The sequence below is a fragment of the Mus caroli genome, unplaced genomic scaffold (assembly GCF_978045245.1).
Source record: "Mus caroli unplaced genomic scaffold, Mus_caroli_1 scaffold_10, whole genome shotgun sequence".
Lineage (NCBI taxonomy): Eukaryota > Metazoa > Chordata > Mammalia > Rodentia > Muridae > Mus > Mus caroli.
In genome coordinates, this window is record NW_028227265.1 from 24757389 (window position 1) to 24829477 (window position 72089).

A 72089-nucleotide genomic window follows, 5' to 3' on the forward strand; every position below is an offset into this window, starting at 1 on the left:
TAACCCCAGAGATTACCAGATGGCGAAAGGTAAACGTAATAATCTTACTAACAGAAACCAAGACCACCCACCATCATCAGAACCCAGCACCCCCACTTCGCCCAGTCCAGGGCACCCCAACACACCGGAAAAGTTAGACACGGATTTAAAAGCATATCTCCTGATGATGATAGAGGACTTCAAGAAGGACGTTAATAACACACTTAAAGAAATGCAGGAGAACACTGCTAAACAGGCAGAAGACAATAAAGAGGAAGCACAAAAATCCCTTAAAGAATTTCAGGAGAACACTGCTAAAGAGTTACAAATCCTTAAAGAAAAACAGGATAACATAATCAAACAGGTAGAAGTCCTTACAGAAAAACAGGAAAACACATCCAAACAGATGATGGAAATGAACAAAACCTTACTAGACCTAAAAAGGGAAGTAGACACAATAAAGAAAACCCAAAATGAGGCAACACTGGAGATAGAAACCCTAGGAAAGAAATCTGGAACCATAGATACGAGCATCAGCAACAGAATACAAGAGATGGAAGAGAGAATCTCAGGTGCAGAAGATTCCATAGAGAACATCGGCACAACAATCAAGGAAAATGTAAAATGCAAAAAGATCCTAACTCAAAACATCCAAGAAATACAGGACGCAATGAGAAGACCAAACCTACGGATAATAGGAGTGGATGAGAATGAAGATTTTCAACTCAAAGGACCAGCAAACATCTTCAACAAAATTATAGAAGAAAACTTCCCAAATCTAAAGAAAGAGATGCCCATGAACATACAAGAAGCCTACAGAACTCCAAATAGACTGGACCAGAAAAGAAATACCTCCCGACACATTATAATCAGAGCAAAAAATGCTCTAAATAAAGATAGAATACTAAAAGCAGTAAGAGAAAAAGGCCAAGTAAAATATAAAGGCAAGCCTATCAGAATTACACCAGATTTTTCACCAGAGACTATGAAAGCCAGAAGATCCTGGACGGATGTTATACAGACACTAAAAGAACACAAATTCCAGCCCAGGCTACTATACCCAGCCAAACTCTCAATTAACATAGATGGAGAAACCAAAGTATTCCACGACAAAACCAAATTCACACATTATCTCTCCACGAATCCAGCCCTTCAAAGGATAATAACAGAAAAAAACCAATACAAGGACAGGAACCACGCCCTAGAAACAACAAGAAGGTAATCCCTCAACAAACCTAAAAGAAGACAGCCACAAGAACAGAATGCCAACTTTAACAACAAAAATAACAGGAAACAACAATTACTTTTCCTTAATATCTCTTAATATCAATGGACTCAACTCCCCGATAAAAAGACATAGACTAACAAACTGGCTACACAAACAAGACCCAACATTTTGCTGCTTACAGGAAACTCATCTCAGAGAAAAGGATAGACACTACCTCAGAATGAAAGGCTGGAAAACAATTTTCCAAGCAAATGGCATGAAGAAACAAGCTGGAGTAGCCATTCTAATATCTGATAAGATTGACTTCCAACCCAAAGTCATTAAAAAAGACAGGGAGGGACACTTCATACTCATCAAAGGTAAAATCCTCCAAGAGGAACTATCAATCCTGAATATCTATGCTCCAAATACAAAGGCAGCCACATTCATTAAAGAAACTTTAGTAAAGCTCAAAGCACACATTGCACCTCATACAATAATAGTGGGAGACTTCAACACACCACTTTCACCAATGGACAGATCATGGAAACAGAAAATAAACAGGGACACAGTGAAACTAAGAGAAATTATGAATCAAATGGATCTGGCAGATATCTACAGAACATTCTATCCTAAAACAAAAGGATATACCTTCTTCTCAGCACCTCATGGCACCTTCTCCAAAATTGACCACATAATTGGTCACAAAGCAGGCCTCAACAGATATAAAAATATTGAAATTGTCCCATGCATCCTATCAGATCACCATGGACTAAGGCTGATCTTCAATAACAGAATAAATAATAGAAAGCCAACCTTCACGTGGAAACTGAACAACACTCTTCTCAATGATACCTTGGTCAAGGAAGGAATAAAGAAAGAAATTAAGGACTTTTTAGAGTTCAATGAAAATGAAGCCACAACATACCCAAACTTATGGGACGCAATGAAAGCATTTCTAAGAGGAAAACTCATAGCTCTGAGTGCCTCCAAAAGGAAACTAGAGAGAGCACACATTAGCAGCTTGACAACACACCTAAAAGCACTAGAACAAAAGGAAGCAAATTCACCCAAGAGGAGTAGACGGCAGGAAATAATCAAACTCAGGGGTGAAATCAACCAAGTGGAAACAAGAAAAACTATTCAAAGAATCAACCAATCAAGGAGCTGGTTCTTTGAGAAAATCAACAAGATAGATAAACCCTTAGCCAGACTCACTAGAGGGCACAGGGAAAGCATCCTAATTAACAAAATCAGAAATGAAAAAGGAGACATAACAACAGATCCTGAAGACATCCAAAACACCATCAGATCCTTCTACCAAAGGCTATACTCAACAAAACTGGAGAACCTGGATGAAATGGAGAAGTTCCTAGACAGATACCAGGTACCAAAGTTGAATCAAGATCAGGTTAATGATCTAAACAGCCCTATATCCCCCAAAGAAATAGAAGCAGTCATTAATAGTCTCCCAACTAAAAAAAGCCCAGGACCAGATGGGTTTAGTGCAGAGTTCTATCAGACCTTCAAAGAAGATCTAATCCCAGTTCTTCACAAACTATTCCACAAAATAGAAACAGAAGGCACTCTACCCAACTCATTCTATGAAGCCACAATTACTCTGATACCTAAACCACAAAAAGACCCAACAAAGATAGAAAACTACAGACCAATATCCCTTATGAATATTGATGCAAAAATCCTCAATAAAGTTCTTGCTAACCGAATCCAAGAACACATCAAAACAATCATCCATCCTGACCAAGTAGGTTTCATCCCAGGGATGCAGGGATGGTTCAATATACGGAAATCCATCAACGTAATCCAGTATATAAACAAACTCAAAGACAAAAACCACATGGTCATCTCGTTAGATGCGGAAAAAGCATTTGACAAGATCCAACACCCATTCATGATAAAAGTCTTGGAAAGATCAGGAATTCAAGGCCCATACCTAAACATGATAAAAGCAATCTACAGCAAACCAGTAGCCAACATCAAAGTAAATGGTGAGAAGCTTGAAGCAATCCCTCTAAAATCAGGGACTAGACAAGGCTGTCCACTTTCTCCATACCTATTCAACATTGTACTTGAAGTCCTAGCCAGAGCAATTCGACAACAAAAGGAGATCAAAGGGATACAAATTGGAAAAGATGAAGTCAAAATATCACTTTTTGCAGATGATATGATAGTATATATAAGGGACCCTAAAAATTCCACCAGAGAACTCCTAAGCCTGATAAACAGCTTCGGTGAAGTAGCTGGATATAAAATTAACTCAAACAAATCAATGGCCTTTCTCTACACAAAGAATAAACAGGCTGAGAAAGAAATTAGGGAAACAACACCCTTCTCAATAGTCACAAATAATATAAAATATCTTGGCGTGACTCTAACTAAGGAAGTGAAAGATCTGTATAATAAAAACTTCAAGTCTCTGAAGAAAGAAATTATAGAAGATCTCAGAAGATGGAAAGATCTCCCATGCTCATGGATTGGCAGGATCAACATTGTAAAAATGGCTATCTTGCCAAAAGCAATCTATAGATTCAATGCAATCCCCATCAAAATTCCAAATCAATTCTTCAACGAATTAGAAAGTGCAATCTGCAAATTCATCTGGAATAACAAAAAACCTAGGATAGCAAAAACTCTTCTCAAGGATAAAAGAACCTCTGGTGGAATCACCATGCCGGACCTAAAGCTCTACTACAGAGCAATTGTGATAAAAACTGCATGGTACTGGTATAGTGACAGACAAATAGACCAATGGAATAGAATTGAAGACCCAGAAATGAACCCACACACCTATGGTCACTTGATCTTCGACAAGGGAGCTAAAAACATCCAGTGGAAGAAAGACAGCATTTTCAACAAATGGTGCTGGTACAACTGGTTGTTAACATGTAGAAGAATGCGAATCGATCCATTCCTATCTCCTTGTACTAAGGTCAAGTCTAAGTGGATCAAGGAACTTCACATAAAACCAGAGACACTGAAACTTATAGAGGAGAAAGTGGGGAAAAGCCTTGAAGATATGGGCACAGGGGAAAAATTCCTGAATAGAACAGTAATGGCTTGTGCTGTAAGATCGAGAATTGACAAGTGGGACCTCATGAAACTACAAAGCTTCTGCAAGGCTAAAGACACCATCAATAAGACAAAAAAACCACCAACAGATTGGGAAAGGATCTTCACCTATCCTAAATCAGATAAGGGACTAATATCCAATATATATAAAGAACTCAAGAAGGTGGACTCCAGAAAGTCAAATAACCCCATTAAAAAATGGGGCTCAGAACTGAACAAAGAATTCTCACCTGAGGAATACCGAATGGCAGAGAAGCACCTGAAAAAATGTTCAACATCCTTAATCATCAGGGAAATGCAAATCAAAACAACCCTGAGATTCCACCTCACACCAGTCAGAATGGCTAAGATCAAAAATTCAGGTGACAGCAGATGCTGGCGAGGATGTGGAGAAAGAGGAACACTCCTCCATTGTTGGTGGGATTGCAAGCTTGTACAACCACTCTGGAAATCAGTCTGGCGGTTCCTTAGAAAATTGGACATAGTACTACCGGAGGATCCAGCAATACCTCTCCTGGGCATATATCCAGAAGATGTCCCAACCGGTAAAAAGGACACATGCTCCACTATGTTCATAGCAGCCCTATTTATAATAGCCAGAAGCTGGAAAGAACCCAGATGTCCCTCAACAGAGGAATGGATACAGAAATTATGGTACATTTACACAATGGAGTACTACTCAGCTATTAAAAAGAATGAATTTATGAAATTCCTAGCCAAATGGATGGACCTGGAGGGCATCATCTTGAGTGAAGTAACACAATCACAAAAGAACTCACACAATATGTATTCATTGATAAGTGGATATTAGCCCAAAACTTAGGATACCCAAGATATAAGATACAATTTGATAAACGCATGAAACTCAAGAAGAATGAAGACCAAAGTGTGGACACTGTGCCCCTTCTTAGAATTGGGAACAAAACACCCAGGGAAGGAGTTACAGAGACAAAGTTCGTAGCTGTGATGAAAGGATGGACCATCTAGAGACTGCTGTATCCAGGGATCCGTCCCATAATCAGCTTCTAAACGCTGACACCATTGCATACACTAGCAAGATTTTGCTGAAAGGACCCAAATATAGCTGTCTCTTGTGAGATGATACCGGGGCCTAGCAAACACAGGAGTGGATGTTCACAGTCAGCTATTGGATGTATCACAGGGCTCCCAATGGAGAAGCTAGAGAAAGTACCCAAGGAGCTAAAGGGATCTGCAACCCTATTGTTGGAACAACATAATGTACTAACCAGAACCCTGGACCTCTTGTCTCTAGCTGCATATGTATCGAAAGATGGCCTAGTCGGCCATCAATGGAAAGAGAGGCCCATTGGACTTGCAAACTTTATATGCCCCAATATAGGGGAATGCCAGGGCCAAAAGAATGGGAATGGGTGGGTAGGGAAGTGGGGGGCGCTATGGGGGACTTTTGGGATAGTATTGGAAATGTAATTGAGGAAAATATGTAATAAAAAAAAAAAGAAAGAAAAACCAACCAACAAAACAACAACAACAACAGAAAACAGATTTCCTCAAATTTATCACCTAAATTTTCCACATGAACTTTGTCATTTCTGAGAACAGCCTCTCATTCTCCGATGGTCCTGTTGTGGACACAAGAGTCTCAACAAAGACTTGCACCACATTTCTCTCCTTTTCACAGCTTCGGCGGTCAGTGAGAAGTAGCCTTCTGCACCAGTGATCCTCACCCTTCCTGATGCTGCGACCTTTAATACAGTTCCTTTGTGGTGGTCCCCAACCATAAATCTATTTGTTGTCCCTTCATAACTGTAAATTTGCTACTGTTATGAATCATAATATAAATATCTATTTTCTGATGGTCAAAAAAAAAAAAAAAAGCCAAAAAAAAAAAAAAAAAAAAAGAAAATGCCTGATTATTCTTGCGAAGATTTTTTAAAAAGTGTATGTATGTGTGTGTGTTTGTGTGTGTGTTTATGTGTATGTATGTGGACAGAGTTACAGGCAGTTGTGAACAGCTCAGCACTAGTGCTGGGAGCCAAATTTGTGTCTTCTGCAACTGCTGAGCTGTCTCCCCAACCCCCAGAATAGATATTCTTGGGATAGAAAATAGTTAATAAAATTATTTCTGCACTATGTGGTGAAGAAATGCTTAACTGAAGATAAGATAGAGTGTTTCATAAACTGAAGCTTTATGTGATAGACTCAAAGAATATTGCCTACAACATACTTATGAAGATGTCCATCAATGGCAAATCCTGGTACTAAGAGGAAAACTAATTTTTTTTTTAATTTTCCTCTTTTTCCTTTTTTGGAAAGAGAACATTCCTTTACTTTGAGTGTTCCTTACAGCTTGGGAGGCCTAGTTTTAAGCAATGCCACATTTGCCTCCAGATACTATTACAGTAATATTTACAGCATTTTTAAAAGATGACTGGAAACAAACCAAATATTCACTAACACAGAAACACTCGCAGTATATATAGCACACGTATTAAGCAAGGCCTAAGGGAGTCAACCCTGCCCTTTAAACTTAGTTTCAGGAAAAGAATGTAAAATACACAGGGTGTTAATTTTAATAACAAAGAAACCCAACCCCAAAAGCTGGTATAACCCATTCTGAAACTGATTCTACTGAAGCTCTTCTTCCTACATTTGGCATCCATGGTTCACATGAACCTACATGTAGGCATAGTATGTAGTAGTGAAAGTTAATTAAGGGCAGTAAGTGGATCATTGTGAGTGATCTCCACATGACCTCCACAAGCCCCCAAAAAGGGGAAAGCAAAGTGCATACAAATATCTATAGCATAATATAATTTTTATGAAGTAAAAGAGAACAAATAAGAAATTCCAGAAGCATATTGGTAAGCGGTATAGACACATAGAGGAATGTTCTAGAGGACCCTGAACACAAAATACAGGAGGAAGAGCTTCAGTAATGCCAGTCTCAGAATGGCTTCTACCGACTTCTGAGGTCATGGGTGTTTATTATTAAATGCAACCCTTGTGTATTTTGCATATCTTTTCCTGAAGGAAAGTTTAAATGCCAAGACCCTTGGGCCTTGCTTGGGGCTGGTTTCCCACATGAGAGGGTCATAGAGTAGCAGGAGATGGGGACGACATGCCCAAGACCCACAGCACAGCTGCAAGCATCAGCATCCAAGAAGATGCTTGCTGACAAGGCGAACATATGCCCACACATATGAGGTTTAGAGACAAAGTTCTCCCAGGCTGGTAGCAATATCTGAGGCCAAATTTCCATTTGTCCATAAACATGGGGCTGCCTTTGCAAGCAAAACTACAAAATCCCTGCTCCCCAGCCAGGCTGGATGACCTAGTTTAGATGTTAGAGCTAGGTTAGCTTGCCTGGACCCTCCACCCTGCTGACTATGTTAGCTTGCCTTGACCCTCCACCCTGCTGACTCCAGTACAGTCTCTGGAAGAATGTCAGAGATGCTTTTTGTCATCCAATTACACAAAAATGTTGACATCTAACTCATACCCAGTACTTCTCTGGGTACTAGGAATGTGGGGTTAGCAAGCAAAGGCCTTTGCCTTTGTAGCACAAAGCAGGAGAAAGAGAAAGAAGAGTAAGAACACAAAGTAAGTGTGTATGCGCTTCCTCCAGCAACCTTCCTGCCATTGGAACAGATATGACAGTGAGGGCAGAAAGCGTGGCTCCTGGAAAGCATGTGCTGAGAAGTCACTGGATATCTGTAGTAGGCAATTTTAGAATCTCAAAATCAAGTGATGCCTGAAGAATGTTCGCTCTACTTCCTCTAACTTTTCTTATGGGTTTTTAAACTGTGCATGAAGGAAAGAAATTACCTATGTCACCAATATTTACAACGGTATGTTTTCCTACTTAGCTTCAGCTGGCTACTTGTCCCAGTCTGGAATTACCTAAGGTTGTACCAACTGAGGATTGACTGGGCCTGTGACTCTGTCTATGAGGGATTTTCTTGATTGGTCATAGAGGAGGGTCCAGCCCAGTGTGGATGGCACCATTCCTAGGCAGGTGGTGCTGGGATATACAAGAGAGTCAACAGTGAAAGAGCCAGAGAGTAAGTAAGCCAGTACACACAGACATGCACACTCACATACACAAACACACACAGATATACACACAGACATACACACTCACATACACAAACACACAGATATATACACAGACATACATATGCACAAAGACATACACACAAACACAGACATATATACAGACAGAGATACATATACACAAACATACACACATATACACACATTCATATACACATACAGACACACACACACAGACACACAGACATACACAAACACAGACATACAGGGAAGGCATTAAACTGATGTCTGCCAGAGTAGACTGAGTCATGAAAGAGCCAAAACACAAATAACAGGAAGAAAAGGGAAATGAGACTATCCTCAGAGAACAAAACATGTCCACAGTAGACAGTGTATTTTGTTAATAAGCAACACATACCAGAAGTATAGAAAATGAAATACAAGAGATTAGAAAAACTGAATAGGGGACTATGTGAATGATAACTGTGAAAAGAGAGGGGGAAAATAGATAAAATCAAACTACCAAAGAAATAATAATAAAAAATCCCCTAAGTGACACATACTTCCAGATTGAAAGAGTTCTTTGAAGGATGAGCTCATGGCAAGAGAAAATATCAATATGAATGCCATATTGGTGTGAAATATCACGTTAGCATGGACAAGAATTATTTTTAAAAGCATCAACTATGGATTTTTAGAGAGAGATGAGTATCCAATGTGGAATGAACCAGGAAAAGGGAAGATGGTAAGACCCACAGAATAGAATCTTCTGTAGAGTCCACAAAAGAGGCTGGAAGTTCCTCTCTGGTTGGTGTGGAGGAAATCTTTGGGGTGGGAATGGTGATGATTCAGCTTGCTTGTCAACCTGGGTGGCTCTGGAATCAATGAAGATACACGGCTTTGACGGGATTCTGAGGGTATTTCCAAGAAGAATTGGGTGATGAGAGAAGACCCTGTCTCAGATTGGGCATCATCTATATGGCATCCTAGACATAACCAGGGCTGAGGGAAAGCAATGCTGTTTATCTGTCCCTGTGTGCCCTTTGCTAGTGAGTTTTGTTCTGTTGCTGGGACTTCTACTACTGTCTTTCCCTGAAAATGGAGTGCAGCTTCTTTGAGCTGAAGAGGAGAGAGCTTTCTGGGAATTCTCAAGGTCTTCAGTGCCAGGTTGATCTAGTGGATTAAAGAGCTTTGAGATTCACATACGCTCTACAGACAACCACTGTTACACTAACCAGTCTGTGTCCTGTAAGGTGGTCTAATAAATCTACATTGAGATATACACTAGGTTCTGTTCCTCTAGAGAAGATTCATAAGCACTGTAATTTTTTTTTAAAATTCATTGAGACTCATTTTGTGTGATAATACATTGCTACCAAAGATATGTTTCATGTGGGGCCAGTGAAGTGGATTGATAGGTTTAAAGCACTTGCTACCAAGCTGAAGACCTGAATACACCAATCCCTGGGACTAACTCCCACAGATTGCCTTCTGATCTTGAAAAGCAGAAATACATGTCATGCTTGCACCCATGCACATATAGATAACTATAATATACATTCCAAGTAGAGTCAAGAAGAAATGTCCTGCTGGTGTTAGGTATAGTGTTTTATGTACATGTTCAGTGTATATGGCTCATAGTTCTACTCAAGTCCTCTATATTAATATTTAGCTAAAAATGCTAAGTGTTCCTCCCATAATATACAGAGCTTAAATTACCTAGCTTGTTCCTTCATGGTATACACAGATTGGGTAAGGGTAACCAGACTGGGACCCAGGTCATACCGTAGCATGTATGTTAGTTCTCTGGGATTTGGCATGATCTGTGGGTTAGACCCATGCATGCAAATACTGGAGTAAGCCAAAAAGCTCATTCACAACTTGATAGGATCTCTTCATGAGATGTCTCTTCTCAATGGTCTTCTTCCTGGGGTTTCCAAGCTCCTAAAATTTTCCTGTTCAAAAACCTGGAGTTGTACCTTTGTGCCTTTTGCTAATGTATTTCATACTTGTTGTCATTGTTTGTATCTTGAAAGCAAGTCTCTGAGAAGAGAAAGGAGGGACTCCAGAGGGCAATTCCCACAGTCTTGCTACTGAAACCACACAGAAAGCAAGCTCCCCTGCTTTGGGGTTTACATTCCTGCCTGTTAGCCCAATGCCATTATCCATCACTGGTGTGACCACCATGGTATTGTCTGAGGACTGGGACAGGAGAGATTAGTAAAAAATAAACACCGCCCCCAACTTATCTGTCAGAGTCTTAGGAACTCCGACTCCTGTTTCTTGGACTAGAATGTTAGTCATCTCAGACTTCCCTGTCAAAATTGACACAGACTGAGTGACCTAAATAATAGGCATTCATTTTTTTTCTCAGTCATGGAGGCTACATGTCCACGATCAGGGTTCCAACAACGTAGATTTCTAATGAGCTCTCTTCCCTAAGGGACATCTATTGCTTCCTGCCATAAATAAAGGGGCAGGACCCAAGGCTTTCTGATATATTCTAGTAAGGACATGATTATGGGATTAGGGCCTGACCTTCTGATCCTATTTAACCTTAATTACTTCTGTAAGGTTCCTTTCTAAATACAACTATACTTGATGTTTAAGCTTTTATGGTTTGCATAAGATTTGTCCTCTTACAGGCTCCTGTATTGGAGGCTTGGTCTACAGCTGGTGGCACTATTTAGAGAGGTGGTAATAATATTAGGAGATGAACCTAGCTGGAAGAAACAATTCTTGGGGAGTGGGCCTTTGAGGGGCATATCTTGTTGCGGGCTTCTCTTACTCTCTCTACCATGAGGTTAGCAGTTTCCTGTACCACATGGTCTCACTGCCACATGACAGACAAGGCCAGGACCATGCACAGAAATCTGTAAATGTGTTGGCCCAAGTAGGTCTTTACCCACTTGAAATATTGAGCTATTAATCTTCAAGTTTTTCAGAGCACCAACAATAACAAAAAACAAAAATCCCTAATGCAGGCCCCAACATATACAACTTTTTCCAATCTGTTTTCTACCACAGTGGTAGTTTAAGTGAGAGGCCCATCTTCCTGCGGTATTTGAATATTTGGTCCCCAGTAGGTGACTCTTTGAGGAAGATTTGGAGGTGGAGGCCTTCCTGGAGGAAGTGCATCACTGTGGTTTTCAAAGTGCTTGAAGGTTTCAGGAGGTTCTTGTATTCCCAGTGTGCTCTCTATTTCCTGCTTGCTGTTTGAGATAGGAGCTGTTGGCTGCCACTTCATCTGCCTGGCCCCTGATGCCTCTACTAGGCCACCATGGATACCACCTTCTGATACCATAAGCCCAAACCATCTTCTACAAATGGCCTTGGTCTCGATGTCTTACGATAGCAATAGAAACACACGCATTGGTGTTCAGTGAAAAACCACTTCAGTGTTGTTGAAAAAGGAAATACAGTGTGTGTGTGAACTTCAGCCACACCATAAATGCAAAGTCACGTATAAGAACATTAACACCAGCTTTATTTTTAATAAAAGAACACAAATATTATCATGAGAAAAAAAAACTAACTTGGGAATACCCAGAATACACAGGAAAATATCATTCCATTCAAAACTACAAAAATTCTAGTAACCAACTAGGGTTGTTGCTTACTCAACAGGTCTCTGTGCATCTGGAGAGGTGAGGGTGTCAAGTTCCGCACTTGTGCATACAGTTCTGAAAATGCCAGGCCTGCGCTGCCAGTCAAGAGCTATAGGAAGTACTCTTCAGCCTGTGCCAGCCTGGAGAGCTAGGCAGGGCAGTGGGGATCCATGTACCCCCCTTCTAGAGCCCTCTATCCCCCCTCCCCCATTTACACAGCATGACCACTGTGTGCAGATGAGCTGCAAAGTTTGAGGACAATAGGGGCGACAGTAACTCCATTGTCCTTCCCCTTCCTTCTAGCAATGTAGTAGCGAGCTGTGGGTAGGTGTGCTTGCAGGTGTGTGCCACGCCCACAGTTCTCTCCCTGTACTGGCACCACAGGTTTCACCGAGGTTGGGGTGTTGGGAGTGAAGTTGGTGGATGATGAGCTGCAGTGCCCTGAACCCATTCCTGCCTTGAGAGTCAACCCTGAGGTCGATGTGGCAATGGACGAAGCACGTGGGCTCTTCCTGTAGACTAGCTCAGTGCCATCAGGCCTGCCATGGTGAGCAGGTGACGCTGGGCCTACAAATCCTAGGTGAGTCGTGCTACCTCCAGCAGGTTGGCCAGCTAGTGACGTTAAGCCAGGTGCTGCTCTTAAGGTGGAGGGATTTCTCATAAAGACACAGCCATCAGTTGGCGGCCCACTTACCAATGCAGGGGTGGTCTGAGGGGTAGCTCCAGCATGCTTGCAAGCTGGAGTATGCCCCCAAACTGACTGGGGAGGCACACTGTTGGAGACATTGTCAGTGGCAGGGGGAGAATGAAAGATGAAAGCTTTAGAAGGTGGGGTGGTATCCATGAATTCAAAGTCCACAGCAGCAGGAGATGGGGTTACTGCTGCCATGGGAGGGAGAGCTGCTACCAGCCCAGGTTGGATCCAAACACCAGGATTACCAGCGGGAGACACTCCCTGCATCTGCCCAATGGTGGGCCTTGGAGTATACAGATTGTTCCCAAAACTGGTATAGCAGGGGACTTTGAATGAAGGTGGGCTAATGGACACTGTTGCGTTTGCAACCATCCTCTGCTGGATATAGCCATGGCTAGGAGCAAACGGTAAGGAGCTACCACTGCTGACAGTGGGTGAGCTCAGAATAGCCACCTCAGAAGGGGGCGTGGTATCCATGTCCACCTCTGCAGGCCGGGGAGATGGCTCCCAATACATGTCTTCACAGTCCTGAGATGCTGAGGTAGGGAAGACTGTGGGAGGGTTCCTGGGGGAGGGGGGTAGAGGAGCCGCAGAGAAGGGGAGAGGGGGGTGGCTAGCTGTGCACACTGACACAGTGGAGTCCCTCCTGCAGGAAGAGGGATTGAAAGACAAAGCTTCAGCACCAGGCCTGGGGAGGTGAGAAATGGCAGGAGCTGTGGCCACATTAGTAGGGTCTTTCTTCTTGAAATCTGGTGGAGTCTCCACACAGGGCCCGGCCTGACAGGGAGGAAGAGAGTCAGAAGGGAGAACCAAAGGAGAAATAGGGATTGTGGGTATACTTGGTGTGAGGGAAGGTGAAGGGACAGATGGGATTGGAGATCGAACAGCCTGGCATAACATGGGAGTGGAGGCAGGACCACCAAGACTGAAAACCCCATCAGTGGGTAAGGCCAGAGTGACTCCAGGTCCTGAAGAAGGTGGGGACCTTGGCAGAACAGACTGAGGGACAGTGCGGACTGACACCACCTGGCTTTTAGGTTCTAAGACATTCACTTTATCATCTGAGATCAGGATGACCTGACCCTTCTTGTTCTTTATGGTGTCTGATTCTTTCTCTTCCTCAAGGTGTGGAATCTTGGGAGGTGGGGGCCAGTCACCTTCATCCTGCAGTAGTTGTAGGACCTCTGAGGGTGGCACCAGCAACTCTGGTGTGGCTGCCTTTCTCTTGCAGGGTCTTTTTAATGCTGGCACAGGAGTAACAGGGCTCCCTGATGCACTAGCCTGAGGCTGAGAATGTGCAGGGCCTGGAAGACCTTTTGTCCTCTGTTCTTTCTTGGGAAAGGTCTCCCGATGTGAGGAGCAGCTGGCTGAGGCTGGTGTCAGGCACCACCCATGAGTGAGGACCACTCCAGCAGGGCTACAAGAGCTGGCGGTGCTAAGGCCACAGGAGAACTCCCTGGAAGATAAAAGGGCAGTCATCTCCACAGTTTTTACATCCTGGGGATGCTGATATCCTTCTTGAGGTCCACAGGGTAGATTTTCAGATTCCACGGTAGATTTGGCCGCTAAGCTCATACATGTGGCTGCTTGCACGAGGCTAATGGATGGACACCTTTCCTTAACATCTTGAATTTCTGTCTCCTCCAGGAGCCAGCAATTATCTTCCTCCTCTTTCTCCTCTTCCTCATCTTCCTCCTCTCCCTCCACCTCTTCATCTTCTCCCTCTTCTTCCTCTCCCTCCTCCTCTTCCTCCTCTTCATCTTCTCCCTCTTCCTCCTCTTCCTCATCCTCATCTTCTCCCTCTTCTTCCTCTCCCTCCTCCTCTTCTACATCTTCTCCCTTCTCTTCCTCCTCTTCCTCTTCCTTCTCCTCTCCCTCCTCCTCTTCATCTTCTCCCTCCTCCACCAGTTCTTCATCCTCCACCTGTTTCCCCTGCTGCTGTTCCACTTCTTTCTCTTCCTCCTCCTCCCCCTCCTCCTCCTTCTCCTTCTCCTCCTCCTCTTCTTCCTTCTCTTCCTCCTCTTCCTCTCCCTCCTCTTTTTTCCCCTCCCCCTTCTCTTCGATTCTCCTGTTTTTAAGTTCTTTGACTTTTGCCTCAGTTTCCTTTGAGCAAGGGAGAGACCGGTGGTCCAATGTCAGAACTTCTTCAGCCTGAACCACCCAGGCTGGACAGGAAGAGGGAAAAGAAGGATTTGTCCCTAGAGGAGGGATCTTCATGGTTCGGGAGGGACAGAACATCTTGAAGTTGTTCTGCCTGTTGGGGAAGGCGTAGAGACCGGTGGGGCAGGGGAAACACGGAAAGTGGGTTCGCCGCACAGGCAGATTCACCTTGGTTGTAGCAACCAGATGATGCTGGCCAGGCAGGGGCAGCTTCTTCAGGGCCACTGGATGTGGAGAGTAATAATCCAGATCCGGCTGGATGTAGGGTTGGCAGCTAATTAAGCTGCGAGGAAAACTTACTCCTTTAGGTCAGTTGCTGCGCGACCTAGAGATCTGCACAACAGCAAAAGAGTGAGCAGGGTCCAGATATTCTGGAGCCAGGCAAGCTCTGGGGGCCTTGTGACGTCAGGCCAGAACACGTGACAGAACAGAACACGTGGGTTCGGTGGGTTCAGGAAGGAGGTAGGGGAGCCCGTAAGCATCAAGAGAGGTTCCACACCTCTAATATGAAGCCAGGTTGACTTCCAAGCTCCTGCACTTTCTAACTGTTCTTCCACGAGTTGCGTACAGTATGGTGTTTGCGGGGACTGTGGTGTGTCTCACTAGAGGTCTGGAGCCATGAACAGAAAAGAGCTTATAAACCAAATGGGCAAGGGAGTCAGAGCCTGACAGATCTCCTTGGTCCTCTACAATGTCTCTGTGTAACCACCTTCTCAGAGACTACCTTGTTGAACTTGGTGACACTGGCTGACCCCAGTTTCTAGTATCCATGCGAGGTCGCGGGACCCTGAGCTAACTGATGTTGCCATGCAGCATCCCTCTGGCATGCAGCTTCTCAACACTTCTTTCCCTTTTTTTTGGGGGGGGGGTGATGTTCGAGACAGAGTTTCTCTGTGATGTCCTGGCTGTCCTGAAACTCCCTCTGTAGACCAGGCTGGCCTCAAACACAGAAATCCACCTGCCTCTCTGCCTCTGCCTCTCAAATGCTGGGATTAAAAGCATGCGCCACTACTGCCCCACACTTCACTTCCTTTTATTCGTCTGATAAAGCCACACTGAAGACTAACATGCTTCCTCAGAACACGCAGAGGCTAGGGTGACCCCGGGTCTCCTTGTCTCATCTGCACCCCATGTTTCCGCATTCTCTGTTGTACTCTTCCCTGAGCATCCATCTAGAACAAGCACAGTCACCGCAGAGGAGGTCAACACCTATGTTGATGGACATCCAGACTGGAACCTCCTGGGAAGACGGGCCAGCAATGGTCAGCAGAGGTTCTCTTCTGTCCTGTCCTCTTGGAAGTGAGCCTGGGAGCCCGGAGGTAAATTACAGACAGTGAAAACCAAGGTGTCTTTTTTAATCCCCCCGCCCGCTAGTTTAAGATTACTCCCTCAATGTTCTGAAGCTACAGCTTTCTGTTTCCGCTGCCCACGGTGGGTGCTTGCTTTTGTTCTCTTGCCAGGAGCATCTCCAGGCTGCGTTTCTTTCCTCTGGAAGCTTTTAAGTTGCTTTGTCTTTGGAGTTCAGATGTTTCACGAAAATGAGGCAGTGAAAGTCATTCTCCAGAAAGCAGGCTCAGCACGTGGTGGGTCCCTTCTCTGATATAGGTAATCAGAGCTGTCTAGTGTTCGGGAGCTTAGCAACCAAGGCAGATGTCAGCATTCCACTAAGCTCTTTCTCCTTCCTCTGGATGCTCTCACTCCTCTCCGAGAGTCCCCTGGGCCTTGGAAAGGGTGACATAGATGTCTCGTTTGTAACCGGGTATTAAACTATCACTCATTCTCAGGACTTTGATTGGTTGTGAAGTTTTAAATTTTAATATCACCTTGTAAAGTTCCATAGACAGTCCCCTGTTCACTTGAAATGCCATTTGTAGATTCAGAGCTTAAATCCAAATTGAGCTGCCATCTCTGTGGTAATAATATCACACCTGGGAATACAGCATATTTCCCGACTCATTTAGGTTTTCCTTTGATATCCATTAGCCAGATTTCATAATCTTGCCATGAGGCTGAACTTGTCTTTCAGCAGGTTTATTCTCAGACACACGGTAGACCCTGAATGGTGTTAAGGTCACATTTTCTCACTGTTCTCCGCTAGCATGCAGGAGCACTGCTGTTCCGGCCCTGGAAACCTTCATCACTCTTTGGGATAATTGTGGCTGCAGAGGCCTCTGTGTTTTCTCTGAAGAGACTCAGGTTACATGGGAGTAATCCCTGTTTCTCTGCCCAATCTGTACACACCTGAATTTTCTTGGCATATTGTATTCAGATTTCAGTTCAGTAGGAGACAGAGTCAGCAGGATTTCTAAACGAAGGCCTCAGCAAGAAATAGGATGTTTGTTGATTTGGTTAGATACCTATTATTAAGGTCAGATGTGTCCTTTAGGACCAGTTAAGAGGTTTCCAAAAGAATATTATTACTCATTACCAAATACAATTTTTGCAGCTTACATTTCCTCTGTCAATACAGTATAGCAAATATGCTGATGGAAATTAAAGAGAAAGCACGTTTTCATCCCTTGGCATTCTGCTGTGCTGTCTTTCCATATTGTTTCTTCCATACTGCTTAACTCGCTGTGCCAATATCTTATCAAGAATGGTTCTTTTGGAGCTGGTGAGATTGCTCAGTGGTTAAGAGTGCGGACTGTTCTTCCAAAGGTCCTGAGTTCAAATCCCAGCAACCACATGGTGGCTCACAACCATCCATAACGAAATCTGATGCTCTCTTCTGGAGTGTCTGAAGACAGCTATAGTGTACTTACATATAACTCCCGATTCCTGGCACTGGCATTCCCCTATTCTGGGGCATAGAGCCTTCATAGGACCAAGTGCCTCTCCTCCCATTGATGGCCGACTAGGCCATCCTCTGCAACATATGCAAATAGAGACATGAGTCCCACTATGTGTTTTCTTTGATTGGTGGTTTAGTCCCAGGAGCTCTGGGGGTACTGGTTAGTTCATATTGTTGTTCCTCCTATAGGGCTGCAGACCCCTTCAGCTCCTTGAGTACTTTCTCTAGCTCCTTCATTGGGGTCCTGTGTTCCATCCAATGGATGACTGTGAGCATCCACTTCTGTATTTGCCAGGAACTGGCAGAGGCTCACAGGAGACAGCTATATCAGGGTCCTGTCAGCAAAATTTTGATGTCATCTGCAATAGTGTCTGGGTTTGATGGTTGTTTATGGGATGGATTCCCAGGTGGGGCAGTCTCTGGATGGTCCTTCCTTCAGTCTCAGCTCTATACTTTGTCTCTGTAACTCCTTCCATGGAAATTTTGTTCCCTCTTCTAAGAAGATCGAAGTATCCACACTTTGGTCTTCCTTCTTCTTGACTTTCATGTGTTTTGCAAATTGTATCTTGGGTATTCTGAATTTCTGGGCTAATATCCACTTATCAGTGAGTGCATATCATGTGTGTTCTTTTGTGATTGGGTTACTTCACTCAGGATGATATCCTTCAGATCCATCCACATAATAAGCATACACAAACACACATACGTAGACACACACATGCATAGATATACACACTCACACACACTGCCTCTGGCTCAAAAAGCTAATAGATACCCAGACATATTTCTAATAAAACTTATACTACTTTCCATCTTGGGACTTACAATAAATTGTTTTAAATATCAGTCATAGATGACATTTGATTTCCAAACACAATAGATAGAGTTGTTTTCCATTGTTCCCAACCTCGGTGACTGATATGGGGACCTCTAAGTGCTATGTTCTGAAAGTTGATGTATCACATGCCTATGGTGAAACCTCGTCTTAGTAACACTCTAAGTCAAGTTAGATTTTTATGATTTTTTGGGGGGGACTGTTTTGGTTTTGCTTTTGTTTTTGTCAAGACAGGGTTTCTCTGTATAGCCCTGGCTGTCTTGGAACTCCCTCTGCAGACCAGGCTGGCCTGGAACTCAGAATATCTGTTGAGAGCTTTTGGTGCTGCTTCTAGGAATTTGGCATTTGTCACCGGGCTTGGACACGGAAGTAGACTCAGATAAGAATGTCAGAAACAGGGACCATGGGGCTTTGTTTACTTCATAGCTGCATTACTTCCTTGTGTGATCCCCTCGCTTACTACTTTCCTTAATCATTGCCTGTGTGATCCTTTTGCTTACGCCTCTGCTTGATTGCTTTCTTGTATAATCTCCTTGTTTCCCACTTTGCTTTACTTTGTCTTTGATCTAAGAACTGACCATGGCTTTTGGCTATACCTAGAGTGATATAAAAGCAGGCTGGAGAGACATGAAACTGTTTCAGCTTCAGTACGGGCTGCAGTCAGGTTATAATTTTGTCTAACTTTCCCTTTTTCAACCCTCACTCCCTTGCTTGAGACCCTGTTGACTGAGCTGGTTTGGTTAGAGAGCCACCTGTTTCTGTCCCCAGGGTGCTGGATTAAAGGCAGAACCACTGCCACCTATAGGCCATTTTTGGAACTTATTATGTGGGGATAGACCACAAGTAATTTTTCCAGTTTTGCCTGGAGTTTTGCTGTATAGCTCAGGCTGACCTTAACTTGTGATCCCTGGCTACAGTAGCTCTCTGAGTACCTGGGATTACAAGCCTACATCATCTGAGCTGGATTTTTTTTTCTTTACTTTTTATAGTGCCCAGGGCTTTGTACATGCAGGGCAAGCTGTCTACCACTGCTATATCCCTGGTCTTACAACTTCTTTAAATGTTTAACAGGTGTCTCATGACGTAGGAATTCTGCTCTAGATTGGAAATTCAAAAATAGAATACATGAGATCACATAAAATAATGTGTGAGGATATCCATACAACTAATTAAAACTCAAACATAGAATGGGTGTCCCTATAACCCTGCAATCCACACACTAAGGATGCCAAGGCAGTGAGATCATGTGTTCATGGCATTCCTGGGCTACATAGAAACCATGTCTCCAAAAACAGAGGTAATGAACAAGGGCAACAGCTGTGCATAGTCTGGTGAGTGGGTAGAATGTGCTGTGTGCACACATGGATGTCATTCCACAATTAAAGGGAACAAACACATTATGTGAAGTGACCTAACCAGTCACAAAACATTTTAGTTATTTTGGATTAGAGACAAGTCCCAGTGTAGTAAGATAAAGCAATGTCATGTTTTCTTTGAAACAGGATTAGAGGCAGTGGGTGGCAGAAAAGGACCCGAGGGAAGGCTGATGGGAAGCAAGGGGAGGATGTTGTAAATCTGATCTGATGACAGTGGCACGCCTTGAGAATTTTCCCAGACTTACTAAAACAGACACCTAAAAGAGATTAATTTCGTCTCATTTAAACAACCCACAGTAGTCTGAGAGTGTAGTTCATGGGTAGAACCATTGCCCAACACGCACAAGTCCTAAGATCAATCCATAGTGCCATAAAAACAATCCACACTCAAGCTCTTAAAATTGAGATAATTATTAACAGTCTCAAATCTAACTGACACCCAGTTCAGTGTGTCTATCCAGAGATGATGAGCAGAGGCATGCTGGCAGTGGGAACTTCAATCAATGCTGTGCATAGAGAATGGAAGCATCCTACGTGGTCAGTCTCACTGACAGGAAGGTCTTCCCTGCCCCCAGTTCAAGTCAGCAGGGACTTAATATTATCCGTGTAACTGCCTTGTTTACACATCCTACCAGGAGAGGGCACAAGCAATAATCCTTGAGACTGGTCTCCCTGAGAACATCTTGACCCCAAATTTTACAATTTATAAGACTGTTACGTGTGTTACTATTTGTAAGTTACTGAAGTTACAATTTTCTTTTTGTTTGTGTGTTGCAGAGATGTGGGACTTGTTAGCTTGCCCAAGACTTATGTAATCCTTCTATTTCAGTCTCCACCCATCTGAGGCCACAGATACTATGAGTCCAATTTGTAGTTTATGGTCTTTTAGAAACAGCATTCTTAAGGCAAAGGGACTTAGAGAAAGCAGATTTTCTAATGGTAATTATAAATATGCTGAGAGGGGATACAGGATTTGATAGCACCTATCTCCTGCAGTCAACAGTCCCTGAAGCACCCATTTCATTTCAAGAGGTGAGGATGTGGAGAAGATAATGAAAGGAAAGAAGGAAGGAAGAAAGGAAAAAAGTAAGGAAGAAAAAAAGAAAGGAAGGAGGAGCCTAGTCTCAGTGAAGGGTTAAAGAAGATGGGGGTACATTGGGGCTCATATCTACACTGGTATAATAGCTATTATTGACTCTAATGAAAGTTTGCTCAGAATTATAAGAAATAACACAGACTGTTCTTCATACATGTCTGGAAGGGCAAATGCTGATATTAGAAAGGCTTACATAAATGTTGGAACAAATAAAAATAAATAAATGGACTTTGTAACCTCAGAATTACACCATCTGCTTTTAATCTCACACACCATTCCTGACACAGGACGCTACAGCTCTGCATGCTTGTCCTGAGAACCCTTGAGCTCCTGGATCTTCTGGGGCAGAGTCTTGGTCCAGAACTGCAGCCTTCTGGCCTTCAGGGCTCGACCCACAGCAGGCTGGGTGTCCAACTGCAGGTACTGCTCATCACGGCCCATCACAGGCCAGGAGGGTAGACCCTCGCTGTTGGGGTTCCTGTGGATATGCCAGCCAACAGGGAAGGTGAAGGTCTCTCTGACCCAAAGCCTGATGCCCTTATTTGGTTAGGGCAGTAGATGAGCTGACCAAAGGACTGAGGGGACAGATAACCTAGTGTACTAATATACATACAAGTGTCACCACCAATGTCTACTCCATGTGAAGCAAGGGAAACTGGTTAGTTTTGTGTCTCCCTCTCAGATGCAAAATCTAAAGAACACTACCACAAAAGTGTGACTCACCCACTCGGTGTCTATGGGATAACTGTAACTGAAAGCTAGAAGTTATCTGCCTGAGTGTGCCCTGAGTTGAAGACTATCATGTAATTAAGGACACATGCATACTAATGGAACACACCAACATTGGGGCCCTAGATGGAAACTTGACCATAAAGAGGTTAAGAGAGGGATGTAATCTCACCCATGTCTTGCAAAGTTGGCCCAGTACTTCATCACCCTTTTGTTCAGCAGCTCCTCCTTCTCAGTGAGATGAACTACAGACAGAAGGAGGACAAGAGTCCGATACCTAGCCACTTCATGCACGTTTCAACTCAGGGCCTACTCTAACAACTTTAGTCCAATGCTAAACCCTAGATCTAGTTTATACCCACTTCCCTCGCCACTCAGAATCAAGGATACATCCAAGTTTCTACATCAATCTAGTGGGTTATCCTCTTCCCCAAGGAGCTAACATTCCTTGTAGAAAAAGATCTATGTAGCCCAGGTTGCCTTGGCATCCTGGTCTCCAGTGCTTGGAAGTAGCAGGAAGAAGAGCTACAGGGCTGCCCATGATCTACTCAGCCACATCCAGCCCAGTCTCAGGCTTACCTGAAGAAGCCAAGGCTCCCCAATCAATACTGGATGGCAATGATTACTATTTCCTCAGTGACTGCCAGTGTGGATCTGTCGTTCATGGAAGCAGATCCTACAACCAGTCCACCACCATGGATCCATACCTTCACCTGGAGACAACAACTCAGATGCCAGGAGGCCCACACACAGCCCAAACCCATCTAGTTACCCACTCCGTTATCAACTGCTTTGCTCTGTGCAGGTTGACCTACAAACTGATCTCAGGATCTCAGGATGTGAGCCACAGATGAGGTGCTTTAGGCCTGCGAGCATATTTCCATTCCAGCTTCCCCAAAAGGAAATCTCAGCATGGATTAATGACTCTAGATCTAAATTAAAGTCATTGGTACCCTCAGACCCGTCAAAGTAGGACAAAAAAAGGAGTGTCTTCCTGGCTTTCCTGATTGCTGATCAGAATGGCCATCAGATCCTACTGGCAGAACAAATAACCTGCAGCTAGAAATTCGAGCGATGTCAATATTCAGCCCTCGTGCACAACCCCGAGTGGGTCTTGGTTTAATCGAAGACCTAGATCCTCTTATCTCTTAGATCACCAGGATTCTGAGTCACATGCACAGGGGTTTAGTCAGCTCACCATTGAACCTTCTTGAACCTAAGAAGTTAAGACTGATAGGTAATCAGGGTCTAAACTACAGTGGAGCTCAGAATTAAAGAAATGACTTCTTCCCAAGAAACCCATAGCCTACCATTCAGACAAGTCCTGTCCTGAGAACTCTGTAGGTCCTGGATCTTCTCATGCGCATGATCTGGTGTGTAGATGTTGACATACAATCAGTTCCCAGACATAGGAATGGGAATCGTGTTCCATTTCATCTCCACGCCCTCTGTCTTAGTTAGGGTTTTACTGCTGTGAACAGACACCATGACCAAGGCAAGTCTTATAAAAAACAACATTTAATTGGGGCTGGCTTACAGGTTCAGAGGTTCAGTCCATTATCATCAAGGTGGGAGCATGGCAGTATCCAGGCAGGCATGGCGCAGGAGGAGCTGAGAGTTCTATGTCTTCATCCAAAGGCTGCTAGTGGAAGACTGACCTCCAGGCAACTAGGGTGAGGATCTTATACCCACACCCACAGTGACATACCCATTCCAACCAGGTCACACCTATTCCAACAAGGCCACACCTTCAGATGGTGCCACTCCCTGGTCCAAGGATATACAAACCATCACACCCTCTAAATTCATTTATCAGTCTGCAGACACCTGGTGAAAATGGAAGACAGGGAGTCCAAGAGATGTGGTTGACAAATCTAAATCTTAGTCTGAGTTTCTCCTAACCACCTTCAGCTGCTGCTTTCCACGATGGCCTGCTAACGTATGATTCTTCTCTCAAGTCCCTACCACAGTAATGGGTGCCAGATCTGTGGAAATGGAAATAGATCAAGAATTACAGGGAGGCCTCTGGTTGGATAATAATATTCGGAGGCTAGTATATGGAGACTTCAGGTAGCCTTTGTTAAACTGTTTGGTTTCCTGTTTTAACATTCATCCCTTCTGTGTGTGCAATTTAAATTGTGGTGTGGCAGTTTGTTTGGGTTGTTGATTTGACACACTGTAAAATCTCTAGGGAAAAGAGTCTTAATGAAGGATTGCCTAGACCCTGTTGACCAGTTGACCTGCCAGTGACAAGTTATCCCATTTACGTTCATTGCAATAGGAATACCTGCTCATTGTAGGAGGCATCATTCCCTAGGAAGGGGGCTTCTGGATTGTATAAGAATGGAGAGAGTATGTGAAGGTTAGTAGGCATACATGTGTCCTTTGAACTCTGTTCCTGATTATGGATGTGATGCAATCAGCTCTCTTAAACTTCTGCCTCTGTGGGTTCCCACCTATGGTTGATTATAAGCTGGGATTGTGAACCATAGTAAAATCTTTCTTCACTAATTTGTTATCTAAAGATATGTTATCACAGCAACAAAAATAGAACTAAGTAACTTGGGTATTAGGGCACTGTGCCTATAGGAATGAGTGGGCAATACCATTCCATAGGGTAGTCAGACATTCTTCAGTTCACTTCCAAGTACCAATAAGGTACCTCCTTGTTCCACATAGTCTCCGGTTGGAAGTATGTGTGCTTGTTCCTTAGTCAATGGCACAAGGACAGTGAATGGTCACAGGGACTGTGAAGAATGGGCTCAGTCTCTGCTCCTTATCACAGTTCCTACAACTAAGCCCCTACAGGTGCTGAGCTCTGACCCAGCAGCCTGGCCCAGTTGTTCAACTCTAATTCTTAGCACATTCATCAGAAACATACATGGGGGAGCTATAGAAATGACAGGATGAAAGGGTACATTGGTGATTCTACTTTTGGACTAAAAAACAACTATAAGTCTCAAATATTTTATATTGGTATGTGTATTTGTACATTGATATAAATTTAAGGTTATTTTGTTACAACATACAGTATGTATATATCTATATCCATATCTATATCTATAGATATGTTTCAACTCTTCTTTAAGGTATTGTACCCATGTGACTCATTTTAAAATGTAAAGTTTTAGCCCTTGAAAGCTACTATTACAAACTGTAGGATAATAAAGAAATGCAGGTTAGTAGTTAGTCACCTATTACAATCAAACTTGTAGTCTTTCTAGGTCCTGGTGTAGTTATTTACAGAAATAAGTTTTATTTAGCCCCCAGGAGATGTTTTCTGAAATGAAAACGTAAAGGATCTTTGGAAAGTCAGTTGGGATGGATGGCGTTTTGCTGGAACAGACACATGAAGGAACATTTTGCCGAGGGGGACACAGGTGTGAAAGGCTGTGGCAGAGTTGCGAAGCAGACCCAGGTGAAAAGATGTTCTGCTAAAGCAAGCATGTGAAAGGACACAGGAGCAAGTGGTGACCGAGCCTACATTGAGTTACTTAAGCCCCATTTGTCAGAACTCCATAGAGAGAAAACACACCAAAGAAACTGGTGGTATGCTGTGACTTCTTGCCACTTCTGAGTGCTCTGGTCGATTGGCAGAGTGATGTTAGCTGAGACAAGACACGTGATGAGGCAAGACATGTGGAGGACACATGATATTTGGACGGAATATAAATGGGACCCAACAGACTGAGAGAGGAGTGTGAGGCTTGGCTGGGCTTGTTGAGAGAGACACAGCCTAGACCTGCTCATAACAACCCTACTAGGCCAAATCCCTCCTGCCTGGCTGTTCCTGCTAGGTCATGCCATATGCTGCAATCCTGACACTACAGAGTTGGACTGCTGATGTGTGTGTGAAGTGTTTGCAAGTGGATCAAGCTGGTGCTCCTGATCTGTGAACTGAGCTGTTGATTTACTGACAATGCAGATGGGATTTGCATCACAGAACCATTTCTAAACAGGTCCATGTCTCCCATATCCTTTCTTTCCTACTTCCTCTGGTGGATGGTGGGCTAGAAGGGAGGTCAGAGCATTTAAGAACCATCATTTAAAAAGTAGGCTTTGAAAAAATTAAAGTTAGTTTTCAAAGCTAGCAGAGAGTAAATAGCTAGAAACAAGCAACATTTGCCTATTCAGATATACGTTAGATAGAAGGTCTTCAAACACTTCAGAGATCTACACAATACAGCATTTAACATGTTGGTAGGGTTGGGGTTTTTTCCAAACTACTTTATTAATGAGCTGATGTTTCCCTTTTGAGCATACTCTTGCAGACTCCTTAGGAAATTTCTTCCTGACAGTGTGAGAAGTTAATGGACTTAAATTGCTATTCAGCTGGCTAAGATAAAAAATTCAGGTGACAGCAGATGCTGTCAAGGATGTGGAGAAAGAGGAACACTCCTCCATTGTTGGTGGGATTGCAAGCTTGTACAATCACTCTGGAAATCAGTCTTGCGGTTCCTCAGAAAATTGGACGTAGTACTACCAGAGGATCCCACAATACCTCTCCTGGGCATATATCCAGAAGATGTTCCAAATGGTAATAAGAACACATGCTCCACTATGTTCATAGCAGCCTTATTTATAATAGCCAGAAGCTGGAAAGAACCCAGATGCCCCTCAACAGAGGAATGGATACAGAAAATGTGGTACATTTATAGAATGGAGTACTACTCGGCTATTAAAAAGAATGAATTTATGAAATTTCTAGGCAAATGGTTGGACCTGGAGGGCATCATCCTGAGTGAGGTAACCCAATCACAAAGGAACTCACACAATATGTACTCACTGATAAGTGGATATTAGCCCAGAAACTTAAGATACCCAAGATATAAGATACAATTTGCTAAATGCATGAAACTCAAGAAGAACGAAGACCAAAGTGTGGACAGTTTGACCCTTCTTAGAATTGGGAACAAAATACCCATGGAAGGAGTTACAGAGACAAAGTTTGGAGCTGAGACAAAAGGATGGACCATCTAGACTGCCATATCCAGGGATCCATCCCATAATCAGCCTCCAAACGCTGACACCATTGCATACACTAGCAAGATTTTGCTGAAAGGACCCAGATAGAGCTGTCTCTTGTGAGACTATGCCGGGGCCTAGCAAACACAGAAGTGGATGCTCACAGTCAGTTATTGGATGGATCACAGGGCCCCCAATGGAGGAGCTAGAGAAAGTACCCAAGGAGCTAAAGGGATCTGCAACCCTATAGGTGGAACAACAATATGAACTACCCAGTACCCCCCAGAGCTCTTGACTCTAGCTGCATATGTATCAGAAGATGGCCTAGTCGGCCATCAGTGGAAGAGAGGCCCATTGGTCTTGCAAACTTTATATGCCTCAGAACAGAGGAATGCCAGAGCCAAGAAGTGGGAGTCGATGGGTAGGGGACTGGGGAGAGGGTATGGGGGAGTTTTGGGATAGCATTGGAAATGTAAATGAGGAAAATATCTAATAAAAAATGCGCAACATATTTCATGTTCTCTGCAGGGAGGATATAAAAAATAAACTCTAAAATAAACTTGTACTAAAAAACAAAAACAAAACAAAACAAAAAAAAAACAGAAAAAGAGAACCCAGATGTACCTCAACAGAGGAATAGATACAGAAAATGTGGTACATTTACACAATGGAGTACTACTCAGCTATTAAAAACAATGAATTTATGAAATTCCTAAGCAAATGGATGGATCTGGAGGGTATCATCCTGAGTGAGGTAACTCAATCACAAAAGAACTCACATGATATGTACTCACTGATAAGGGGATATTAACCCAGAAACTTAGAATATCCAAGATACAATTTGCAAAACACATGAAACTCAAGAAGAAAGAAGACCAAAGTGTGGACACTTTGCCCCTTCTTAGAATTGGGAACAAAACACCCATGGAAGGAGTTACAGAGACAAAGTTTGGAGCTGAGATGAAAGGATGGACCATCTACAGACTGCCATACTGAGGATCCATCTCATAATCAGCTTCCAAACGCTGACACCATTGCATACACTAGCAAGATTTTGCTGAAAGGACCCTGATATAGCTGTCTCTTGTGAGATTATGCAGGGTCCTAGCAAACACAGAAGTGGATGCTCACAGTCAGCTATTGGATGGATCACAGGGCCCCCAATGGAGGAGCTAGAGAAAGTACCCAAGGAGCTAAAGGGGTCTGCAACCCTATAGGTGGAACAACAATATGAACTAACCAGTAGCCCAGAGCTCGTGTCTCTAGCTGCATATGTATCAGAAGATGGCCTAGTCTGCCATCATTGGGAAAAGAGGCCCATTGGTCTTGCAAACTTTATATGCCTCAGTACAGGGGAACACCAGGGCCAAGAAGTGGGAGTGGGTGGGTAGGGGAGCAGGGTTGGGGGAGGGTATAGGGGACTTGCAGGATAGCATTTGAAATGTAAATGAAGAAAATACCTAATAAAATATTGGAAAAAGAAAAAAAATACTATCAGCCAGGTGTAAACCTTTACAAATCACCTGGTAGCCATAGTGATGACTTACATTATGTTTATATAATTATATTTCCCATAAACAAAACATGTAAGAGTGTTAATAACATTACCTGGTCAATGAGCCTAGGAATTGTGTCCCACTGAACCCCTCCGCATGTCATTTTCCTATTTTTCTCCTATGGAAGAGAACTCGCCCCTACAAACCTCTAGGCCTGGTGTAAGTAGCACCTACAAAGCTCAATCCGCAGAAACTTAGTCATCCTTCTCCCGAGACTCTAAAATTGTCAGACGATGACGTTGAAGGAATCTTTTTGTCTGACCTCTTGCTTTTCCTATCATGGAACTATTAGGGGTTGTTATAGATTGGACACTTTCCTAGGGCTGTTCAGTAGATAACAAGTCAGAATATACTTTTACTTCTTTTTTTACCCCAGAGTTTCCTTTATTGCTTAATGATTTAATATTTCATTTTATTCCTTGTGAGGTTTGACATTCTAATGTTGCATCGTATTCTGTCAACCCGCACTGTATTTAGTCACTAAAGTTGCAGGGAAAGGATGTTCTAGAAACTTGGAAATGAGGAGAAGATGAGCCATTCCTCTTATTCACTTAGAGATGTTATGGCATTTAATACGTTTTCATAACAAAAGGCTTCCGTGACTGTGACCACGTCAGCTCCTGGCTGCACCCCCATATGACTTCAGAGAAGATGATGGGCATCAAAGAACCTACATGTAGAATTTGCTTCAAATGTGGCAAAGCTAGGCACTGGGCAAAAACTGCCCTCATCTTGATTGTTGGCAGCCTGCTGTCCAAGCTGTGAACAAACAGGACACTGGAAAGTCAATTGATTAACTTGGAGTCAAGGTAGGCTAATGCTTCAATATTCCTGCTTCACAGATAAGTCTGTCAGGTACTCTGGGCCTGCAGGCCAAAGATAGATGGATGTCCCAGTGTTGCAGAGGAACCTTGGCTGGCTGACCAGGCAGCCAGCAGTCTTGGTCATTTCTGGAGTTTTAGATGCAGCTTGCTCTGTACTTCCTGTTCACTCAAGTAATATTTATCCTTCTCAATCTCTGAGTTAGAATCTCACATTAAGCTGAAGTTGTTTAGGACTTAAGAAAATGTTTTAAGGTCTAAAACGTATATTTTTTAGATTGGTAATAAAATTTATAATAGAAAATGATTGGATCCAGAACTTTGAACTTACCAAAATAATATACAGATGGAGTACTTTCTCCAAGGTTGTCAAATACAAATGAACTAGACATTGTAAATGCAATCTTACCAGATAGCTCTTGTAATTTCCTGATTGTATATAGTTTATTATGTTAGAAAGAGTCTTTTCTTGAACAAAAAGAGGGAGATGTTGGTGAAATCTTTCTGTGCCCTGTGTAACGGTTGCCTTTGTATTATGCAGATGTTGATTTCTGGGCCAGCAGAGAGCTGAGTACTATCTAGACTTTGATACTATTTTTTTTTTTTAAGTATTACCTGCTTCTGTGTTTTGCAAACATCTTCTCATCATCCTCTGATTGGTTTAATAAAGAGCTGATGACCATAGCTGAGGCAGGAGAGGTAAGGAGGGACATCTGGGTAGAGATAGGAACTGTGGGAAGAACTGAGAAATGAAAGACTAGCTAGCCAGACACAGAGGAAGTATGTACTGGGACTGAATTAGAGGTAACAGGCCATGTGGCAAATGTAGAATAGAATAAATATGTTAATTTAAGCAATATGAGTCACTTTGGAGATAGCTTAAGCTAAGGTCCGAGGTATAATAAGTAATAATAGTTTCGGTGTCATTACTGGTGAAAGACCCACAACGTGAGGACTCCCTCACATTCTGACTCAGGAGAGGTGACACCCCAAATCACACAAGAAACGGTCTTGCTGCAACTGCAAGAGGATTTTTATTCAAGAGCGCTCTCAGGCCCATGATCATACACCACGCAGGGGTAGAGGACCATGGCGCCCCGAGTAGCTGAGTAAGGGGGTATTTAAAGGAAGAAACCACAACTCAAGGAGGTGTGGAGGGCGTTGTTGGAAAATACCAAAAATACCAGTTAAGAGTCACAAGGAAGTATAAAGTCACAAGTGTCAGGTTATCTCTCAAGACAGTTTCTAAGAGCCCCTAACAATCTAAGAGCCCCTAACAATAGCACATTTGCATTGCAGGTTCCAGTAATGGTCAGGGTGCCATTCTTTGAATGAACACTCTTTGAACCCAGGAAGCAGGTGGGTGGAGGAAGGAATGTCACTATCTGTTTTATGACCAGCACCTGGAGCACTAAGCCACAAAAGCCACACTCCCAAGCCTGGGCCCAAAAGCCTCGAATTTTGTTACTTCTTCACTGGGAGCTGGGAGGTCAAGGCAGTCCGATGTCAGTCATCTCTACCTGCTCCTCCTCCCTCCCTGGTTCCTTCACCCCCACTCTCAGCCTCTGATTCTTCAGAACTGGGGCAGCTCTGACCCCCTTCCCCTGTGCTAATTTAGATAGTGTCACCATTCATATGCTGAAGGAGAAGCAGGAGCCCACAGGCAACAACACACAGCAACCAGGAAGTCTAGCCAATGGCATGGTTGAATCTCAGGCCTAAACCTGTGCTGCTGCAAGATGAGAGTCTCACAGCAGGAAACAGAATAGACTGGGCTGGCCCAAGCAGGAATTTGTACCTTTTGGGGGGTGTAGGTGTGGAAATTTGGTTGGATGGGGCAAAGTTCTTATTGCAGAAGAACTGATAAGGTAATAGTCACAGGAAGCCAACAGCCAGCAGTCAGGACAAAGCCACTTCTGCAGTTTCTGCTCCTTCCCTGGCCTCTTGGACAGGCACAACATCGCATCTGAAGTCCTTCTTCAATGCCAGGATCCCTGTACTCCAACCCAGATCCATGTCTTCCTCTCTTTCCCCTCAGAAAGGATCTAGCCTCCCAGGGATATCTTCTGAACATGGCTTAACAAGTTACAATAAGATCAGGCACAAATCCTCAGTCCCAAGGCAACCCTGTAGGATGGAGAGGGTCTCAAGAGTAGGCAAGGGAATCAGAGACATCCCACTCCCACTGTTAGGAGTCCGAGAAGAACACTAAGCTACCTAACCATAACATTACGCAGAGGACCTAGCACAGACCTATGCAAGCTCCATGGTTGCTGGCTGCTTCAGTCTCTGAACCATTATGAGCCCTACTTAGATGATTCTGTGGGCTGTGTTATGGTGGTGTCCTTGACCTCTCCTACAATTCTGCCTCTCCCCCTCTTCATGGAGTACCCAAGCTCTGCCTAATATTTGGCTATGAGTGTCTGGAACTGCTCCCACCAGAGGCTGATGAATGCCTCTCTGATGATAACTGGATTAGGCATAGATCTGTGAGCATAGCAGAATGTCATTAGGAATCATTTCATTAAACTTTTTTTTGGCAAGTTGTGTTTGGTTCTATCCTAGATCTTCAGGCTATCCAGCCTCTGGTTTCTGGCAATCCAAGCAATGTAGAGTGTGGGCTCCCTCTTATGACATAGGCCTCAAGTTGGATTACTCATTAGTTGACCATTCCACATGTTCTGCACCACCATTATCCCAGAATATGTTGCAGGCAGGACAAATTGTAGGTCAATATGGCAGTTTCTCACAACATTTGGAATTGATTTACCTCAAAACCCAGCTATACAACTCTTGGGCATATACCTAAAGGATGTCCCATCATACCATAATGACACTTGTTCAACTATGTTCATAGCAGCTTTATTCATAATACCCAGAAATTGGAAACAACCTAGATGCCCCTCAACTGTAGAATGGATAAAGAAAATTGGTACATTTACACAGCAGAGTACTACTCAGCTGTTAGAAGAAAAAAAAAAATGACACCATGAAATTTGCAGTCAAATGGATGGAACTAGAAAAAAGTCGTCCTGAGTGAAGTAACGCAGACCCAGAGAGACAAACATGTACTCACTTATGAGTGGCTATTAGCTGTTAAGTAAAGAATAATCACACTACAGTCCACAGACTAAGGGAAACTAAGTAACAAGGAGATCTCAAGGGAAGACACATGGATTTCCCAGGGAAGGATAAACAGATCTGATGGGAGTGTGGGGGAATGGAAACAGGAGGACTCGGGTTCAGGGGAAGGATGGAGTACTGGGAGAGATGACTGCAATTTGGGGGCATTTGGGAGGGTGATGTGGAAAGCTAGTGCAATAGAAACTCCCTGGAATCCACTAGTGTAACCCTGGTAAAGTCTCCTAGTAACAGAGGATGTGGAGCACAAAGTAGCCATGTTCTGTAACCAGGAAAGGCTTCCTGCTGTGGGACTAGGAAGGACAGAAACTTCTAATGACAAGGAGAAAATGCTTTAGGGGAACACAGAGACAGGTTGAGCACAATTGGTCACCTTTCTATGATGGCAGAAAGTGTAAGAGAAAGTTTTTCAATAGAGGTCCCAGAAAAGGATTAGGAACAATAATGAAGCAGGAATATAAATTAATAAGATGGAAGCCGAAGGAGAGTGATTGTGTGGCAAGAAACATGGGCAACATTGTGTATACTTTCTATCCTGTGAGGATACAAGTTACATCTTCCGGCTAGAAAGCTCGTCCTCACAACACAGCAAATCTGCCAGCATCTTGAACCTAGACTTGTAAGTCTCCAAAGCTATGGACAAATTTTTATTGTTAATAAGTTGAAAACTTATGTATGGTCATACAAATATGTTCATATATAATTATTAATATGTAATTCCTATGTTTCAAATGTGTTAATCTTGTAATCCTGATCACATGCAAGCTTCCTGTCTCTGCCTTCCAAGTAGCTGGGTCATAGCCACATGCCTCAACACAAAGCTAACAGCTTAGGGTGATTTTGCTACAACACCTGTATTATGCAGAGTCCCCTAGAGAAGTAGAAGTGATAGACTATACATATATTATATAGGAGGATTTACTAAAGTGGCTGGCTTACATAATAAGTACTAGGTTCTCGAATGGTGACCATCTGCACCCTAGAGAGGCTTAGAACTCTGGTAGCTGCTTAGTCCATGATGTTCAATACCTAGCAGTTCCAATCTGGTGTTGAAGGCCTAGAAGATTCCTGGAGAGTTTCTTGTCTTCAACACACATTGGAAGGCTTGAAGAAGCTAAAGTCTGATGTCATCGAAAGATGATAGCACCATCAGCAGAGCCAGGTAAATGCTTACACCAGGAAGAAGCAGAGGCAAAAAGGCAAGGTGTACGCCACCACGCCCAGCTCAGCAGTCAAAATTTAACATCACCCTGGGCAGTGGTGGCACATGCCTTTAATTCCAGCACTTGGGAGGCAGAGGCAGACGGATTTCTGAGTTTGAGGCCAGCCTGGTCTACAGAGTTCCAGGACAGCCAGGGCTACACAGAGAAACCCTGTCTCGAAAAACAAAACAAAACGAAACAAAAAACCCCAAACAAACAAAAAAAGATTTAACATCACTGCAGCTTAAACTTATTAAGACACAAGACTTTCAGCTAATCAAGGTTTTATTGGCCCCTTATAGATATGCAAAAATACAGGACTTAGTCAAAGATGAGTATAAAAATCTGATACCTACACATAATGTGGCCAACACTTCTTAAAGCAGCTGCTTACTTTTAATGTTTGAGACTTGGAGTTTAAGTCGGGAGAAGATGAGGTAAGGAAGAGATGAAGAAACCCAGGCTCAGGGGAGGGTGTGGAGAAGGGTGGCATCCACTGGGACTCATACATATACGTCTTGTGGGAATTTACTATATATATATAGTCTCACTCAGTCCTCCTCCTGCTCGGTAGCTCCTTCTCAGTGAAGTCAACTTCAGACAGGAGGAGGACAAAGGTCCTGGTCCTGACCACACTGTGCAGCTTCCAGCTATTGTTTCATGCTTACCATCCCTGCTTAACCTGATCTGGGGCCTCTGGTATGGTCTCTTCTTTCCTCCTCTACCTGCCAGGTTCCAAGCGTACCCTTTGCTCATCTTTCCCTTACTAATCCTACGCTCATTTCCATCTCAAAATGCCTTCTTTCCCTCTGGCACATAGGAATTCCTAGAAAACAGTCAGGTAAATTCAGAGTGAGCTATCTGAGAGGCCTGACTGGGATAAAGATTAATAAGTCTCTTTGTCTTTATTTAACCACTGGCGAGTCCAGAAAGTCTTGCTATGTTATTCCAAGTAGTCAGCCTTTTTATACATGTATCAAAGCTGAATATGATTCCCATGTTGTAATGGCAGGTGCAAGCTAGACATGGGTTGCAAGACTAATGTTCAGTCAGATTCTACATGTTTCACCAAGCTCTGCTACCCAGAGAGACACGCAGGGTATGCCTCATTGTCTGAGGAAATGCCTCAGTTTCTCAGGAACTGAAAGGCACACAAAGTATACCAAGAGTTTCAGGGAGATGTGCATGAGGACATGCAAGCCAGGGGAAGGGGGAATCAGTACTACTCCAGCTGATATCAGGACAAAATTTCTGGGGTTCGGATATAGTACCTCAACCCCACTCATATTTGGGACCAGATCCCTGGGTCCCATGGCTCCCTGACTCCACATCTCCCCACTTTCATTTTATCATCATAGTCATCAGCCTCTGGGCTGGGAATAGTTTGGTATTGAACCAGAACCTGGTTGTTAGTGACTTTGGCAATGTTGCTGAGTTGCTGTTTTAGAAATTGGATGAAATAGGAATCAAAGAGGAGGAAGGCCCCATTGGCCAGTACAGGGCCAAGGAAGGTAGGAAGACAAGCTACCAGAGAGTTTGAGTACCATGGTGTGGAGGTACTTGGATTATAACAAGTTCAGAGATGTGGCAGGAGATCCTTAAATACATGTATGTTTTGTTCAACTAGTCCAGACTCATTAACATAGAAACAGAATTTCTTCCCTTGGACAACTCTGATCAGCTGTCAGCAGGCTGGAAGCTCTCCTGTTTTGTAAAGCAAGCCCCACTAGGGAGGTTATCTGCAGTTAAAGGGACTAGAGGCTGTCCAAGGTAGAAGCCATGGTCTGGTCAAGCTAGTCCTGGAAGTCAACAGTCAGGTGGTGTCTTTGAATACTATTCCAGCGGCCCCCCTGGCACTTAGTGAGACTGTGAGACATAGTCCAAGAAGATCTAAACCTCCCTTTTCTTTTGGTCACCTCTCAGCTATAAAGCAAGTTCTTCTGGCTCATAGACATAAACCTGGAGAACAATTGTTAAAGGAGTGCAGAAACCTTGAAAAGGGGGTTAACACAGGTAGTTGTAATGTTGTTGCACCAGAGAAAGGCAGGAGAGTTAACACACATTGACTTGGTGACTGTGGGGTTATAAGAACACATAGGGTGGGAGCTCCACTCTTTGACCCTCACTGCTTGATCTGCCTGCAATCATAGCCTTCGAATTCTGAGAAGGGAAGCAAAGCAGGAATGGCTGAGGGGGTTGGAGGAGGGACCTCAGGCACCATGACCGTGTCTAAAACAGAATCTCAGAAGACATCTTTGATGAGACAGCTCTAGTTAATGGAGGGAATGAAGGATATTTAGACCACTGGAGAGTGGGTAGTGGTATTTGGGGTGAGAGTACCTCAAAGGCTGGTACCTGGGTACATAAGGAGGAATTCCTGGTATTGCAGACATGACCTCATAAGGTACCAGGGTAGGAGGGAGAAGTCCTAATTCTTCTAAACTCAGAAAGAAATCTCTGGGTTTTGGACACACCTCAAACCCACTCTTAATTTAGGATGGCTCCCAGAGTCCCACAGATACCTGGCCACACACTTAAAGAAGTCATAGAGAAAAAGAGAGAGAGGATGAGAGGTTAAGCAAGCAAGGCTAAAAGGGCCTAGTTCCAGTAAACTCTAAAAGGAGATGGGACATTATGGGGCTCACAAATCTACAGTTATGGAAGCACTTATCGAGTGGGTCTAACCAAAGGTGGCCCGGCTTGATAAAGAGTCACATGCAGAGAATTTGTGATTAATAAGAAAACCACACAAGTATAGAGGCTTTGTGAATATTAGAATCAACTCAGGTTTCCATATGTGTTGGGAAAACCTGAAGCTGACTTGATCAGCAGCCAGTCCCACACAAAATTCCTCACAAAGGGCACTACATATCTTTGTGCATATTTTCAGATCTATTTAACTCCTGAATCTTCTGGGGCAGAGTCTTGGTCCAGAACTGCAGCCTTCTTGCCTTCAGTGCTTGGCCCACAGCAGTCTGGATGTCCAGCTGTAGATACTGCTCATCTTGGTTCAGCATGGACCAGTAGGGTAGGCCCTCACTGTTGGGGTTCCTGTGGATATGCCACCAAGAAAAGAAGGGTGAGGTCACTCTGGTCCAAAGCCTAATCCCATGTTTTGGGTCATGGCAATGGAACAAGGAAGACAGTGGTTAAGGGGACTAGTGGGAAAGGAGTCGTGATATGCACATACAAGTGTCACTTGCTAGTTTCTGCTTCATGTGGGGGGAGACTACATGAGCTCTTTTATGTCTCCCTCTATGAGGCAAGATCTAAAGAGCAGTACCACAACACTATGCCCCACCAGCTAGGAAACCGTGAGATGACCAGTACCTGACAACTACAAAGTATTTATATAAGTGGGTTATTGTGTAGAGAAGACTCCATCTTGTGATCAAAGTCATGCATGCTAAGAAAGTCATCATCTAGGCTAAAATTGAGCCCTAGTTAGAGACCCACAACCGACATGTTGGGAAAGAGGTGTGTTCTCACCCATGTCTTGCAAAGTTGGCCCAGTACTTCATCATCCTCTGGTTCAGCAGTTTTTCCTCCTCAGTGATGTCAACTAGAGCCATGAGAAAGACAAAAACCCAAGCATGTGCCACCTCACACAACACTCACAATCTCAACTGTTGTTGGACCTCAAATTATTAGTTTGCTGCCACACTTCTTCATTATCCAGTAGCAAGATCCATGTGAGCCTCTAACTGAATTCCTGCCCCAGTGTGCTGTTAGATCCTCTATCACAGGCTAGACTGGGAAGGGTGCAGATTCTAAACTGGTTATAAATTTTTGGGCCATGATATTTGATTTTGTCCTCTCCCAGAATCCTAGATTTTCTCAAATGAACTGAGACCTCAGCAGTTACCCAGAAAATCATCTGGGACCTCATTCAGTTAAAATAATAGTAATAGTAGAATAATAATAGAAATAATAATAATAATAATAAAGTCGTTGTAATAAAGACTTACGTTTCATCCCAAAAAGCATGGACCCAAAGACAAAAGGAACCTCATCAGCATGGTCAGCCTTCACATGGGGTGGCCTGATATCCTTGAGGAAGCTGGATTGATGTTGGAATTCATAGAAGTAGACAGGGGCATGGGAACCTGGAGGAGGGACAAAGTGACACAGTGGCCCCTCACCTAAATTTTTTTTCTGATTCATATGTGGAGATTAAAAAGTTACCAGGAGTCTTCCGGTCTGACCAGCACCTGGATAGCTAGGGCGCAGGGTCAGCTGACACCCACCAGCTACCCACGACACCCACCACAGGATCTTGAGACTTCTGGTGAGTGGAACACAGCTTCTGCTCCAGTCCAATCGAACGGGACCTGAGACTGCTTTGGTTGGGGAGGCAGAAAACCGGCCTGAGTAGGGCCACAAGCCTCTTCTGGTCTGACCAGCACTGGCGTAGCTAGGGCACAAGGTCGGCTGACACTCGCCAGCTACCCACAACACCCGCCACAGGATCTTAAGACTTCTGGTGAGTGGAACACAGCTTCTGCTCCAATCCAATTGTGCTCGGGACCTGAGACTGCATTAGTTAGGGAAGCAGAAAACCGGCCTGAGTAGGGCCACAAGCCTCTTCCGGTCTGAACAGCACCGGGGTAGCTAGGGCGCAGGGTCAGCTGACACCCGCCAGCTACCCACGACACCCGCCACAGGATCTTAAGACTTCTGGTGAGTGGAACACAGCGTCTGCTCCAATCTTTAAACAGTGACAACGATAACAACTAACCCCAGAGATTACCAGATGGCGAAAGGTAAACGTAATAATCTTACTAATAGAAACCAAGACCACTCACCATCATCAGAACCCAGCACTCCCACTTCGCCCAGTCCAGGGCACACCAACACACCGGAAAAGATAGACACGGATCTAAAAGCATATCTCATGATGATGGTAGAAGACTTCAAGAAGGTCTTTAATAACACACTTAAAGAAATACAGGAGAACACTGGTAAACAAGTAGAAGACATTAAAGAGGAAGCACAAAAATCCATTAAAGAATTGCAGGAAAACCAGACCAAACAGGTGATGGAATTGAATAAAACCATCCAAGACCTAAAAAGGGAAGTAGAGACAATGAAGAAAACCCAAATTGAGGCAACGCTGGAGATAGAAACCCTAGGAAAGAAATCTGGAACCATAGATGCTAGCATCAGCAACAGAATACAAGAGATGGAAGAGAGAATCTCAGATGCAGAAGACTCCATAAAGAACATCGGCACGACAATCAAAGAAAATACAAAATCCAAAAAGATCCTAACTCAAAACATCCAGGAAATCCAGGACAAAATGAGAAGATCAAACGTACGGATAATAGGAGTAGATGAGAATGAAGACTCACTAGAGGGCACAGGGAAAGCATCCTAATTAACAAAATCAGAAATGAAAAAGGAGACATAACAACAGATCCTGAAGACATCCAAAACACCATCAGATCCTTCTACCAAAGGCTATACTCAACAAAACTGGAGAACCTGGATGAAATGGAGAAGTTCCTAGACAGATACCAGGTACCAAAGTTGAATCAAGATCAGGTTAATGATCTAAACAGCCCTATATCCCCCAAAGAAATAGAAGCAGTCATTAATAGTCTCCTAACCAAAAAAAGCCCAGGACCAGATGGGTTTAGTGCAGAGTTCTATCAAACCTTCAAAGAAGATCTAATCCCAGTTCTTCACAAACTATTCCACAAAATAGAATCAGAAGGTACTCTACCCAACTCATTCTATGAAGCCACAATTACTCTGATACCTAAACCACATAAAGACCCAACAAAAATAGAGAACTTCAGACCAATTTCCCTTATGAATATTTATGCAAAAATCCTCAATAAAGTTCTCGCTATCCGAATTCAAGAACACATCAAAACAATCATCCATCCTGACCAAGTAGGTTTCATCCCAGGGATGCAAGAATGGTTCAATATACGAAAATCCATCAATGTAATCCATTATATAAACAAACTCAAAGACAAAAACCACATGATCATCTCGTTAGATGCTAAAAAAGCATTTGACAAAATCCAACACCCATTCATGATAAAAGTCTTGGAAAGATCAGGAATTCAGGGCCCATACCTAAACATGATAAAAGCAATATACAGCAAACCAGTAGCCAACATCAAAGTAAATGGTGAGAAGCTGGAAGAAATCCCACTAAAATCAGGGACTAGACAAGGCTGCCCACTCTCTCCCTACCTATTCAACATTGTACTTGAAGTCCTAGCCAGAGCAATTAGACAACAAAAGGAGATCAAGGGGATACAAATCGGAAAAGAAGAAGTCAAAATATCGCTTTTTGCAGATGATATGATAGTATACATAAGTGACCCTAAAAATTCCACCAGAGAACTCCTAAGCCTGATAAATAGCTTCGGTGAAGTAGCTGGATATAAAATTAACTCAAACAAGTCAATGGCCTTTCTGTTCACAAAGGATAAACAGGCAGAGAAGGAAATTAGGGAAACAACACCCTTCTCAATAGTCACAAACAATATAAAATACCTTGGCGTGACTCTAACTAAGGAAGTGAAAGATCTGTATGACAAGATCTTCAAGTCCCTGAAGAAAGAAATTAAAGAAGATCTCAGAAGATGGAAAGACCTCCAATGCTCATGGATTGGCAGGATCAACATTGTAAAAATGACTATCTTACCAAAAGCAATCTACAGATTCAATGCAATCCCCATCAAAATTCCAACTTAATTCTTCAACGAATTAGAAAGGGCAATCTGCAAATTCATCTGGAACAACAAAAAACCTAGGATAGCATAAACTCTTCTCAAGGATAAAAGAACCTCTGGTGGAATCACCATGCCTGACCTAAAGCTGTACTACAGACCAATTTTGATAAAAACTGCATGGTACTGCTATAACGACAGACAAGTAGACCAATGGAACAGAATTGAAGACCCTGAGATCAACCCACATACCTATGGTCACTTGATCTTTGACAAGGGAGCAAAAACCACCCAGTGGAAAAAAGACAGCATTTTCAACAAATGGTGCTGGCACAACTTGCGATTATCATGTAGAAGAATGTGAATTGATCCATTCCTATCTCCTTGTATCAAGGTCAAATCTAAGTGGATTAAGGAACTCCACATAAAACCAGAGACACTGAAACTTATAGAGGAGAAAGTAGGGAAAAGCCTCGAAGATATGGGTACAGGGGAAAAATTCCTGAATAGAACAGCAATGGCTTGTGCTGTAAGATCGAGAATCGATAAATGGGACCTCATAAAGTTGCAAAGCTTCTGCAAGGCAAAAGACACCGTCAATAAGACATAAAGACCACCAACAGATTGGGAAAGGATCTTTACCTATCCTAAATCAGATAGGGGACTAATATCCAATATATATAAAGAACTCAAGAAGGTGGACTCCAGAAAAATCAAATAACCCCGTTAAAAAATGGGGCTCAGAACTGAACAAAGAATTCTCACCTGAGGAATACTGAATGGCAGAGAAGCACCTGAAAAAATGTTCAACATCCTTAATCATCAGGGAAATGCAACTCAAAACAACCCTGAGATTCCACCTCACACCAGTCAGAATGGCTAAGATCAAAAATTCAGGTGACAGCAGAGGCTGGCGAGGATGTGGAGAAAGAGGAACACTCCTTCATTGTTGGTGGGATTGCAAGCTGGTACAACCACTCTGGAAATCATTTTGGCGGTTCCTCAGAAAATTGGACATAATACTACCAGAGGATCCAGCAATACCTCTCCTGGGCATATATCCAGAAGATGTTCCAACCGGTAAGAAGGTCACATGCTCCACTATGTTCATAGAAGCCTTATTTATAATAGCCAGAAGCTGGAAAGAATCCAGATGCCCCTCAACAGAGGAATGGATACAAAAAATGTGGTACATTTACACAATGGAGTATTACTCAGCTATTAAAAGGAATGAATTTATGAAATTCCTAGGCAAATGGATGGATCTGGAGGGCATCATCCTGAGTGAGGTAACATATTCACAAAGGAACTCACACAATATGTACTCACTGATAAGTGGATATTAGCCCAAAAACTTAGGATACCCAAGATATAAGATACAATTTGTTAAACGCATGAAACTGAAGAAGAACGAAGACCAAAGTGTGGACATTGTGCCCCTTCTTGGAATTGGGAACAAAACACCCATGGAAAGAGTTACAGAGATAAAGTTTGGAGCTGTGAAGAAAGGATGGACCATCTAAAGACTGCCATATCCAGGGATCCATCCCATAATCAGCTTCCAAATGCTGACACCATTGCATACACTAGCAAGATTTTGCTGAAAGGACCCAGATATAGCTGTCTCTTGTGAGACAATGCCGGGGCCTAGCAAACACAGAAGTGGATGCTCACAGTCAGCTACTGGATGGATCACAGGGCCCCCAATGGAGGAGCTAGAGAAAGTACCCAAGGAGCTAAAGGGAACTGCAACCCCGTAGGTGGAATATTATTATGAACTAACCAGTACCCCAGCGCTCTTGACTCTAGCTGCATTTGTATCAAAAGATGGCCTAGTCGGCCATCACTGGAAAGAGAGGCCCATTGGACTTGCCAACTTTATATGCCCCAGTACAGGGGAATGCCAGGGCCAAGGGGTGGGGGTGGGTGGGTGGGGGACTGGAGGGGGAGTGTATTGGGGACTTTTTGGATAGCATTGGAAATGTAATTGAGGAAAATACCTAATTAAAAAAAAAAGTTACCAGGAATCACAAAAGTTAGATGGGAGAGGGAGCCCTAAGCACGAGCACTAGAAATGGAAAAGCCCTTGGCTAATCAGTACCCCTGGCCTTCCCAGCTCAGAGGCTTTGTTAAGTCAATAGAGTATCAGCAACCCATTTTCTTCTCTCTACCCTGATTTCACTCTCTTAAACTAGACAGGAGGAGTCTAACACTAACACTCCCCAGTGCTTGCCAATGACCCATCTCTAACCTGCTCCCCTAAGCCTTGACACAGATGTACTCACTCTGAAAATGTGCTACTTGGAGTGCAGGAATCACAAACACAAAGTCTCCCATCATCTCTCTGAACTGTGCTTGGAGGGTCTGGGCATCCTCAGTGTCCCCCATGTACTCTTCCATTAGCAGGTCACTACACTCAGGAGGCAGCATCTACACCAATGAGAGCAGGAACAATGAAATTGGCATATTGTGGATTGGGTAGGCAACCACCTCCAGTATTAGGAGAATGGTGCCTGCAGTGATATAGGATAAAAAGATTCATGATCTGATTTAACCCCATACCAAATCATACACATATACTGATTTTTATTAGTAGGGATGCTGTCAGAGGAGGTATGAAGGATCTGACTATTTGGACAGGACCAGAAACATCTCACCAGTTCTGCTGTTGTATTCTTCAGAACAGCCTGCAGGTTCTCCCTGGTTATTTGCTTTATTGTCTGAGCAGAGCCCAGGACCTGGGAGGCAGAAGACAGGCTTAAGTGTGGGGTCTGGTGGACTTGGATTAAAGATGTATTGTGTTTCCACCAATACATCTGCTTAGCATATGAGTCTCCAGCCTCCCTAAGGATTGGAATTGTGCCTCACCCTGGGGATTGTCCAACTATACTCATCATTGTTGACACCAATGATGCTGGGGACAGGGTGAAAATCCTCAGATTCCAACAACTCTTTGGGATGCTTGGGTAGGAACTCTCCATCTGCCACAGCAGGGATCAGTATAAAGACCTGTGAGGTATTAGAGGCCAATGCTGAGAGTTAATAAAATAAATATCATGATGTCTACTGAGTCACCTCTACCTTTTTCTCAATTCTCACTAGTTTCAGGAAGATCTGCTCACCCTGGAGGAGAATCTACACATAGATTAGCCTTTCTTGTATTCATTTTACACAAGAACTGAAAGAACACAAAGGCATAAAGATGACGTATTTGGTTCAGAATCCCACATCATGTACAGCAGGTTCTCCCAGACACACAATTCTTCCAACCTTGTTAATAGCCAGAATCTCTGCTTCACTCTTGCCTCTCAGACAGAGCACCAGGGCCTGTGAATCCATGGCCTGGCATCCAGAGAGCTTGGCCACCATCTGCAAAGGGAATGAGGCAAGAAGGAGAATTCTCATTTCCAAGTCGATGCTGTTGTGCCTAATTCCCACACTGTAGCGTGTGTTGTGTGGATTGGAATAAATACATATTGTTCCCATTGTGCAATTGGTCAGAGGTGACAGCGGGCATCAGGACCCTTTTTACCTGCACACCTGTTCTTTTTTGTTTAGAGTAGTTTTGTTTTCTCCATCGACCTTCCTCTATTTTATATATGAGGGAAGGAGTAAGTCTGTCAAGGATTGTACATGAAGATTAGAGGACAAATTATCAGTCTTCCCGTCCCCCTTATTTGGCAGGCTGTCTTTTCATTTTTGCTGCCTAGACTACCTAAGCTGGTCTATGACCATCCAGAGGTTCTCTTATCTCTGGCTCCCATGCAACTAGAGGAACATATAGTTTACCATTACATGTTACTAGGCCTTTGGGGATTCTGGGTGTTTGAACTTATGTCCTCAGGCTTGCACTCCAAGCACTTTTAAAAATTAATGAAGCAGCTGCCAAGCACATGCTTACTTCTTTTGCCAATGATAGAAGCTTCAAAGACTAGTTTGCTGGTCAGATAGCGTAGTCACTCAGTATGAAGTAGAGGTGAGTAGATACTAACCGCTGAGTTTCTCTGAAATTATTGGCAAGAAACTATCTTCCACAGTCCTTGATTTTCACAATGAACAGAACACCAAAGTACCAGAATATAAAGACTGAGTGGCAGTGTTGGAGCACTTACAGTAGAGACCATCTCAGAGGTGTTGGAGATAAGGTAAGGCAGCAGGGCCACTCCACTCTCCATGATGGCACCATGGAAGAGCCCTTGGGACATGGGGGACACAACAAGTGAAGACACACTTGTGCCACCTGCAGACTCGCCAAAAATTGTGACCCAGTCACAGTTGCCACCAAAGTGGGCAATGTTCTGCTGGACCCAGCCTAGGGCAGCCACTTGGTCCAGGTATCCCCAGTTGCCTCTGGCATGCTGGTCTCCAGTGCTGAGAAGTGGAAGGGACATGGATCAAAGGACTGTCTAGGTTGTGATCAGCAAATCATTTCCCAGCCCAGCCCCAGACTCACCTGAAGAAACCCAGGACACCCAGGCGGTACTGGATAGTGACCACCACCACATCCTCAGTGGCTGCCAGCACAGATACATCATGCATGGAAGCCATGCCTGCAACCAGTCCACCACCGTGGATCCACACCATCACCTAGAGAAGTCAAGAGAGATACCAGGAGGCTCCTAGCCTGCCCAAGCTCTCTAGTCTGCTTACTAGAATATCAACTGCTGTGCTTCTGTGCAGCTACAGAAATACATAAAAATCATCAGGACTTCGGGGCCTTGGGCATAGCCTGGGCCTCTAGTAGCTTCTAGTCCCAATTCTCACCATGTGTTGCACCTTGAATTAATGCTTCTATGTGTAGAGTGATGTCATCATTACTCAGAGTCTTCACAGTAGAACGAAGGGGGGTGTATCCATGGATATCTCTTCAGATTAAAAATGAAAAGGATCCTCAACCATCATTGTCACATGTTGGGAGCTATTAAGACAACTCTTGATCTCTGAATTGGGCCTCTCCCCCCGAGAAGAAAAGGGGGTCAAAAGCGGGCCACCGACACACCGATTCCGAGAATGTTCCAGCCCTACCGATTCCAAGAATGTTCCAGCCCTAAGCCATTGCCGATGTCCTGACCACACCCTGATACCAAGTTCCTGCTTCCCCATGTACCTGCCAAAAGAAAGAATTTCTATTGCCCCCCTCCCATAAGTACTTCTCCTTTTGCTTGTATTGCCCTACCCCTCCCACTGATAAGAAACTGTACTTCCCCTTTTGCTTGTGCATTTAAGCCTTGGGTCTTTCTCAAAATACGGGGCTTTGATACATTCCAGAACGGTTTCCGTGTCGTTATTCGTACAAGGCCCTCGTCTCTCTCTACCCCCCATTTGGTTCTTAGGAGGAGGTCCCCTCGTGACCCTCGAATAACTGGACCTGCTGGATGGGTCAAGTGGCGCCCGACGTGGGGCACGAGGTACGACCGCCCTTCGGACAACGGATTAAAGAGGTACCGCGAAGACAGTGAGACAGTGGGACAGTCCCCCGCCACTTCGCGTGTCGTGGACGGACGTCGGAAGAGGTAAGCCTAGGCATTCAGTTGTTGTCCCATTAACCATGGGGAAGGTTCTGTCCAAAGAGGCAGTTTTTATTCAAGAAATGAAGGGTTCTCTTAAGGAGAGAGGGATAAGAGTTAAAAAAAAGGATTTAATAAAATTTTTTTGTTTTGTGGACGATAGATGTCCATGGCTGGTATTAAATGGTTCTGAAATACACCCTTTAACCTGGAATAAAGTAGGCAAAGAAATCAATAGTTTAATAAAACAAGGAGAAGATGTCCCTGAGTCCTTTTTTAGTTATTGGGGAATCATCAGAGACCTCCTTGAGCAGGCAGAAAAGGGCGGAGAAGGCGCTCGCCTCTTAGCCCTCACTGAAGATTTTTTAGAAAATTCCCAATCGCCATGCCTCGAAAGCGAGGCTGAGCCATCGGCGAATCCTCAGTCTCGGCCACCATCGATTATCGATGCCCTGGCCCCTAAGGACTCCCTGCCTTCCCCTCTTTCTCCCCAAATTACATTAGATTCTAGAAAAGGGGCCACTGCTCAACCCTCTGTTAGACCAAAAAGAATTTACCCCGTTTTGTATAAGGAGTTGTCAGACAAACCCCTCGATCCTGCCTCAGAGGCAGAATTGGATGAGGAAGCCTTTAAATATGAACAAGACCATTATGGTCCTGGGCCCGGTGCCTATCTTACCATGGAGCCCTTCAATTACCACCCACCTCCTTACTTGCCCCTCATTCCCTCTACTGCCCATCACATATCGCTGGCTTCTCCATCCGTTCGGCAATTACTTCAAACTAAAAAAGAACTTCAGACTCAGATCACCAATCTTAAAGATGTTCTAGGGCTTCAAAAGGAGCTACAAGACCTCAGTCTAGACACCCAGAGTCTACAAAGAGCCCTCATGGGGAACCTTCAAGGTCCCATCTCAAAAAATTCTCAAACTGGCCGCAGAGGTCCCTCTCAGAAACAAGGGAATAAAAAATTGACCTTCCCTGTCCTCACCCGAGCTCGAGCTCGTCAGGCTGTTCCAGGTCATGAGGACCCCCCCACTGGCTCTTCAGATAAAGATCAGGGGGAACCAGAGAGTAATGAGGAGGAGGATCAAGCAAACTCTGATTCCGATGAGGGTGGCATGTCCCCTGATGAAGGGTTGGACACTAACTGCCAACCAGTCTATAAAAAGCTAAAACTGAAACATGTAAAAGATCTTCATTCAGCAGTCAAAAATTATGGGGTTAATGCCCCGTTTGCAGTATCTATATTAGAAGGTTTAGCAGGAGAAGGCTACTTGATACCCAATGAATGGAATAAAGTTGTTCAGTCTGTCCTCACTAGAGGCCAATATTTAACTTGGAAGTCAGAGTTTGTAGACAGAGGAGAAAATTTGGCTGCAAATAATAGAAAGAATCCTACCAGTAAGGCAGCCTCCTGGACTGCTGATAAAATCTGTGGTAAAGGCAATTTCGCTACAAACAAAAAACAATTAGGGCTCTCCCCCGGTATCCTTGCCCAGACGGCACAGGCAGCCCTGGGAGCTTGGCGTGCTGTCCCTGCTGCAGGGGCGCTAACTACGCCCCTAACCAAGATTATACAAGGACCCCAAGAGTCCTATGCACAGTTCGTTGCCAGATTGCAGGAAGCAGCTGAGAGAATTTTAGGGCCTGAGGAAAGTGAGGGTCTGTTAGTCCGACAACTTGCTCTTGAAAACGCCAATTCGGCATGTAAGGCTGCCCTGAGAGGTAAAACCAAGAGTTTAGATATAAATGGTATGATCAAGCTTTGTAATGAGGTAGATGTGTTTTCTCAACAAATTTCTAAGTCTATTAACCTGGCCATTGGGGCTGCTCTACAACTAAGTAAAAGACAAAAAACTTGCTATAGATGCAACCAACCTGGACATTTTGCTAGAGAATGCCCTACTCAAGGACAGACCACCCTAGTCTCAACCAGGCCTGTTACCCAGCAAAAACTCTCCCCCGGTCTTTGCCATAAGTGCAAGAGAGGACACCACTGGGCACGAGATTGCCGATCTAAGACTGATATCAATGGCCATCCACTAGCTGCGGTCCAGGGAAACGGCCAGAGGGCCCCCTTGCGGGGCCCGTCTCCCCTAATAACAACTGCAGACAACCCCCTAACCCCCGTGGGAGATTGTGCAGGGCCACGACAGGAAATGCAGCATTGGACCTGTGTTCCTCCACCACCAGGATTATAACTCCTGAGGAGGGAACAGTAGTCATTGAAACAGGTGAATTTGGCCCCCCTCCCCAAAAGATGTTTTTTCTCATCATCGGCCGAGTGTCCAGACTTTTACAAGGCCTAACGGTGACTCCTACAGTGGTTGACACCGACTACCATGGGGAGATAAAAATCTTAGTGACCACCACGCAGGGACCACTCACCCTTAGGGCTAGAGAGCGCATAGCCCAAGCCCTACCACTCCCACTATTCGGCCATTTCCCTTATATAAAAGAAGAGCGAGGACCATCCTCCCCGGGATCCTCAGAAGTCTACTGGGCACAAAAAATAACTGATTCGCGGCCCATGTTGACTTTGTTTCTAGAAGGCAAACAGTTTCAAGGGCTCCTAGATACTGGGGCAGATGCAACAGTAATTTCCTTAACACATTGGCCTGCAGCCTGGCCCTTACAGCCCACTGCCACTCATTTAAAAGGCATAGGTCAAACACAGGACACCTTACAAAGCTCCAAACTGCTAACATGGTCAGACAAAGAAAACAATACTGGAACTGTTCGACCCTTTGTGGTCAAAGGCCTTCCTGTAAACCTATGGGGAAGAGACATACTCTCCCAGATGGGGATGATAATGTTTAGCCCCAACGAGACTGTCACCAATTTGATGCTAAAAACAGGGTACCTCCCAGAGAAGGGTCTAGGCAAAGATGAACAAGGAAGGATTTCTCCCATTATGCCCATACCCAAAAATGATAAAAAGGGTTTAGGGGCAGACCTTTTTTCTTAGAGACCACTGCTCCTCCTGCATTCCAGGCAGATAAAATATCTTGGAAATCCAATGATCCATAGATCAGTGGTCTATGCCTCAAGAGAAAGTTCAGGCAGCCTTACAGTTGGTGCAGGAACAATTAAGACTGTCACACCTTGAGCCTTCTACCTCCCCATGGAACACACCGATATTTGTCATAAAAAAGAAAAGTGGAGCCTGGAGACTGTTACAGGACCTTCGAGCTGTAAATAAGACCATGATGCCGATGGGGGCACTTCAACCAGGCTTACCATCTCCTATCGCAATTCCCAGAGGTTATTCTAAAATTGTCATAGATATTAAAGATTGTTTTTTTTCTATCCCACTTCATCCCCAAGATTGTGTCCGTTTTGCCTTTTCCATTCCCATTGTAAATCACGTGGGACCAAATCCCCGCTTTCAATGGCGGGTTTTACCCCAGGGAATGGCTAATAGCCCTACCTTATGTCAGAAATATGTGGCACAGATTATTAACCCTTTAAGACAAAAATTCCCTGATGCCTATATAGTACACTATATGGATGACCTGCTCATTGCCACAAAAGAATTATCCTCTACCCATGTGGTTGCCCAGGCCATAGTTAGGGCCCTCCAAAGGTGGGGATTTGTCATAGCTCCTGATAAAATTCAAGTTCAGTACCCTTTCATGTTTCTAGGCTTTCAGTTAGAGCCTATTAGAGTACATTCCCAGAAATTAACCATCCGCACCTCACAGCTGAGGACCTTAAATGATTTCCAAAAGTTGCTAGGAGATATAAATTGGTTACGTCCCTATTTAAAATTGACTACTGGAGACCTAAAGCCCCTTTTTAATACACTCCGGGGAGATTCTGACCCAAACTCCCTGAGAAAGTTATCTCCTGCTGCCCTAGAGGCTCTCCATAGGGTAGAGTCAGCCATTAATCAACAAACCATGGGCTTAACCCCCTTCAACCCCTGTCCTTAATAGTCTTTTCCACACCCTTTGCACCCACTGGCCTATTGTGGCAAGATGATAATCCCCTTTTCTGGATCCATTTACCAGCCACACCTTCAAAGGTTCTCCCTGTTTATCCTTCTCTTATATGTCAGGTAATTATCCTAGGAATCAAGATGGCTACCCGCCATTTTGGAAAAGCTCCTGATACTGTTATTCTACCTTATTCTTCTGAACAGCTTTCTTGGTTACAGTCACAATTTGATGAGTGGACCATATTATTATCCTCCTTTCAAGGAACCTTTGATACACATTTACCAGCCAATAGGTTGGTTCAGTTTTTGCAAACTACCCCTTTTGTCTTTCCCAAGGTTACTCAGCTGCAGCCTATATCCAAAGCCTTAACTGTGTTCATTGATGGGTCCAGTAATGGAAGAGCTGCTATCGTTGTCGAAGGAAGACACCAAATCATTGAGACCACCTACACCTCGGCCCAGCTAGTGGAGCTCCGAGGAGCTTTACAAGTGTTTGAATCGGTCTCATCTCCCTTTAACTTGTATTCAGATAGCCATTATGTGGTAAGGGCTTTGAGAGCTTTAGAGGTGGTCCCTAGTATTCAACCCACCACTGCCACTTTTCAGATGTTTCTTAAAATACAGATGCTCATAAGAAGTCGAGCTTACCCATTTTTTGTGGGGCATATTCGAGCCCACACGGGACTTCCTGGACCCCTGTCCCTGGGAAATGATCTTGCTGATCAGGCCACTCGACTTACATGCCTTACTATTGAGCCTGACCCACTGTCACAGGCTCAGACAGCCCATACTTTACATCATCTCAATGCACAGACACTCAGACTACGATTCAACATAACCAGGGAACAAGCCAGACAAATCGTTAAACAGTGTAAAAATTGTCTTACCCTATTGCCAGAACCACATTTAGGAGTTAACCCACGGGGCCTTGTCCCCGGAGAACTCTGGCAAATGGATGTAACTCACATCCCATCTTTTGGGAAGCTTAAGTTTGTACATGTATCCATTGATACCTTCAGTGGGTTTTTGTGTGCCTCCGCCCACACTGGAGAAGCTACCAAAGATGTTATAAATCATTCATTGTATGCCTTTTCTGTCATGGGACAGCCCAAAATTATTAAAACGGACAACGGTCCTGGATATAGCAGTCTTAAGTTTAAACAGTTTTGTGCACAATTACAGATCAAGCACATTACTGGAATTCCCTATAACCCTCAAGGGCAGGGAATTGTTGAAAGGGCCCATCAGACTTTAAAGAATACCCTAACTAAGCTCGGGGCCCAAGAAACTATCTACACCCTTAAGGGGAATTCAAAGCAGCTACTGTCTCATGCACTTTTTGTGCTCAACTTTTTAACTCTAGACATAAGTGGTCGCTCAGCAGCTGACCGACTTTGGCATCCTAAGACCAGTCTAGAGTATGCTCAAGCACTGTGGAAAGACCCCCTTACAGGGATTTGGAATGGGCCAGACCCCATCATCATCTGGGCAAAAGGCTCAGTCTGCATCTACAATTCCAAGGAAGGGGGAGCCAGATGGCTCCCTGAAAGACTAATTAAGCCATTTAACACAACCCAGGGTGGCGCCTGAGAAGATGTTTCATGTTTTCTCTCGTAGGATCGCCATGGACAGATCTCTCACAATATTGATGATGCTGGTCGTGAAGGCGACAGCCAGGCAAGCCCAGACCTATCAGGTTTTTAATTATACTTGGATTATCCAAAATCAGGCGGGGGATGCCATCTTTACTCGCTCAACAGTTGGCTCCGCCCCCATATTTGATCCCATAATTATAGATCTATGCCACCTAGCCCTGGGAGCCGCCTCATATTGGGGGGTCCCCGACCTCTTCTGGCCACTAGAAAAGGCACCTGAACGGTCGGGAGCAGCGATTAATGGTGCAGGGGCTTGTGCAAATGCCGCCCAGCGTGCGGCCCTCAGAGATCAACTCTTTTCCAAAAACAGTCGTTCTGAGGGATTTTACGTATGCCCAGGCCCCTCACATCGTGCTCGTAATCTTGGTCATAAGTGCGGCTATGACGATTCGTTTTTTTGCGCCTCCTGGGGATGTGAGACCACTGGCGATGCCTATTGGAGCCCCTCATCTTCGTGGGACCTTATCACCCTCAAAAAAATGGAACATATTCCACCAATAACGATCCTTGCGAAAGTGAAGGGCCCACTAAGGGATGGTGTAATCCACTGATCCTAAAATTTACTGCTAAGGGGAAGAATTTAAAAGCTTGGGAAAGTTCTCGCCCTCTGACCTGGGGCCTAAGATTGTATCAAGATAACTATGATAATGGCCTGACCTTTAAGGTTCAGCTTCTTAAAACCATTCCTAACAATCATAAAGTATCTATAGGGCCTAATCCCCAGTTACACCACTCTATATCCCCAAACAATCCCCGACTTCCAGGTACCCGCCCTCCTGTTCCTGCCCCAGGGCTTACTACAACCCTATTTCAGCCTACTCTCCCTGTGGGGCCCCCCTCTTCCACTGATTTTCTGTGGTCTATATTAAATGCTTCTGCTTTAGCTTTGTTAGATAAGACACAAAGAGATAATGTGTCAGAATTTGAAGATTGTTGGATGTGCTTTTCTGCCTCCCCGCCCTTTTATGAGGGCATAGCCTTATTTGGAAATTTTACTCTGCTTTCAGATGCTAGGCAGCTTCCCTTTGAGTCAGTTCAGCTTACCCTGACAAAACTCTCTGGAATAGGAAGTTGTGTGTTGGGCCCAAACATGCTTCCGCCACGGCCCTTGCTAGAGATTTGCAATAACACGTTTAGAGTAATTAAAAAATGGGTTTTCTTATCTTCTTGCCCCAAATGATACCTTTTTAGCATGTTCCACGGGCCTTACACGGTATATTATTATACAAGATTTTATAAATAATAGAGATTATTGTGCCCTGGTTCAGCTTTTTCCAAATTTTAGTATTCATAAGTCAGATGACTTATTAAAGTTTTGGGACCGAGGTGCCTCCTTGCCATTCCGCTACAAAAGAGAGCCTATCTCAACAGTGACACTTTCGGTCATTCTTGGCCTGGGTGCTGCTGGGACCGGGACCGGAATCGCAGCCCTTGTGTCATCTCAACAGAATGCGCAAAATTACCATCTGCTCAATGAGGCTATTAGCCAAGATATAGAGAATATAAAAAGGGGCCTAGATGATCTTACTGATTCCTTGGTCTCCCTTTCAGAAGTTGCCCTTCAAAATAGAAGGGGATTAGATTTGCTCTTTCTACAACAAGGAGGCTTATGCACTGCACTTAAAGAAGAATGTTGCGTATATGTTGATAAAACTGGATTAGTTAAAGATAGCATTGCCAAGGTTACTGCCAGTTTAGAAAAAAGAAAAAGGGAGAGAGAACAACAGGAGTCGTGGTACCAAAACTGGTTTTCAACCTCGCCCTGGCTCTCGACCTTGTTGTCCTCCCTTGTAGGGCCCCTATTGGGACTCCTAATATTGATTTCCTTCGGTCCTTGGGCATTTCAGAAATTGACCCGATTTGTTAAATCTCAAATTGATTCATCTCTTTCAAGCTCATTTGTTTCAGTTCATTACCATCAGCTGGACGTTGGTGATAACAAGCAGGTTACTGGAGAAGAGGCAGACATGGATACTGCTTCATCACCCTCTTCTCAGGGAGAGAGACTCAATTTCCATAAAATGCTTAAGTAAGATCATTCCCCTCCCCCAAATTCGGCCATCAGTCTCATGCCACAAATCATTTATAGATTGCCTTAGTCTGTGCTTCCGACATGGTAATATATGTTCTCGCCACATTGGAAACTAAACAGTCATCCCAGGCTAGACACATCGAAAAATTGAAACTTGAAGCCGTCGCCCGTGAGAGTTGTAAGACTAAGTACTGCACAGAGATTAGTCTGGAAGCTGTTAGACAGTCTCTGAGAGGCATGTCTGATTGCATGAAGGTTGAGTGCCCTAGGGTCCTTCCCCCAGGAAAAACGGCACAGGAGCAGGTCAGGGTTACTCTGGGTAGAAGTCTGTGGGCCTAAGAGTCAATCCTGTACATGGCCCCTAACATTGCACACTGGGGATCAGACCTCTACCTCTACCCACGGAGCTTGCTTCGTTCCTAAATCCCTTGGCTGGCCCAGGTTATATCCAACAGACTGGGACCATTAATTCAAGCCTCATAGATGACTTGTCCTTGTGTCCTTCGTGGTTTTAAGAGAATCACCCGGTGAGCAAACAGACGTTTAAGCGATCAATAAAACGTGGCTACAAATTTATTATACATTATGCCTTTATAAAAATATTAAAACGGGGGAGATGTTGGGAGCTATTAAGACAACTCTTGATCTCTGAATTGGGCCTCTCCCCCCGAGAAGAAAAGGGGGTCAAAAGCGGGCCACCGACACACCGATTCCGAGAATGTTCCAGCCCTACCGATTCCAAGAATGTTCCAGCCCTAAGCCATTGCCGATGTCCTGACCACACCCTGATACCAAGTTCCTGCTTCCCCATGTACCTGCCAAAAGAAAGAATTTCTATTGCCCCCCTCCCATAAGTACTTCTCCTTTTGCTTGTATTGCCCTACCCCTCCCACTGATAAGAAACTGTACTTCCCCTTTTGCTTGTGCATTTAAGCCTTGGGTCTTTCTCAAAATACGGGGCTTTGATACATTCCAGAACGGTTTCCGTGTCGTTATTCGTACAAGGCCCTCGTCTCTCTCTACCCCCCATTTGGTTCTTAGGAGGAGGTCCCCTCGTGACCCTCGAATAACTGGACCTGCTGGACGGGTCAGTCACAACAGATCATCCAAAAGTATAAGTTTGGGTGACCTCTGTGTTGAGGTCTTGAGCCCCTAAGTGGTTCTGCAGATCAGGAGTTGTAGAAAGAGTTCTGGTTTCATCAAGAACTACAGCCTTTGATGGTTTGGTGGTCTAGTGCTCTTTGTCCCATACCCAGGTGTCAATTGCCTTCTTTGACCCAAGTAAAGTAAGAGGTTCATCAGGTTCCACTCTGCAATGGAACTCAGGTTGCTTTTGTCCCTTCTAATCTTCTTGAAAAAATAACCTCTCCCCACTCTGACCATATCTTGACACTCACAGGCAGGTTAGAGCCCTCCTGGGCGTGGGCTGGTGTGTAGATGTTGAGATACAGGCAGTCCTCGGACATAGAGAAGGGAAACAGGTTCAGTTTCATCTCCTTCAGGCCCTCTGGATACAGTAGTTCAAGATTTTGCAGACACCTTAATGAAAAGAGCAGACAGACATTCCAGGACATGAATGGTGATCCAAACCCAATGTGAGTCTGCAGATTTTATCTCATGGTGCCAGGATGCAACAACGGCTACTCCTGCTTCTGTGTGCCTGGATACCAAGGAAGGCATTATGACTGGAAAATGGATAAATATGTTTCTTACCCCTGTGTGATTGGTGCTGTATGCCTCAATATATAGGAAGATACGCAAGTGTCTGTCTTCAATAGTATTTTGGTATAAACTGAGTTGGAAATTCATGACTGTGGATCCCAACTATGTCTATATGGAGCCACATGTCAGGATGCTCTTGGGGCTCACATCTGTGACTATGCACGTGGATTCCTTGGAGACCACTATGGATCCAACTTTGAATGTGCTGCTCAATCATATCTGCATGGAGATCTATGTATGGATAGTGGAAACAACACAGTGTCTGCAGAGGTACTGGATTCACAGGGACACACTGTGAGACCTTGATGCCTCCCTCTGTGTTGGCCAAAGCCTTGTCACAATGAAACAACCCGTGAGGACACTGTTGACATCTATATTTATCACTACTGGCCTGGATATACAGATGTCATTTGTGAGACAGACATAAATGAAACTAGTAGCGACCCCTGCCAATTTAGGGGGAAATGGTCTGAGCTGTTCTCAAAAGATCTATTCAGACATATTGCAGGCCTGCCTTCCTCCTTGGGGCTTCAGGCTATGTTTGTTTCTGTCAGCTTGGATTCACAGACAGAAGAAGCCTAGAATAACTGTCCTCTGAAAGGCTTCACCCAGCAGCTGATCAAAACAGATGCATAGACCCACAGCAAACATTAGATGGAGCTTGAGAAATCTTGTAGAAGAGTTGGGGGAAGAATTGAAGAATCCAGAGAGGATAGGGACTCCACAAGAAGACCAACAGTGTGAACTAACCTGGAGTTTTGGGCACTCTCAGAGATTAAACCACCAACCAAAGAGCATACAAAGGCTGGACCTAGGTCCCCTGCACATTTGTAGCAGATGTACAGCTTGGTCTTCATGTGGGTCCCAAAATGAAAGCAGGGACTTAACCTGACTTCATTGCCTGCGTCTGGATCCTACTCCCCTCTCCCCTAACTGGGCCAGTTTGTCTGGCCTCCGTGGGAAAGGATACATATATATAGTCCTGCAGTGGCATGAGGTGCCAGCATGGGTTGCTTCATTGTAAGGGACCTCCCCCTTCTTTGAGGTGAAGAGGAACTACATAAGGGGGCGTTGGGAGGAGAGGGGGAACTGGGATCCAATGTAATGTGAAAAAAATAAATTAATGGAAAAATTAGTACCTGCATCTAGCTCCCTATGAGTGCCAAGCTCTGATCCAGAAGCCTGATCCAGTTGTTCTACTCAACCTTAGCACATCACCAGAAAAACCCATGGGGCACTCATCCCCAAAGAGAGAAAACTGCTGTGTCACTGAGATGGATGAGACCCTTCAGCATGGCCCAGAACACAGTCTGTCTGAAACCCTCTGGGTCCCATAACTTACATGGCTGGTAGTGATGTCCCATCTCTCACACCACTCCATGGCTCAGGGGCCTCAGGAGGTGCAAAGTGCAGTGGTCCTACAGGAGGCTTGGCAAAGGGGGTTCCCAGGAAGGTGTGGACACCAGATTTAGTGTCCTTCACGTGGACGAGTCTGCCTCGGACCTGGCCAGTATGTGTGTTTCTGATGGGGCTGGCCTCTGGTGAGTTGTGACCTGTTGGAGAGATGCCATCTGGGTTAGTTTTCTGTAATTGGCGCCAGCATGTTGTGAGATTTCCATCTTATTGTTACCAAAGCACAGGAGAAAGGAACCCAAGCTCCCCCACCCCAGCCCCTAAGTGCCCGCTCAGTTTACCTGTGAGTTATGAATGTGAGAGTTACCCTATCTCTCAGGACCAGAAACCTTTCCTATTACCCCTTTGAAGGGTCCCAGAGCATTTCTCTGGTTAAAGAGGTCAAAGACTCAGAGACCTTTGGCCACATGAATTCATGATTATTAGCACTGTTATCCAAAGCTCAGTAGTAGTTATAGTCATAGCCAGACACTGAGGAGGGAAAAATACCTCCACATTTTTTCCTTGAATTTCCTGCTATTCTCTCCAGAGCTCCTAATACTAAATTGTCTCTTCACTACAGAGTGATCTTAGATGTCTCTGGCCCTCTAGATCCACAAAATGTGTGTACTTTTGTTGAAGAATTGGTAGGCACATTTCTCATACTTTTATCTATTTTATCTAGTCCTCAATCTGTGGGACATGACCATTGGAAAACACACATTTCCGTGCTCATAGGAATTGAGAAACCACTCAAAAGCAACATTACAGTTAGGAAGTTGTAATGAAAATAAACGTATGTCCAGGTGATTCTAATACCATCAGAAATATGGTGTTTCAATGGTCGTGACCCACAGGTTGAGAACCTCTATGCCTCATTTTCATCAGCCCTGCCTTCCATGCCTTCCCTCCCAGAGGACCTCAGCTCCAACAAGCAGAAGTTGGCAGCTCTGACTCCAGTGATTTCCCCATGCCTGTTTAGTGAGCCTCGCCCTGCACATGGACGTGGAGAAGCAGGAGCCCAAATAGTACAGCATCCAGCCAGCTATGCAGTTGGTTCTGTGGCATGGCCGGCTCCCAGGCTCTGAGTCTGTGCTGCTAGGAGGACCACGTTTCACAAACAGGAAGCAGACTGTGAAAGTCTTGCTCAGGCAGGTATTTAAACCAAAATATGTAGGTGGGAGAACCTGTGGTCGATCAAAGTTCTCCTTGTAGGAGATGTGATTAGGGAAAAGTGATAGGCACCGATGGCCAGGAGTCAGGGCAAAGTCACCTCTGCTGTTTCTGTTCTGTCTTTGTCCTTATGGAAAGGCACAGCATGAATTCTGGAACTCATCTGGGATACCAGAAACCCTGTCCCCTCACCTGAGCAGAGAGCTGTAACAAGAGAAGCCAAATGGCTTCTATGAGAAGGTTACAGTAAGATGTCACAGGAGAGATGGGCAAATGCATGCACTTTGAGTGTGGCCTGCATTCTTAAAACACCTGAGCTTCGAAGACTCAGTTTACTGAGCCTGCTTCCAGGGTCCCTGGTCCCTACAATCATTTTAGGATCTGCATGGACCCTCTCCCCATTAGGTCACCCTTGTTTCATCAAGACACACTGACATTCTGGTGCTTTTAGAGTCCTCAGCCCCTATTCTCTCCACTGTTATGATGTGTCTCCTCTAGTGGCCAGCTCCTGCCAAGATCAACTTCACACTCACTCATCCAATTAACAAATCACTGTGTTTCCCTTTACTTTGCCCCTGGGCATATGCGTGTGTGGGTGCTCCCAGGCCATCTATGGTTCATATATGGAGGGGAGAAAATAATTTGTGTTAAATCCTCCCACCATGTCAATCTCAAGGTGGAATTCAGGTCATCATAATTGGAAGAACGTTCTCTTACCACACCCAGCTCAATCTCATTCTTATCCATATGGCCAGTATTTAGTGGGGCCTTAATAGCTCCAACACTGGGGTCAATCTATGATAAAGCTGATATACAAATCTAAAAATAAAAGAAGAACCGACAAAGAATGAAGCATCAGGAGCCCTTACCCAGTCCAGCCTGATCCTTGGAGGAAGTGTTGTGGCTATCAGAAAGCCTTTAGTAGCACTGCAAATTGACCTTGGCTCCTAATTATAGTTGCTATCATAATTATCCAAAAAATAATCCAGAGCCTGCAGTATGGCACTACCGAACTTCCTTGTATCTCTCTGGCTGCTTCCCTGGCAAAACCCAGCTCAGTTTTTCTGCCTCCTCTAATTTCACCCCTCCAATACACTCTTGTCCTGTCTGTGATACAAGCCTTTCTTGGTAGCTGTTCTCTCTACACCAAGTTCCCTGAACAAAGAATTGCTAGACTATGAGGGCTGAGAAGTTCCCAGTTCATCCAAAATTGGGATGGAGAAGCCAGATTCCAATGGATGCTGGGCATCCCTGTGCTTCTTAATCCCAAACATTTCTGTAGCTCAGCTGGGGAAATCCTTGTGTGCTCTGCTCCTCACTCCACCATCACTCAGAGGCCCTGTGTGGATGATGGCCATGGCCACAGAGAAAATGTGAAATGAAGAAGATACTCAGGTTCTGCTCTGTGGAAGGAGGGGGTGAGTATGGAGAGCATGAGAGATAAACAGAGATGTAAGAGACAGAGAGAGAAATGGACACACACAGGTACACACGTACACATACATGCACACCAGAGAGAGAGAGAGAGAGAGAGAGAGAGAGAGAGAATGTAGATGTTCAGCTCCATGAAAATCCATTCAATGACATACTTCTATATGCCCATTCAGTATAATCACATTTAAGATCCAAAGATCCAAGTGTTGGCAAAGACATATGGAAACACTAGCACGCTCATACATGGCTAGAGGAGATACAAAATGTTAGAGTCATTATAGATGTCAGTTTGACAGTCTCTTTAAAAGTGAAACATGTCTATCCTGTGACTGGGTAATTCGACCTCAGATCCTCAACTCAAGGAATTGAAGACACCAATCAGAAAGACTCACACTTTTAAAAGTTCGTAAGAGCTCAGTTAAAAACAGTCACAATAAGGTCAGCTAGATGTGCATCAACTGGCTAAAATGTGTTGTATGAATATGTGGAATTATACTGTCAACCAAATGACATAGGTGACTCTCAAAGGGGTTTTATTTAGTCACAGGACCAGTCACAAAGAATTCCTTTACCATGATAAGACAGATGGAGCTCTGACGTTTTCAAATTATGTGCAGTTTCCAAACTATAGCATCTGAAAGCAGTTGCTCTGGAACAGAGACCAAGCAGTGGTTGGCATAGAGAATAACAGTGAAAGAAGTAGTTTCATACGGAAGTGTAGATGGTTGGATAGTTCATATTTTTATGCAAAATTTACTCATCTATGCTGGTAAATGAGCAAATTTGGATACATAGAAATCATTAGATGACAAAGCTTAAAGGAAGAGCTCTTCTCTGCCCAGCTGCTGAACCAAGGCTAAAGGATAGTTCCATCTCTCCCTGGTATTTAGAATGTGCAATATAAGAATCATCTCACTCATAAGATGTTCTATAAATTTAGTGTCTTCCCTCACACTCTCTGAGCTTCCAGGCCCTGTCTAGGCAGATGTTTTGTCTCTTCTTAGCTCCCTCTTTGGAGGAATAGCTGGCTATGGAACTGAAAGCTTCCCTCCCCAGTTCTTCCAAGATTAACAAGATCAAAGTAGGTTCTTTATGTGATCTGTATAGCCTGGTTTGTCCTCTTACTCTTAGGCTGCTGTGTAGCATGACTTGAGGTAAAGTCCCAAGTGCTCTGTCACCCACTGCACTATCATTCAAAGGTCCTTCGTTGAGGATGGTGAAGACCTTAGTAAACATGTAGAATGGAAAAGCCTCTCAAATTCTGTGTGTACCACAGAGGGGGTGAATCTGGAATCTTTTATTTGTAAACAAGAAGGGAGAGAGGGACTAAAGAGTATAGAGTCATCTTCAAGGAAATACCACTAATACAGGAGCACATAATCAGTGTTGGAAAAGAGATGGAGCCACTGCTGTGCTCACACTTGATGGCTGGAGGAGATGGCAAATGGTGTAGTCACTTTGAAAGACAGGTTGACATTTTCTTCAAAAGTTAAACATGTACTTGTGCTAGGACTCAACAAATCTATTATTGTTTATATAGCCTACTTGAACTATCAAGTGTCTGTTCATACCTTTTCCTGTCTGCACCTGAGCCTGCCCTTTGCCTCTATGGCATCTACTGTTAGATCAACACAAGCTTAACCTCTACCATGAGGATACTAAGAGTAGAGCCCAGAGTCTGGTGCAACTAGGGGCATGGCCAGCAGAAGTGAGTTGCTCACACATGATCCTCTGATCTCCATTGTCTGCCTCTGGGTTTGCCTTGCCATTTGTAGGAGCCTTGAGGGAACCCAAGAGTGTCCTGTTCCCTGTGGGGGCCTATGGGAACCCAAGAACAACCAGCTTAGAACCATGCCCCACCAATTTTCCCCAGTCTGGTTCTCCTGGGGCACAGCCAGCAGAGATGAGTTTGTTCACAGGTGGTCATCTGACCTCTATTGCCTGGGACTGGGTTTGATCTTCTATCCTGAGGAGATTTGGGGGACTCCAAGAGTTTCCTGCTTCCCCATGAAGATGTGTGACAGCCCCAAGATTAACCAACTTGATACTGCCACACCAATTCCTTACCAGTTGGCCCACTTGAGGCACACTCTGCAGAGTTGGGCCCCCTGACCTCCATTGCCTGGCTCTTGACTCCCCCTGCCTTCTCAAGGAGTCCTGCTGGCATCAGGATCATCTAGCCAACACCAGGGAAAGCCAGACAGCCAAAGGACAGGACAAGAACATACCAACAAGAGTCAGGACCAGCAGAGCCCATCAATTCTGCTACAACATGCCCTGAATATCCTAACAAAACTGTAGCACAAGAAGATAATCTTAAATCCAATCTTATAAAGATGATACAGTCCTTTAAAGAGGAAATGAATAAATCTCTTAAAGAAATACGGGAAAATACACTCAAACAAGGAAGAGGCCTTTAAATAAGAAACAAATAAATATAAAGAAACAGGAAAATACAATAACATAGGTGAAAGATATGAATAAAACTGTCTAAAAACAGAAAATGGACATAGAAGTAATAAAGAAAACACAAACTGAGACAATCCTGGAGATGGAAGATCTAGGAAAAAGGTCAAGAACTACAGACACAAACATCACCATCAGAATATAAGAGATGGAAGAGAGATTTGGGTGAAATGATACATCAGTCAAAAAGAATGAAAAATCTAAAAATTCATGACACAATACATTCCAGGAATTTGGGACATTATGAAAAGATCAAACCTAAGATTCCAAGCTCTAAAGGACCAGAAAACATCTTCAACAAAATAATAGAAGAAATTTTCCCTAACCTAAAGCAAGAGGTGCTTATAGGGCTGGTGAGATGGCTCAGTGGGTAAGAGCACCCGACTGCTCCTCCAAAGGTCCAGAGTTCAAATCCCAGCAACCACACGGTGGCTCACAACCATCCGCAACGAGACCTGGCGCCCTCTTCTGGAGTGTCTGAAGACAGCTACAGTGTACTTACATATAATAAATAAATAAATCTTAAAAAAAAAAAAAAGAGGTGCTTATAAATGTACAAGAAACTTACAGAACACCAAACAGACTGGAGCAGAAAATAAAATCCTTCTTCCACATAATAACCAAAATACTAAATGTACAGAACAAAGAAAGCACATTAATAGCTCCAAGGGAAAAAGGCCAAATAACATATAAAGGCAGACTTACCAGAATTATATCCAACTTATATCTCAACAGAAAAGTTCTAAAAGGTGGAAGGGTCTGACAGATGTCTTGAAGACCTGAGAGTCCACAGATAGCAGTCCAGAGTACTATACCCAGAAAAACTTTCAATCACCATAAATGAAAAACCAAGATATTCAATGACAAAACCAAATTTAAACAATATCTTTCAACTATCTCAGCACTACAGAAGATACTAGAAGGAAAAATCCAACCCAATGAGACTAACTACACTCAAGAAAACAAAAGAAATAAACAATTTCACACTGTTAAAATTAAAAAAGAGAAACAGACACACAACTACCACTAACATCAGAATAACAGAAATTAACAATCATTGGTCATTAATACCTTTCAATATCAATTGACTCAATTCCCAATAAAAAGACACATGCTAATAGAATGGATGTGTAAACAGGATCCATCATTCTGCTGTATACAAGAAACACATTTCAGCAACAAACATAGACATATCTAAGAGAAAAGGGCTGGAAAATGGTCTTCCATGCAAACAGACCCAAGAAACAAGCTGGATTAGCTATTCTAACATCTACTAAGATAGACTTCAACCAAAATTAATCAAAAGAGATGGAAAAGGACTCTATGCTCATCAAAATAAAATTTCAACAAAAGGACTCAATTCTGAACATCAATGCCACAAATGCAAGGACACCCGTATTCATAAAAGAAACATTAGTAAGGCTTTAGTTACACATTGAACCCCACACATTAATAATAGTGATAGACTTCAATACCCCACTTTCACTGATGGACAGGCATTGGAGATAAAAAGTAAACAGAAAAATGATGAGATTAACAGAGGTTATGATTCAAATGGAGTATATGTGAGGAATGTAAATTCAGGGCTGAAATCAATTTGAAACAAAGAAATAAGAAAAAGAATCAATAAAATCAAGAGCTGTCTATTTGAGAAAAATCAATATGATAGACCAACTCTTAGCCAAACTAACTAAAAGGCAGAGAGACAGTACTCAAATTAAGAAAATCAGAAATGAAAATGGAGACATAACAACAGACACCGAGGACAGTCAAAGAATCATTATGTCTTACTTCAAAATCCTATACTTCACAAAATTGGAACATCTAAATGAAATGGATGATTTTCTAGACAGATACCAATTACCAAAGATACATTTAAAAACTCCACCAGAAAACTTCTACAGATAATACATCCTTTCAGCAAAGTAGCTGATACAAAATGAGCTCAAAAAAAAAAAAATCAGTCACACTCTTATATACAAAGACAAGTGACTGATAAAGAAATAAGGGAAATATCTTTCTAATAGCTGAAAATAATATAAAATATCTTGAGCTACCTCAGGATAAAAACTTCAGGTTACTGAAGAAAGAAATTGAAGAACATATCAGAAGATGTAAACATCTCTCGTGCTCATGAATTGCTAAGATTAAAATAGCAAAACAATCCTATGAAAAGGAATCTATAGATTCAATGAAACTCTCACAAAAAGTCCAGTGCAATTCTTCTCAGAAACAGAAAAGACAATTTCCACCTTCATATAGAAACACAAACACATGTGCGCATGCATGCTTAAACACACACACACACACACACACACACACATACACACACACACACACACACACACACATACACACACACACACACACACACACACACACACACACACACACACACCACCCAGGTTAGATAAAAACAATCTAGAATAATAAAAGATCACCTGGAAGTATCAGCATTCCAGATTTCACGTTGTAGTACAAAACTACAAATAACAATAATAAGAATAAGAATAACAACAGCATGCTATTGGCATCAAATTAGACATGTTTTTAAATTGCTTATTTTATTTATTTAGATTTCAAATGTTATCCCCCTTCCCAGTTTCTCCTCTGAAAACCCCCTATCCCACCCTCCCTCACGCCTGCTTTCATGAGGATGTTTCCCCCATCCACCCACCCACTCCCATTTCACCTTCCTAGCATTCTCCTACACTGGGGCATCTAGCCTTCACAGGACCAAGGGCCTCCCCTCCCACTGATGTCAGATAAGGCCATCCTCTGTTACATATTCAGCTGGAGCCATGGATCCCTCCATGTGTACTCTTTGGTTGGTGGTTTAGTCCTTGAGAGCTCTGTGGTGGGGGAAAGTCTGGGTGGTTGATACTGTTTTTATTCCTATGGGGTTGAAAACCTCTTCAGCTCCTTCAGTCCTTCCCCTAACTCCTCCATTGGGATCCCCATGCTCAATCTGATGATTCACTGCAAGCATCTGCCTCTGTATTGGTCAGGCTCTGGCAAAGCCTCTCAGGAGACAGCTATATCAGGCTCCTGTCAGCAAGCACTACTTAGCATCAGCAATAGTGTCTGGGTTTGGTGGCAACATGTGGGATGGATCCCCAGGTAGGGATAAATGGAATTGAATTGAAGACTCAGACATAATTTCACATACCTATGGACACATGATTTTTGACAAAGAGGCCAAAAGTACACACTGGGTAAAAAAGACATCTTCAACAAATGGAGCTGGTCATATGGATGGTTGTATGTCGACAAATCCAATTCGATCCATATTTATCACTCCGCACAAAAAATCAACTCCAAGTGGATCAAAGCCATCATTATCATCATCAACAACAACCACAAAAAGAAAGATACACTAAATCTGATAGAAAAGAAAGTGGAGAGTAGCCTTGAACTAATTGGCAAAGGAACGGAGATTTTGAACAGAACATCATTAACACTAAGATCAACAATTAATAACTGGGAGCTCATGGATCTGGGAAGCTTCGCATGGCAGAAGACATTGTAATTCAGACAGAGAAACAGCCAACAGAGTGGGATGAAATGTTTACAAATTACACGTCGGGCAGAGGGTTAACATCCAAAATATATAAAGAACTCAAGAAACTAGATATTAAGAAAGCAATTAACCCAATTAAAAATGGGATACAGATCTAAACCAATAATTCACAATAGAGGAAATTCAAATGTCGGAGAAACACTTAAGCAATCTTCAACATCCTTAGCTATCAGGGAAATGCAAATCAGAAGTATTTTGAGATTTCATCTTACACCTGTGGCAATGGCGAAGATTAACAAAACAAGTGACAGCTCATGCTGGGGAGGATGTGGAGTAAGAGTTGCTGATAAGAGTGAACCCTGAACCAGCCTTATTAAATCAGCGTGGCGGTTCCTAGGGGAGATGGAAATTAATCTACATCAAGATCCAGCTATACTACTCTAGGGCATATACCCAAAGGTGATTCATTCTGCCACAGAGACCTTACTTGAGCAACCATGCTCGCTGCTACTCTATTTATAATAGCATGAAATTGGAACCAACCCAGATGTCCCTTAACAGATGACTGGATAAAGAAAAGTGGTACATTTGCACAATGGAGTATTACTCAGCTGTAAAGAAGTATGGCATCCTGAAATTTGCAGGCAACTAGATGGAACTAGAATCAATCATCCTGGTGAAGTATGCAACCTACATCCAGAAAGTCAGAAATTATATGTAATTTGCTTATAGGTAGAAATTAGCTGTGTGGTCAATAATAAGCAAACTATGATCCATAGACCCACAGACACAGGAATAGAGCAAGAGACTGGATGGAATGGAGTGATCTCATTAGGAAAGGGCAATGTAATAAATAATTATGGATGGAAGCAGAGAAGGAATTGAAGGTTAAAGTGATTGAAAAAAAGGGTAAAGGGTAAGCAGGGATGTTGAAGGAGGAAATATGGAGAGAGACAGACAAAACTAAAGTGTATTTAAAGGGTAGTATAGAAACTTAAAACAGTAAATACAGTCTAAAATATGTACATATATGATGGTGATCTAAATCAACTTGCCAAATAATGGGGGAGACAGAGTACCAACTGGCCATCTTTTGTCAGCACACGAAGCTTCAAGTGTCAAAATTAAGTTACATCTAATTCAGTTGTAATTGTGTTGTTAGTCAAAAAAGCCCCATGGGAATCCCCAAACAAGCGAGGGTACTCCTAACATCATAGGTTGCTCTCCACAAATTGATAGCAAGGTCTCACTGCTGAAGACAACACCTAAACTGGTCCTTGAACACAGAGAAGTCCAACTGGTGCCTGCATAGCACATTCTCCCCCAAATTCTTTTGGTACAAAATGGTACTCTTGCATAGTTCCAAAGAGGGACAAATATCAAACCAAGCCACAAACCCTGTGATCTACTTCTTGCCAGGCCAAGAAGTTATGCTAGGGCATTCGTGGTACCTAGTTGTAGAGGTGACCAACCAATAACTTAAGTTTGACTTAAGGTCCATTCCATGAGATGGAACCCATACTCAACACTGGTTGGTGCCCAAGAAACAGAGACATCCCAAGGACCTAGGGTAAAACAAAAATCTTCCTGGTCTAAAGAAAAAGAGGAGTAATTAAATGACTGTACTGGCTGGTTTGTGTGTCAACTTGGCACAGGCTCGAGTTATCACAGAGAAAGGATCTTCAGTTGGGGAAATGCCTCCATGAGATCCAGCTGTAAGGCATTTTCTCAATTAGTGATCAAGAGGGAGGGCCCCTTGTGGGTAGTCTTGGGTTCTATAAGAAAGCAAGTTGAGCAAGCCAGGGGAAGCAAGCCAGTAAGTAACATCCCTCCATGGCCTCTGCATCAGCTCCTGCTTTCTGACCTGCTTGAGTTCCAGTCCTGACTTCCTTGGGTGATCAACAGCAATGTGGAAAGTGTAAGCTGAATAAACCCTTTCCTCCCCAACTGCTTCTTGGTCATGATGTTTGTTCAAGAATAGAAACCCTGACTAAGACAAATGACTCCTAATGATATTCTATTATACTCATAGACCTATGTCTTGCTCAGCCATCATCAGAGAATCATCTTCCTGTTGCAGATGAGAAAAAAAAAAATAGAAACAAAGCCAGACACTACACAGACAGTGAGAGATCTTGGGGCACTCAGCCCTAAATGGGATGTGTTCCTCATATCCCTCCCCTCAGCGATCAGAGTACCCTGCAGAAGAGGATACAGAAAGACTGTGAGACTAGAGGGGACAGAGGACACCAAGAAAACAAGGCCTCTAAATCAACAGGAGCAAAGCACACAGAACTCCAGAGACTGGGGTAGCCTGCACAGCTCTGTACCAGGTTTTCCAATATGTATTGTGGCTTAGTGCTTTTACTCAATTCCTGAGTGTGTGGATATTTTCTATATCATATCATCTCTTAGAAGTCCGTTCTCTTTTAATGAGAGATCGAAAGGGCGTGAATCTGGATAGGGATGAGGTAAGGAAGAACTGGAAAGAGTTGAAGGAGAAGAAATGGTAATCAGGGTAATTTATGTGAGAAAAAATATTTTAAGTGAGAGAAAAATATATTCTCAATAAAAAGAAATAAAATTATTTAAAGAATAAGAAACAAATTTAAAGAGAAGAGTTAAAAGTTTGAAAATAGCACCTCAAAAAAAAAAAAAAAACCCAAAAACTTTCTATATGGGAGGAGGAGAAAACACATCCACAGATCAGTTGCAAATGGACACAATTACTTCATTCTCAGATAATCAGTGTTGGCAAAGACCTGGAGTCACTGGCATGCTCACAGACGGCTGGAACAAAGGCTAAGTGTGCAGTCAATTAGAAAGACAGATTGCCATTTTCTTCAAAATTAGACACACTACGCTTTGACTCAGCAAATCTACTTTCATGTTTTAGCCCTAGGATGTGAAAGTGTGTTATAGAAACTCATGCTTGAAATGTTTATAATAGCTTGATTAAAAGACTAAAAAATTAAGACTCAGGCTAGCCTATGGGTTGGCCCTGACAAAGACACTCAAGTGCCTGCCCTGCTGTTGCTTCAGTGCCTGGAAGAAAGACTCCCAAGCCTCTATCCCAGCCACAAATGCCAGGATGGGCCCACAGACAGACACACTCAAGTGCCTTACCAGGTCTCACAGGCCCTGGGCAGCTGGAAGAAAGTGTTCCTCCTCCTCTCCCTTCAATTCCTTCTCCTTCCCCTCCTCCTGTTCCTAAATCCCAACATCCAGTCCCCTCCTCCTAGTCCCCTCCTCACACCGCTCGCTCCTCTCCCCACCCACTCCCCTTCTCCTCTGAGCAGGGGGAGGCCTTCCCTGAGTATCACCTTTCTCTGGCAGGTCAAGTCACTAGAACTAGGTGCATCCTCTCCCACTGAGGCCAGACAAGATTAGGCAGGTAACACGTTCATGGAGAGCCTCCACTCCAGTTGTTGGAGGCCCCACATGAAGACCAAACTACACCTCTGGTACATACCTGCAGGGAGCCTAGATCCAGCCCATGTATGCTCTTTGGTGGTTCAGTCTCTGGGAGTACCATGTAAGTTAACCTTGATGGTCGTCCTGTAAAGTCCCTGTCCCCTCAGTTTCCTCAGGCCTTCCCCCAACTCTTCTGTGAGACTTCCCAAGCTCCATCTAATGTTTGGCTATGGGCCTCAGTATCCATTTCCATTTCCTGTGTTAAACCTCTCAGAGGACAGCTATGCTAGGCTGCTAGGATAACACAGCATCATTAATAGGGTCAGGGGTTGGTTCTTGGCCATAGGCTGGTTCTCAATTAGGGCTAGTCATTGGTTGGACATTTTCTCTGTCTCTGCTCTATCTTTGTCCCTGCACATCTTGAAAGTAGGAAACATTTTGGGAAGTTTGGTGGGTGGGTCGCTGTCCTTATCCCTCCACTGGGAGTCCTGCCTGGCAACAAGAAGTGGCCACTTCAGATGCCACATTCTCCACTGCTAGGAGTCTCAGCTAGAGTCACCACCAAACACTCTCTGGGGCCTCCTCCCCTCCCAGGTCCCTGGCATATCCTAGAGATGCCCCTTTTCTCTCCCCTGCTCTCCCTACATCACCCCTCATCCCGGCTCCCCTCCCTTTCTTTCTCCTGCCTAGCTCTCTCTATCCATCTACCTTGATATCTGTTTTATTTCCCCTTCTGAGGAAGATCCAAGCATCTCCTTTGGGCCCTCCTTGTTATTTTGATTTCTTTGGCTCAATGGAATGTAGCACGGTTATCCTATACTTTTTGGCTAATATCCACTTACAGATGAGTACATATCATGCATGTTCTTTTAGTTCTGGGTTACCTCACTCAGAATGGTATTTTCTAGTTCCACCCATTTGCCTGCAAAATTCATGATGTCCTTGTTTTTAATAGCTGAGTAGTATTCCACTGTGTAAATGAACCACATTTTCTTGACCTATTCTTCAGTTGAGAGACATCGAGGTTCCTTCTAGTTTCCAGCTATTACAAATAAAGCTGACTGAACATAGTTGAGCAAGTGTCCTTGTGAGGTGGTGGAGCATCTTTGGGTATACCCAGGAGTGGTATAGCTGGGTCTTGAGAAAAGGCCCAATTGATTTCCAGGGTGGTTGTACAAGTTTTCACTCCCACCAGAAGTGGGGGAGTGTTCCTCTTACTCTACATCCCAACCAGCATGTGCTGTCCCTTGAGATTTTGATCTTAGCCATTCTGATGGGTATAAGGTGGAATCTCAAAGTCGTTTAGATTTGCAATTCCCTGATGACTAAGGATGTTGAACATTTCTTTAAGTGTTCCTCTGTTGAGAATTCTCTGTTTAGCTCTATACCCCTTTTAAAAATTGGGTTATTTGGGTTGTTGGTGTCTAGCTTCTCAAGTTCCTTATATATTTTGGATATTGAACCTCTGTCAGATGTAGGGTTGGTGAAGATCTTTTCCCAGTCTGTATGTAAGCTGCTGTTTTCTCCTCCTCTTCCTCTTCCTCCTCCTCCTCTTCCTCTTCCTCCTCTTCCTCCTCTTCCTCCTCTTCCTCCTCCTCCTCTTCTTCTTCCTCCTCTTCTTCCTCCTCCTCTTTTTTCTCCTCCTCTTTCTTCATTTCAACTCTTCCTTTTTCTACACCCCTTCTTTTTTTAAGCCATTAAATAAAATTACATTTTTAGAATGTTTTGTACTTTTTTTTTCAAGAAAGGGTTTCTCTGTGTAGCGCTGGCCATCCAGGAACTCCTTCTGTAGACCAGGCTAGCCCAGAACTCAGAGATGTACCTGCTTTTACTTCCCAAATGCTGGATTAAAGGTGTGCTCAGCCACTCCCAGGACCCAATGGGGATGACATTAGCTGAAATTCCCAGCATCTGAGAGATAAAAACTAAAGAGACCACCTCCAGTATACAGACATGGCCCCCAGTTGAGGGATGGGGCCACCCAGCCATCTCAAATTTTTTTACCCAGAATTGTTCCAAAAAGAAATGCAAGGGGGGAAAATGGAGCAGAGGCTGAAGGAAAGGACATCCAGAGACTGCCCCACCTTGGGATCCATCCAAACCCCAACACTATTGGTGATGCCAAGATGTGCTTGCAAACAGGAACCTTGCATGGCTGCCCTCTGAGAGGCTCTGCCAGCACTTAACTGAGGCAGATGAAGATACTTACAGCCAACCATTAGACCAAGCCTGGTGGAAGAGTTAGAGGAAGGACTGAAGGAACCAAAGGGGATTGCAAACCCACAGGAAGAACAAGAGTGTCAACTAACTGAACCCCCTCAGAGCTCCCAGAGACTAAGCCATCAACCAAAGAGCATACACGGGCTGGTCTGTGGCCCCTGCTACACAGGTAGCAGAGAACTCCTGGTCTGGCCTCAGTGGGAGGGGTTGTGCTTTCTCCTTTGGAGACCTGATCTCCAGAGAAGAAGGATGCTAGTGGGGTGTAGAGGGAGTGGGTGGGTGGATGGAGGAGCACATTCTTAGAGATGAGGAAGAGGGGGGAATGGGGTGGGGTCTCATGGAGGGGGAACCAGGAAGGGGGGCATTTGCAATGTAAATAAATGTAATAATTTTAAAAAATGGTGTGTCCAGTCGCCACCTACTGGCCATTTTTGTACTTTAAAAAAAAGTTTTTTTCATTTTTCTTTTTTCTTTTTTTTTTCTTTTTTTATTAGATATTTCCTTCATTTACATTTCAAATGCTATCCCCTTTCCCAGTTTCCTCTCCAAAAGTCCCCTATACCCTCCTACCCCCGCTCCCCAACCCACCCACTCCCACTTCCTGGCCCTGGCATTCCCCTGTACTGGAGCATATAATCTTTGCAAGACCAAGGGTCTCTCCTCCCATTGATGGCCGACTAGGCCATCCTCTGTTACATATGCAGCTAGAGACACGAGCTCTGGGGGTACTGGTTAGTTCATATTGCTGGTCCTCCTATAGGGTTGTAGACCCCTTCAGCTCCTTGGGTACTTCCTCTAGCTCCTTATGGAGAGACAGGCAACAGCTAAAATTTCCAGTTTTGCCTGGAGGTACTGTATAGCTCAGGCAGGTCTTCACTTGTGATGCCTAGCATCTCAGCTCTCTGAGTAAATAGGATTGGAAACCTATTTTGTCTGATCTAGCTTTATTTCATTTTTACGGTAACCAGGACTCTATACAGCTTTGGAAGCTGTCTACCACTGCTATATCCCTACCCTTACAGCTGCTTTAAATGTTTAACTCATGTTTCATGTTTCATGACTTAGCAATTCTGCTCCAGGTTGTATATTCAAACTTTTAATACATGTGATCACATGACATCATGTGTAAAAAAATATCCATACAGCTTATCAAAACCTAAACCTGGGATAGTTGGGCCTATAATTCTATAATCCAAGCACTCAGAAAGGCGATACAGTGAGATGATGCGTTCTGGCCCCTACTGGGCTCTAAAGACATTCTGTCTCCAGAAAGAAGTGCTAATTAACAAAGACAACAGATTTTCATTGACTGGTAAGTGGATAAAATGTGTTGTGTGCACACTTGGATGGCATTCCACAGTAAGGGGAAACAAACATTATGTGAAGTGACCTAGCCAGTCACAAGACATTCTATTTATATGGGATTTGAGACAAGTCTTAGTAGAGTAAGATGAAGTTTTGTCATGTGTACTTTGAATCAGAGTTAAAGACACTGAATGGCAGGAAAAGGGCCCGAGGGAAGCATAGAACTCACTCATAAAAACAATCCAGAATCAAGCTATCAAAAATGAGATAATTATTAACAGTCTCAAACCTAACTGACACCCTTAAGCTTAGTGTGTATATACAGAGCTGAT

General features: G+C 43.7%; 1 protein-coding gene across 8 annotated transcripts; it reads right to left on the reverse strand.

Annotated features, from left to right (window-relative positions):
- Positions 1-21130: 21130 nt before the first annotated feature.
- Positions 21131-57293, reverse strand: LOC110299650 (acylcarnitine hydrolase-like). 8 transcript variants are annotated; one of them, XM_085843665.1, is made up of 13 exons: positions 57231-57293; positions 56742-56759; positions 56176-56369; positions 54509-54650; positions 44428-44561; positions 44087-44345; positions 43245-43343; positions 42843-42983; positions 42632-42712; positions 42260-42404; positions 37254-37391; positions 36775-36847; positions 36150-36336 (listed from the first exon to the last, which is right to left on the reverse strand). In XM_085843665.1, exons 1-13 carry the CDS (start codon positions 57291-57293, stop codon positions 36150-36152), a joined length of 1674 nt encoding a protein of 557 aa, XP_085699791.1. The 8 variants fall into 8 exon arrangements, with proteins under 8 accessions (XP_085699788.1, XP_085699787.1, XP_085699790.1 ...); XM_085843662.1 differs by lacking the exons at positions 36150-36336; positions 36775-36847; positions 56742-56759 and adding exons at positions 21131-21349; positions 21773-21845 and having other exon boundaries at positions 56176-56386; positions 57218-57293; XM_085843661.1 differs by lacking the exons at positions 36150-36336; positions 56742-56759 and adding an exon at positions 21131-21349 and having other exon boundaries at positions 56176-56386; positions 57218-57293.
- Positions 57294-72089: the final 14796 nt, after the last annotated feature.

Coding starts and splice junctions, on each gene's coding strand:
- LOC110299650 (XM_085843659.1), bottom strand. CDS start 57,293: ATGCCACAGAACCAACTGCATAGCTGGCTGGATGCTGTACTATTTGGG. Junction 54,651..56,175: donor GGGACATCACTACCAGCCAT/GTAAGTTATGGG, acceptor CTTTTCATTAAG/GTGTCTGCAAAATCTTGAAC. Junction 42,984..43,244: donor AGATTCTGGCTATTAACAAG/GTTGGAAGAATT, acceptor AATACCTCACAG/GTCTTTATACTGATCCCTGC.